This window comes from Tachypleus tridentatus, chromosome 8 (assembly GCF_004210375.1).
Source record: "Tachypleus tridentatus isolate NWPU-2018 chromosome 8, ASM421037v1, whole genome shotgun sequence".
NCBI lineage: Eukaryota > Metazoa > Arthropoda > Merostomata > Xiphosura > Limulidae > Tachypleus > Tachypleus tridentatus.
Window position 1 is genome coordinate 34,896,886 of NC_134832.1, and position 60,948 is coordinate 34,957,833.

The 60,948-nt window shown below is 31.7% G+C and overlaps 2 protein-coding genes across 2 annotated transcripts; one reads left to right on the plus strand and one right to left on the minus strand.

The window, feature by feature from the left end:
* Positions 1–5,600: 5,600 nt before the first annotated feature.
* LOC143222153 (uncharacterized) lies at positions 5,601–27,852 on the plus strand. Its single transcript, XM_076448210.1, has 5 exons — positions 5,601–5,686; positions 18,454–18,547; positions 21,071–21,160; positions 26,791–27,028; positions 27,718–27,852. The coding sequence occupies exons 2-4, from the start codon at positions 18,462–18,464 to the stop codon at positions 27,002–27,004; spliced, it is 390 nt and encodes a 129-aa protein (XP_076304325.1). The 5' UTR covers positions 5,601–5,686; positions 18,454–18,461; the 3' UTR covers positions 27,005–27,028; positions 27,718–27,852.
* A 7,324-nt stretch (positions 27,853–35,176) lies between these two features.
* Positions 35,177–44,418, minus strand: LOC143223888 (uncharacterized). Its single transcript, XM_076452364.1, has 4 exons — positions 44,280–44,418; positions 40,091–40,202; positions 37,138–37,236; positions 35,177–35,556 (listed from the first exon to the last, which is right to left on the minus strand). The coding sequence occupies exons 1-4, from the start codon at positions 44,416–44,418 to the stop codon at positions 35,418–35,420; spliced, it is 489 nt and encodes a 162-aa protein (XP_076308479.1). The 3' UTR covers positions 35,177–35,417.
* Positions 44,419–60,948: the final 16,530 nt, after the last annotated feature.

A 60,948-nucleotide genomic window follows, 5' to 3' on the forward strand; every position in this document is an offset into this window, starting at 1 on the left:
ATTTAGCAATAAAACCCGTTTTCTGATAATCTTAAATGTAGATTTGAAAATTCTAGAAGTAAAATCAAATAATATTGCTATACTTATGAAGTGAAAATAAACTTGTTTCTTTTAATGTGAAGTTTCTGACATAAAATAACAACTTTCTCTAGGTATCTTGTGAAAAGAAAATATTTCTTCGAGAAAGAGTATTTACGAAAGACGACCATTGTAGTTTTTATTTTTCAATTTCTTATAATCCAACAAGAAAATGTCCATTCAAACACACAGTATCGCGCAAGCTTAAGCCTACAGTCCTGAAAAGGAAGAGAACGCATTCAAATCCTGATCCATGGATATTTGTTTTTATTTTCATAAAATTGAGCGATACGAATTTCATTGAAATTGAAATAAATTCCGTGTTATCACCAAATACACAGCCGTTAAGAGTGTGATTAAGAGCGCAGCGCCCCGGCAGAGGAAATAAGCACAAATGTTTGGTATTACATTCGTGTGAGTGTGTTTTGGGAATAGAAATGAGGTAGATATGGTTATCCACAACTCAAAATATTTTTTACGTTGAATATTTTTTACGTTGAATATTTTCCCAATACTTAAAGGTTAAAGGCTTACCTTGAATCTGTCTTTGTCCAGTGCTCCACAGTTCGCTATAATTCCATCTATCTCTGTCTTAAATATATCGTGTTTGTAATATATCATTAGTAAGTATGACTAGAGAAACTTGTCAAACAATCTATGCAAATCAACAAAGCGTTTATTTTGTTAACAGTCATTGGTTCTATGACTGTTATTCATAAAACAAACAAATACGTCTATTTTGTTCTAAGATATAGCATTCGTTTTAGTTTATATAATTGCACAAATGTTTACGAGAAAATAGCCTATATATGTTAATAAACACATGATAGCAAGACTGGGTCACTGAGTTTGTAAGTTGCTAATGTTATTAACGTATGTATTTGAACTGTCAAAAATAAACTGATATTTTCTCCTGAAAACATCACCTGTACTAAAAATAAAAGCCTTGCAGACTTCTAAAATTTATAAAGTTTATTAAATACTAATAGAGATAATATTTAAACAAATCAATATGTAATAGTTCCACTAATATTTCTTTAAACTTATTTTAATATTTCGTATATCAGAATGAAACAAAGCATCAGCATCTGATAAAAAAACGGTCTAGTTTATTTTTTGCATCAGATTACTGTAGACCTAAGGTTAGAAAGCTGAGAAACGGAATTATTATGCAAGAGATGTTGTAAACACTGCATACTTTATTAATATTAACGAGTATATAATATGTAACAGCAACTCTGTTGTTAAGTCTAAGACTTTTAAATGTGTTCTGTGAAGTCTGACATAGCTTGACAAACTGCTTAAGCTGCACTTTACAAATGAGATATGAGCACAAAGGTTTATTATTCGTGTGAGATATATAAGTAATTTAATTGTAACAGACTCATTTCTAGAGGTGTCACTAAGTACTTAAAAGATTTGTGGCTCCCATAGGCGCAGACATTTCTTGCTTTTTCAACACACCAACAGCAGATTCGTACTGTCAAGTGGAATCGGGGCACGGTCGTCGTGGTCCAGTGCATAGCGATGCTTATGCTCACTTCTGTGTATATCACAGCTTATACTAATGATGCCGTACCTCAGGTGCCCTTTTGAATGTGGCATGTTGTGTCACATTTGACTGAAATGCCCATATTTTGCTAAGCAGCAAATGTTATACAATGTTATTATTTTCATCCTGTATTTAGAAGATGAGAGAGAATCAACAGTACCCAAACTTTGTGGTGGGCAATGAGTTTGGCAACGTTATTGGTTTTGACTGACAGCTCAGCAGATCCAAGGGAATTAACAACATGGTTGATACACTAGTAATGAAAACACAATTAGATCTCAAGATATCATGGTATATCATGCTTTCCAAGTAAAACCACTAATCTTGAAAATGGTGAGAGACAAAACGTGAGTTATTTCCAACTTTGGTTCTGTCATTGGCATCCTTAAAACGGAGTCATGGCAGAAATTATTGGCCAGTTTTATCTCTATAACAAGGGAACTGAAGCTTCGTGATAGAGTTATTTATTGTTAAGTGGATTTAATACAGAAACAGTGGATTGTACGTGTGAACATGGGAAGGTAAAAACAGCACTTCTGTATAACCAAGAGGCGTTCTCTAGTTTATTATGAATTATGCCTAATTTTTCAGTACCGTGCGATTTGTTTAATGAATTATCGCATGAAATAAGATGTCTTCTTTCCACAAAACAAGCAGCATCTACTCAGAAAATTATATTCTGAGTGTTGTTTTATTTTTATGTGTAATCAGCTATCCAAATACTGGCATGGTCGTTGCCATGGTAAGTGATGTCAAAGTAGTTGAAGTTAGCAGTAATGGTGGGGTTCCACCCACTCCGCCATATTCAGTAAGGAGTACAAAGCTACAAATACACCTAAGATTATTGGATGAAGTTTGCACAAATAAGCTGTACCCAAAGCAGTAGGAGCAGCTCAGTGGCTTGTTGGTTAAGCATGCTAGTGTATATGTAGGACCATATGGTCAACTGGATCAAGTAGCAGTGACTTCCTACCATACTAGTATGATTAATGTACATTATATCAAGTAAGAACTGTGCTGGATTCCATGAAGCATGAGAGATGTGGTTAGTATTAAGATACTATGATGTTAAACGACAGTCATTCAACCTTTAGAAAGTGCTCTTGTTCTTCTCCAGTACTAAACTTGTACATCGAAGGAAGTCCATAGGAAGAAACAACTTAAACATTATTGAATTCTAATGATTAGAAGCAGAAATTGGCATCAGTTTCTTATAGGCAGCTCGTGCGTGTGGGAAACAAGTTTTGCAGCTTCTATTTATTTCCTGTGTTACTAAACCTGAGATATATGGGGTAATCAGATGGTAGTGAAAGTGATGTAATTAGGCTGGCTGTTGTATGGCAAGAATTACAGAAGATATCAAAAATATAGATAGTGATCAACTGGATAACCAATGAAGCTCACAGGAACAAAAGGTTCACAGATGTTAGGGATACATTTCCTATAGTCGATACAGGAGGTGAATACATGTAAAGCCCAAAGAAATGTTACTTGACAAAGGTTTAAGTTTAGATCCTGTCTTTAAAAGTGGTGTTAAAGAAGTAATAATTGTAACTTAGCATTTATATCCCTTTTACAACCTATATGTCAAGCTAAGCTCTTGAAAACTGAAGTTTATGACTTTTCATTATTCAATCTTGAATTTTGCAATTTAAGATTAAATTTTTATTTTAAAGGGCAACACCACCACTATGGGAATAGATATGGTGTTCGTAGATCAAAATTACTGACAACAAGAGATTCTTGGCCACAATCAGAAACATTGGTGTTAAATTAAAAGACAATTATCACACTTGGACATCTATTGGCAGGGTTACATTGAGAGGAATGAAAGAACGTGTTTGTCCTGGATGAGTAACGTACGTATTGTACATTTTATATTTTACCTGTTCCCAAAGTTTCGAAAGACAAAGCTTTCTCCTACAAGGGGAAGGGTAAAACATACAACATTTTTTAAAAATCTAGAAGGTCATACTACGATGCTCTAGACCAATGATGTTAATTAAATATAGTTTCAATGATTCAAATATGGTAAGGCGTGCGACTCGTAATCCGAGGGTCGCGGGTTCGCGCCCGCGTCGCGCTAAACATGCTCGCCCTCCCAGCCGTGGGGGCGTATAAAAGAGTAGCCCAAGAGTTGGCGGTGGGTGGTGATGACTAGCTGCCTTCTCTCTAGTCTTACACTGCTAAATTAGGGACGGCTAGCACAGATAGCCCTCGAGTAGCTTTGTGCAAAATTTCAAAACAAACAAACAAATCAAATATGGTACGAATAATTTAAAAATAGTGTATTGTAGCTGTGAAACCGATCAATTGCCTCGTACTCTTCATAGTTTATAGTATGAATATTTCGCCAGAGCCTACTCACCCATATGTATATATATAGCTCATTATGTTGTTATGCTCATGCTCTGGTCCCAAATTAAACTAAGCTCAATCATGGTAACGAACTTTGTCACATTCTTATATACAGTTTTTTTAAAGTTCTGTTGTCATACATACAGCCTCCCGCTAGTACAGTGGTAAGTCTACGGCTTTACAACACTAAAATCAGGGGTTCGATTACCCTCGGTGGGCTTAGCAGATAGCCCTATGTGGCTCTTCTATAAGAAAACACGTACATACAGTGTCGCTTTTCCCTCCTTTCCTGGACGTGTTGTCGTCATATCATTTTTTAAATTTAGATACTTCTTTTCGTATGTCTTGCCATTCGTCTTGATGGTAAAAGTCGTTGACCTTTGAAACGTGTTAACATGACTGTGCTTACTTTTATAAACAAATATAATATAATAGTAACTATGACTCTTGGTTCTTCAACGTTTTTTAATAGGACAGGATATTTATAAAATCTATTACATCTTACGAAATTATATTAACACCATCGTTGCAATTTTCTATTTCTAAACGTTGCTTTAATGGATCTTAACGGAAATTCAAACTCAAGATTAAAAATAAAAACTGCAGAAATTTTACAACAAAATAATAATTGGATATTAAATATGTTATTTATGAACATCAGTAATTTTAGCTTCCATAGAAAGTTTTTGAAATTTTATATTTGGCCACAGCACCACCGTTTCTACAGATTTATTTCTACACTGTATTTTGTTAAAATATGGCATGCTACCATTAAGTTAAATGCTTTAGAAACACTAAAATTACAACCATACGTTAAACCATACGTCTTCAGTTGAATATCATGGCTGAGATAACGATATTTTCCTTACTGTGTATGTTCTTAAGCTTGAGAATTATATGTCATCCTACCAAAATCCTAATTTATACGTGAACATAGTACAAGATACGAATGTTGTCATGATTTATTACGAGACAGCCAGCTAAGCTGTGGATAGAGTGATAAACATAGACAAACAGATATTTAAGCTAGATGTTTCCATTAGCAGTAGAAATGCAAAAAATGAACAGGTAAGAATGAAAGTATAGACGAGAACGGACATATGTTTTGTACATAACAAAATAAGTTGAATTATCATATACATAAGCTCCCAAATCAAACCGTTTACGAAATTATTTATAACAACAAAAAGAACATTTGACGAGAAGAAACCCAAATTGTAGGTTTAAAAAAATAATATATCACAGAGTAATTTGTTTTTATAAAGTAATACAGTTAGATCCAATCTAGAAACAGCTGACTCTTGTTGAGATATGCTTTACATATTAAAATGGTTCACCTTTAACTACATCACGCTAGGAATGAGGTTAAATAATGTAAAGATGTTTAATTAAGAACATAACTATGAAGTTTGGTATTGCAAGCTAAATCTCTATCGAGTTTTTTTATGACGAAACATAGTGCTTCGCTAACAGTCAGAGCCAATTACAAGGTTACAGCGTTACGTCATCGTGACGTAACAAACGGTTTTACCAATCATTTCAATATTTCAGAAGGCGAAGATTTCCACATATAATGGTTACATATATATGTAACCACATATAAGGGGGCGATAAAAGTATTTAAATTTATCTCTGGGAAAGCTTAATAAGCTATCTTGTCTTCAAGCAATCTGTCGTCGAGGAGACTCCAAGAAACAGGTAGGTAATATCAACTATAACAGTTTTAGACTTCCTAGCTAGTGTTACTTTTCACCGTTGTTTCTTGAATACAACATGATAAAATTTAATATTCTAACGTTCTTTTCTTTAAAATATCCTCCACTTTTTCATTATCAATAAAATGTCCTGGATATGCTAAATGTTTCGGGTTCTTTTATTGCAACTAAAATATTACAAACACAAAGTTTCTGTTTGTTTTATAATTTAACACGTAGTCACTTCTATTTATATTGCAACTACAAAAGATGCAACGTTAATTGCTTTTGTTTTTATTATAACTAAAACGCTTTGTTAATGTCTATTTTTACTGTATTTAAGTGAATACAGCTCTAAACGTTCATACTTTTATTTAATTAAAATCTTAAGAATACGTTAACCTTTCCTACTTTTAACTAAAATTACCCAACAGTAACAGCTTCTGCTTTTATTGTAATTAAAATATTACGATAATGCTAACCAATTCTATTTTTACTAGTTGTAGCTAAAATAATGCAACATTAACAACTTATATTTTTACTGCAATTTGAATGATACGAATACATTAAACGTTTCTACACTTAATATGGCGAAAATAATACAATACTAACCAATTATATTTTAATTGTAGGCAAAACGGGTGTGCTAACTTTTCGATTTGTGTAAAGTGTTACGAATATGTTAAAATTTTATTTTAACTTAATAATCCCAACTTTTTCTATTCGGTAAGATTTGCTGTTATTGTTTACTAAATTTCGCGCAAAGCTACCCGAAGGCTTTCTGTGTTAACCATTTGTTATTATAAAGAGATAGACTAGACAAAAAAGCAGCTAGTCAACACCATCCACCGCCAATTTATGGGGTACTCTAATCGAATAGTGGGATTTGGCCGTCAACCTAACATTGCGCTCACCACTTCAAAGTGCAGGGTGAAATATTCTTGGCGGTAAGGGACCCCAAACCAGGTAATCTCGGATCCCCACACCGGCATGCTAATCACCGGATCGGACCCGGCATATCCGTTAGAAGATGCTTTTTGAAAACTTTTTTTTTTATCTGGAGTTTTATACTAACTAAGATTTTGAATTAAAATACGCTTATGTTTTATCTTATTTTATAACTGTAGTTATGTTGTTCTGCACACTTTAGGTACGACATCTAAATATATTTCTTGTTGTAACTTAAACATTTTGAGCTCTTGTTAAATCTACAGTAATTTTTTTTGTATCACAAAACTTGGAAAACGCTTAATATTTTGGTATAATGCATACTTTTTGTAACTAAGGTGGTTGGTAAATATTGTTACGAATACTTCTTACCTCCGTTTTTAATTTTTTTTTGTAATTTAAGTTTACTGTTTTTGTTAATATTTTCACCATAGCGAACAATTTTCAAAATTGTTAAAAAAGTGGTAAAACGTTTCTATTATGTGTTCCCGTATTTTATGTTAAAATAATCAGTTTTATTATGAAACAAAGAAAAAAAGTGATGAACTTCTATTAATTAAAAATAAACTTACCATTCCTGAGCGGCAGTAATCTAGTGATAAATATCGTGATTCAGCTAGAAAGCTAGTTTATAATCTTTGCCTCTTGTTAGGTGTTATGTCAGTCAGTGCAACATTCAACTTCATGTAAAGTTTTGAAAAAAGTAGTAAAGTTTTCAACTCTAATGTTTTGTAAACTAAGAACCCCATTACAAACTGCCCACATTTAGTAAAATCGTTATATTTCATACTTCTTATGTTGAATTTCATAGGCGATATGATATATTCTAAATTACATAATGTGACTTATGAACGTTCTCACATTTATAGCTTTTTATACATAACTTGATAATTTAATAGAGCGATAGGCTCAAGTAAACTAAGGAATTGCTAGAGACAGAAGAAAAATATTGAAGCTAAAACCACCAAAAAGTTAACTACACACACACACACACACATACACACACACACACACACACACACACACACATATATATATTTAATATATACATATATATATATATGTACTATTGTCAATACAACGTTTCGAACAATGCTCCCTCTTCAGGTATCACTAAATGAACATTAACTCCGTAAAAGAAAATATTCTAAATCGAAGACTGCGTGACAAAATAGGAACTGTATATATACATATATAAACACACACATAATTCTACTTATATATATATATTTATTTAAAGAGAATATTAATGCTGAAGAGTTAAGTAAAATAAAACAAAATCAAAAGGAAGGACCACGTAAAAACAGCAAATCCAATATACTGACTAATTTTATAACTAAAAACAAGCTAAAACAAAAACGCTACACCAATTGAAAAGATTCCAGATATAATGTAGGATGTAGAATGTAACCATAGGTTTCAGAGGTGACTGAAGAAGTAGGACCCACATTGCGTTGGGGATACACCGTCTATCAGTCTTACTTTCGCAAAATCCCAGTTCATTAGGCTACGGAAACTGTGTAGTGAACCTGTTGTTTTCAATATCCGCTCAAAAGAGTTTGAATGGTTTTTTTCCTTGATTGTAACTATTCCAAAAACATTCCGAAAAAGCAACTCTGTAAATCAATACCACAAGTCCTCTTCATCTCTAATGGAAACAAACTCTAAACTCTCCTGTACCAAGTCACCCCTTATCTTCACTTACCACAAACAAGTTAGACATTTTCCCATGCCTCTCGATACCAATATTGGAAACTACGTGATGCAAAGGAACCTTAAAACACACACATCAATTTTACTATAGATAGCTATCCTTGTAGTAGAAAGTGCTGTAAAACGTGTGATCACATTGACTCAATAATATTCGTGCAGGGTCGTAAATTGAGTTTTACATTAAGAATCAGTGTAATTGCACATCAAAGTGCGTCATAGATTCTATTGTTTGCTTATATTGTGCAAAATTATACATAGGAGAAACCAGTAGATTATTAGCAGAACGTCCCCAAGAACATCTTAAAGATATAATACATTGTAACGCAGATAAACCAGAGACCCGACTCTTCAATTTGCACAACCATACCCTTGATCATTTCAATACACTTGTTTTGGAGAATGTCCCTAGAAACAACTATAATTATAAATTACAAGAAAACTAAATAATTTTAGATTTGTAAACTCTCCATTCCAATGGGATAAATTAAGTTGTTTTTTTTTTTTTACTTTATTGTATTGTTTATCGCTTTAGTTAGTGTTTTTAACGTATGATGTGTGTGTGTTTTCTTATAGCAAAGCAACATGTGGCTCTCTGCTGAGCCCACCGATGGGAATCGAACGCCTGATTTTTGGGTTGTAAATCCGTAGACTTACCGCTGTACTAGAGGGGGGCTTAACCTGTGATAGTGATGACCATGCATTTCTGATTACAATATCTCGTTAAGGCACTGGTGGACCTTGGACGAAGAAAATACTATACAGTTTGTTACGTATTATACTTTATTTCGGAGGAGTCTCCGATTGATTATGTTACGTATGTTAGCGTATTACTATTTCAAATATCCGGAAAATTGAATTTGAAATTAGCAGTTAATAAAATGTTAATATGTATCAAATTTACGTTATTTGCCAACATGATTGATACACGCAATTTTATTTTTTTAACAGAAATATATTCCAATATACAAACATAAAAACAATTTATAATAATGGCTATTTCTAATAGTTATTACAAATTATGGTTTATGTACAAAAGTTTTAAGAATTTACAAACTACACTGAGTCTTATACCCGGTCTAGAACTGCATATTTTATCGATGTTTTAGGTTCACGATGGGCAAATTAATTCTGAGTTGATATTGTTTCACCTCCTTTAAGAAACGATGTCTCTTTCTTGACTGGCCTTACTTACACCAGGTAAAAACCGATTCCTCCCAGCAAAAATATGTAAGTCCTCGTAGAAATACTAACTTCTGAAGTAATTAAATGAAGTTAACGGTTCGTAATGTTCGAAATTTATAAATGTTTCTCGTCAAATTCTGTAGTTTTCCGATGAATAGGCGTTAATCATAATTGTAGCTTCCTAGGCCTATAGCGCACCGACTGTAGCTGTACAGTAATATTCTCTTTCAGTCTTTCAGCTAACCGCTTTTTATAGGAATCACGCTAGTTTTTAGAAATTTCGACACTGTTCTCCCGCGCTTTTGTCAAACAACTATTGTTGATTTTTCACTTTTAGGAATTCTCTACAAGTGTCGAAAATAGGCGGAACTTAAGCAATACACAGTCAAGAATATACGTCACATGCAAAAAAGAAAACTATACAGAAACAAGCGTAGATATCACAATAAATTTACAACGATAAATCGGTTAACACCTTCTTTTTAGAGAATTAAAAATTGCTTAATGCCAATACCATACATTGTCAAAGCATTATACCGTTTCAAAAACCATGACATTATATAACACAATACAAGCAACCTTGCCCCTCGCTAGTACAGCGGTAAGTCTACGGATTTACAATGCTAAATTAAAGGGTTCGATTACCTTTGTTGGGCTCAGCAGATAGCTCAATGTGGCCTTGCTATAAGAAAACACACACACTTTTTTTCTTTTTGTCGGAAGTCTCAAAATGAATTTATGTTTACTTCTGCGTTTTTTTTTTCACTGTAAATGTTTTCTGTTTTATTTTTTCAAGGACGATCTAGTTTGTTTGCCTGTTCTTACTCCCGAACAGTTCAACCTGTAAGTCTGTTGTGAAGAGATAGCTGTGGACCTAAGACTCAACATACCAATCCTTCGTTTGCTGAATCTAGTAAAAACACATTATAATGTTAATCTGCGCGGGTTTCTGTTCTGCTTTTCAACCTCTACTTATCGTAGTAGAGCAGTTGAAAGAAAAGTAATTACGTTTTTTTTTTGTTTCTTGTTACAGAATATGTGCCATGATGTTGTCTCTGGAAATTTTTTTTTTTTTTCTGAAATGAAAGAATGTCGAATTAATCGTTTTCACGTATATTGAAAAGTGAAAATGAATTTGTTTTTTAACTATACTCTTGCTATCTAAAGCAAAGGATGGAAAGCTAGCAACTTATAAATAGAAAAGGCAAAGTCTACTTGTTTTAATCTCAAACTAAAAATAATGTATATATTAAATACAATCAAAATTTGACGTATTTATGTATGTCTATTTACGAATACTGATAAGACTGATTTTGAGTAGAAATTTCAGAATGTTGTGCGTTTTTTGGGAGCCTTGATTTGAAGCTTATTTGAAACATTGAACTAAGGCAACATGTAAAACTGATCACAGATTATTTTGAGGATGAATTCGAAAATATTTTTTGGGAATAGATCACAGAATATTTTATAGGAGAACAGTTTGTTTTTGAAGTTGTAATCTATTACTTATTGAACTGAAACTGTTTTCTAGTAGTGATCTGATCCTGTTTAAAAATTTAGATTTGAGATTGTTTGGGAATTTTATTCTATGATTATTTCGGATTCTTGATCTGAGACTACACTATTCGTCTTGTTTTTAGATGTTTTTAGTTAAAACAACTTTGATTAGGACCAATGATTAAAACTCCAGCTGTCTAGTTGTTTAGAGAGATACTCAATTTCCGTAACGGAATATTTCCTCGCTCCCCTGTGGACAGTCGTTTCCGAAATCACCAGGAGGTTGAGTAATAAATGGTAATCAGAACAATTTCAACCTTCCTGCTTTTCTGAAGAATACTGAAAAACCATTAAGTGTCGTGGGTGGCCTGACTGGTTCTCTAGAATGATCCAATAAATATATAGAACCTGAATCATAATATTACAATAGATATAAGGCTGATTAATTCTATAAAATTTTTCGTTTGTTTGTTTTTTGCCTTAAAGGAAACTGTGTTTACACAAATCTGCTAAATCGTGATTATTAACATGAAAATACACGTCTTAACATGCTTTTAGGATAAGTTAAGTATTAAACAAGAGGGAATCCTTAATAGCCGCGGCACTTTAATTTATTTTGGGGAGGATTATAGTAAATTAATACAAGATACCTTTTCATTAGCTATATTTTTAAGGAGTGTATATATACACGATTCGATTTTATTACACATTGGGATCTCTGCCAGCGTACCCTGAAATTGAAATTATTTTAATCAGGATTGGAGTTAATTATTATATGAGACCTTGTGCTCGTTCAAAAACATAAATAAAAAGAATTTGAACTTCTGAATTCAAAACTATAATTAGATCTCAAATCAGACAAGAGATGACGGAGCTATGAGGTAAAAGTTTGTGCTTGAAATACTAAGAGCCAGTCTTTGAACCGCTGCTGAACATTGTTGTTTTGTATGATTACCAAAACACTCAGTTAAACATAACAAATCTTCATAACCTTTATCAAATAAATTTTAGGAAAGAAATTAATAGTTACAAATTAACATTAAACAAACATTTTCAAGCAGTATGCTGTTTTACCTGAAGTCCAATATATGTATATATCTGTCAATCGGGACAAAAACGTTCTCCTTTTTGAAATTCATTATAAAAATCACACATTTTGAATAAAATATTTCCTTTTCAGGAATTCAAATTTTGCAGACATTTAAAATACACATTATTTTCTTTCTAAATTCAACCTTCAGTAAAGCAGACACTCTGGAGAAATATTAGCTTTCTGGATCCTTCGACGGAGGGAAGTCCTTCAGTTGGAAAAATTACAAAAACAAACAAATCATAAACAAATAACTCATACGACACTGGTTTTTAACTTAATGCTCCTCCTAGTCTGCTCTCCTTCTAGAAACAAAAAAGATGTTTACAGAATAAAACAGATATGAAATAAACATACACTTGCTTCACAAAGTGGTACAGCGGTAAGAGGCTTACAACACTAAACAAATTGGAATTCAATACTCAGAGAGTGCAGAGTACATATAACTTATTGTGTAGCTTTGTGTTCAGACTAAGAAACTAACAAATTCCTATAAAGGGAGAAATAAAAACAAATAAACAAAAAACCTTGTAAAAGTCATATCTTGTTTGTATTTTTAAACTTACTTGGAAACTTACGGAATAACTGTTAGGAAATAGACTATTCTCCTGTCTAATATCTCTAATGCATAGATATAGAAGCGATAGCTAAGACAACTTATCTCAACATGCAAAGAAACTGATTTGTGTGACAGTATTTAGAATTAAAGTAACTTAAATTCAAGCAACATCTAACTGGAACGTCTTGAATTTAGATACCATCTAGTAAATAGGAAAATAGACAAGAAGGCTGTCGAAGTCAAACGTGTGTTTTGTAATAGCAAAGACACATAGGGCTATCTAATGTGTCCACCGACGGAAGTCGAACACCTGATTTTGGCGTTGTAAATCAGAAGATTTAACGCTTTTCCACCGGCAGACCGGGGTTGAAACGACCAACACAGTATTCTAAACAAAAAAGTCTAAAAGTTCACTATCTTCTGATTTTTGTAAATAAGCAGTTGACTGTCTTAATATATTTTTTTAAAGAGACCATACCTCACTCTGTACTGCTGGTTGCGCCCTGGTAAGTATTATGTTTATTAATGTTATTATTATTATTTAATTCTGGTCTAATTCTGCAAGAATTGTTACATCAAGCCAACGTTTGGAGTTATATGATGAAAGTCCTCTAATCTACATAGCGTATTATAATAAAAGACAAATTATTATTTTTGGTGATATTAACAGGATAATGTAAAGTTTTGTTTTTCTTTTTTAAAGTTTTGTTCAGACTTCAAGATAAAAAAATAACAACAAGAACAACTAACTCTTGAGAATTTGTTTGTGGGTAAGCACAAATCTACATTCAGTGATTTCTGTGCTTTGCCTACCCCCGCAGAGATACCATTGTGTCACCGGGGTGTGCTACAATTGAAGTGAAATAAGGTATACTGTTTCACAAATTAAAGTTGTCTTGGTTAGTTCAGGTTATTTTCTAGTTATTCTGTTAACGTTGAGTTTCATAGCAGTTTAGAATTTCAGATAATATTTTAAAAAGAAAGTGGACCTCTAAATAAAAGTCCAAATAGTTATTTACAAATATTACCTCTAGAACAAGATTAAAAAAAGAAGTCATGTATGAAAGAAATACTTGAGCACTTTAGTTTGTAACTGTGTCTTTGTGATAAATGACTTAATGACCTGAAATGATGGAATTAACACTTATAATTAATATTTTATAACGGTGTAAAAAAGGTATATTTCTGTGTAATATTTTTTCTCTGTATTAACAAAATTTTTTGCATAATGATATCTTATCTCTTGTGCAAAACGCTTTCTCCACGAAAAGCCCATATTGAGTTGAATATACTTGTAAGTCATATATTTTATGTAATGGGAAATAAGAAAACCATAAGCTCTTCATGTGATTAATTCATTACAGTCGTTTAGGAAGTTGCAACATGCCCAAAGTTGGCTTGTTATTACCATAACATGTTTGGTTAGTTAATAAAGTTTATAATTTTCAGAAAAGTTTTTTTTTTATGGTGACGACGATAAAATATTTTGAAAAAATATGTTTTGTTCTATACTTTCAACAAAAATTACTGTGGTTTAAAGTCATTTAAACGTATAGTGATTAGTTTAGTAGGTATTTTTTTACGTTTTTTGTGGTATCAGATATGGTTTTAGAATGTTTAAAATACAATATCAACAAATTTTCCAGTAGTATACTTATGAAATCTTATCTCATCAATGAAGAATCAACACAGAATCATAACCATAATCTATTATTGTAACAGAAAAAGCATGGAAGAAAATTTCAGAAAAGTATTATTTGTTGATTAGAATAATGAAACCTGATAGTATGGGGATAGTATAAAATACTTTTAAAATGATTGTATAAGCTATTTAACATAATTATTTCAATTTTCCAAGGGGTATGAAAACTCACTCTACCGTATTTCCATTTATATACACAAAGAGAATGTCAGTCAGTGATTTCAGTAGGACTTTACTTTTTGTATTAAACTATTAATTATCTAAGGGTCATCAGATTTTGTACACAGTTTTATCAAACTTTCATCACACATTTGAAAGACAAACAATTGAAGTATACAGATAAAAATACAAAGTAAAGGTTATAATCTAAGTCTTATAGTTTTACATATTAATCTGCTTGCACAGAATACATTTATTATCTATGATTAATGAAATAATGCCTGTTTATAGTGATAACCTTTCAGAAAAATAAAATTAAGCAGTTATTTTTCTTTCACTTTAAGGTTTATTAAATTTCAACCAGAAGTTAAAAAGTAAAACAAATAAAAACGGTTATATGAATAAATGAAGATAGTGTTAGTTGTGTGTGTGTTGGGAAGAAGTTTAGAAAAAAAGTAGGTAAAGTGGTTGCTATAATTCGGTCATCTGCTAGTTCGGCGATAAGTTTACGGACTTATATTGCTAAAGTTCTGCCTTCAATACAATGTGGTGGGCAGAGGGTAAATAACTCATTATGTAATTTTGCACTAAATAAACAACATATTTTATTTGTAGCTAAATAAATAAAGCATAGCATTAACAACATATTATTTATCGCTCGAATATTATTTTAAAATATTACATGAGATTTCAATATTTGTCGGTAAAATAATTACAGAACAAGAATTTATTAGACACTACGTGAAATGAACTGACTTGAATATTCTGAAAAGGGCCGTTTACCCAGTCAAGGGTATCTAATCAATTACAGTAAATTTTAAAAAAAACCAATTCGCCAGCCGCCAGGGTTCTCCATCCTCGAGCTAAAGTCTGGCTCACTTCACTTTCGCTGCTTTCGTCCAGTTCTCCCGTCCTTCCTCTCACTCACAAATATTTTTGAAATGTTAAAAATAAAGTAAAAACTCCATGGATATTTTAAAACATTTCTCACGTAAGGGGACGAAGAGGAACTATAAAGTTCCTGAACACCCCAGTTGGAGAGAGAACTCTTCCGATTTCTCTCTCTCTAAACTGAACCCCTGCCACGTTAGTTTAGTTTAGTTTAACTGACTTGAATCTGTTAAGAATTATGAAGCGATAACTTACAGATATTTAAATTGTGTTCTGTATAGTAGATATAGATAAGACAAACAAAAATAATTTTTCTCTATAAGATACGTGTTATGTGAAAACAATGAAACATAAAACACAACAACAGTTACCAACTGTCGCACTATTTTGTATGTAAAAAACTAAGAACGTATTTTTCACCTTCATATTAATCTTAAAACCAAAGTACAAACTACTCACATATATGTGTGGCCCTCATATCCTTCTCATAGTTATTTTAAAAAATTACACTAAACAGTAAAAGGACATCGATTTTTGCTTGTATGCACTATTAGTATGCAATGACATTTTAATCGTTATTTGTATAAGTTATCTCGTTGTGGTAAATCAAATAAGATTTAATTCATTAAGAAAGACTACAAGACGTGAAAAACAATGAAACAGTCTAAAAGTGTTTTAAATAAGCAAAACAAACGTCTATGACAAACATTTTTTCATAGATTCACAACGTTTCGGTTTAAACTAGCTGACGAGGGGCTTTTGCTCAAGATATTGCGAATAAAGTTTTGATCTTGACAGGTATTTTCCAATTTTGAACACTTTTCATTATTTCAATGTTCTTTGATTTTATTATTTAATTAACGTCAAACGTTTCGGTCATGTGTCCTTGTAAACGTCTCGAATTAACATTAGCAGGGCTTGTATACGTATATGTGTGGGCTGGAATTATTTTACTGCAGGTGTTTGTGACTTGTTGGCAATAAACAGTGCACTTTTTTCTTAAAGTAAAAAGGTGTATTCAAAACAAGTCAAACGTATTTACAAAATTATTTACACTATAGAATATCACAGTTTTATCTAAAATTTATACAGTTCTCTTTTCTTGTGAAACGTCCACACAAGGTGATTCAGTTTCTTTAAAATTCAACTGACAAGACGAATTATTTTTTTTTACTGTACAGTGTGTGATACATTCACTTATGTTACCCCGTGAATTACCACTGTTGTATCTAGAACTTTAAATAATTTTCTCCTTTTCGTCAAAATCCACAGAGACAAGTTCAATTACTTTAGAACACCCTTTGACATGACAAATTTTGATTCTTATCTTTGTTAAACTATGAAACTCGCTTTAAAATATCGTCTGTTGCAGCTAAACCAACAGTCACGCACACTTCCGGCTAATTTAATGTTTTCTAACTTTTTTCTTTTGGCTGAACTTTACTTGCGCTTGCTTGTTTGTTTTTTGTTTTTGAATTTCGCATAAAGCTACTCGAGGGCTATCTGTGCTAGCCGTCCCTAATTTAGCAGTGTAAGACTAGAGGGAAGGCAGCTAGTCATCACCACCCACCGCCAACTCTTGGGCTACTCTTTTACCAACGAATAGTGGGATTGATATAACAACACCCAAAAAACGAGAAAAACGTAGAGGTTTCGAAAAAGATAGTAACTATTAACAAATACATAAGTAAACCAAACCAATTGAGAATAGAGCTTTGTTGAAAAGAAACCCAGAACTCTCATAGTTTGATAGAAGGTTCCAATTTTTGGAGGAGTAAATCAGTCTCCTGTTTCTTTGAAACTTTTTGTTGTCATCGAATTACTTATGGTAGGTTTATTTGTTTGTTTTTTGAATTTCGCGCAAAGCTGCACGAGGGGGTTATCTGCGCTAGCCGTCCCTAATTTTGCATTGTAAGACTAGATGGAAGGCAGCTAGTCATCACCACTCACCCCTAACACTTGAACTACACTTTCACCAACGAATAGTGGGATTGATCGTCACATTATAACACCTCTACGATTGAAAGGGCGAGCATGCTTGGCGTGATGGGGATTCGAAGCCGTGACCTTCAGATTACGAGTCCAGTGCCTTAACCACCTGGTCATGCTGGACCTGTGGTAGATTTACGCTAAGAATTGTAACAGGTTACAATACATTTTAGTGGGTTCTTTTTTACACCCAAGAGAAAGAGAAATATTTAGGCAAATTGTTGAATAAACTTAAAAACAATTTATACGTTGGTAACATCACAAAGTTTTTTACATTTTCAACAAAGCTATAAAACTTTCTCAAAAAGGTGTTTAAATTATTTACGAAAATTTCAAGTATAATCCAGTAAGTGTACAATTTACAAAATCTTTAACTGGATATTCTTTGATGAAACTTTCATCTTCAAGTCTTAAAGCTTGTTGTGGAGATACAAATGTAGAGGACGACGTTTTCCAAAGTCTTCCGCCTTTCGTTTTCAAGTCTTGAGAAAGGTGGAAGACTTTTGAAAACCTCGTTCTCTACACTTGTGTCCCCATAACAGGTAGTTGCCGTCTATTCTACAAAGTTTTGTCATGAATACTCTGCCTCAACAATCTATCAAAGAATGGATACACTTTGTTATGTAACTCGTATGAACTGGTCATATTGGTTAATTACTGTGATCAAATTCTACTGAAGTTTAAAAATTAACATTTTTAATGGTAAGTTAGCTTGTATATTTGTGTTTATTTCCTTACTAAAGAAAAGAATATAAAAATACATTGAATAGACTTTGTTTTATGTTTTCAAGGTGTTTGATAAAATTGATAAAGTTTTATGCTAAATCTTAGTGCTTTTTTATGTCGTCAGTCCACATTTTTCTATAACGAGTATCAGTTTTAATTCCATTTATTTGGTATTAATGCGTTTTACTCCAACTTTCAAGTGAAATATTTAGTATATTTGTGTATATATATATGTATATATTTATAGTGAAAATTAATACATTTTGATGAAGTTAAGTAAACTTAAGTACACATATATATATATTTATATATTAGGAAACACGATGATAACTGGTGTGAAGATGTTGTTATGCCTTGGACTGATTGTAGCCACACTGGCATTTGAAACAACTGATTATGAATTCGAAAAGTGAGTTAGAATATAATTTCCTAGCCGTCGTATTTTGTTGGTGTATTTGATATAATACACTACTATCTCTTTCATGGAAATTTAATTTTAAAAATTTTGTTTTATAAATTAAAATAGTTTATTTATTTATCGAGGCCAACTATTTCTATGTCTGATAAGAGTAGCTCCATGTCAATTATTAACATTATTAATCAAGGTTATGCATTTCCTTTTGTCGTTGTTAACATCCTTGTCTGGACCTGGAAACTATTAAATGTTGAACAACATAAAAAGGGTATTGCTTTCACAAGTTCACGGATGAATTCAAAACCCCTACCAGGGCTATGTCCATTTACGTTCATACGATCATCATTTGATTTACAGTTGGACACACTCTCTCTATATACATATATTTCGCCCATATATTCCAATGTTTTCATGTTTGTTGCATCATTCTATGTGTATTTACACAAATACCCTTTTTAATACACTATATTATAAGACAACAATATGATGAATTAAGTAGGTCTAACGATAGGTGGTATATTATTAAACTTATGGTACATATTTAAGGGTAAGAGCTACTCAGGCTCACTCTCACCATGTGTGATGTAACGATCTAATTCATGTAATATGTTTATATTTCAGTTGTTTTTGAAGTATGTGAATGATCTGCTTGGACGTCTGTCATGGAGTGGTTCTGTATTTACGTATTTATGTAGGGAGTTTGAGTTTGTTGAGTGTGGAACTTTGTAGGGGCTAGTGAGTGCTGCATTTTGTTGTTTCTGTAATTTAATTTCAATTTTAGTGGATACGACATTGATTCAAGCTGGACAAACGTATTGTATGATTGGTGGTATATAGTGTTTGTATATTTTTAATATGATAGTTGATATTGTTCCTGTATTATTTCTTGACAGACTTCTAATTTGATTTATTCTTTTCCAGATTTTGTTTGAGATTTCATTTATATGCTTTTGCCAGATTAATTTTGTGTCATTGGAGAGACCAAGACATTTTGCTGATGTAGCAGTTTGGAGAAGTGTTCCATTAAAATAGAGTTTGGAACTTATTTTAATTAATTTCTTTAATTTTGACAGTACTAGAATTTCTGTTTTTTGGTATGTTTATTTTTATTAGTTTCTTAGAAGAGTATTATTCAGTGTTATTTAGTGAGGGATGTAAATTTGTGATCGTTATTGTTGGTTGTTTCGGAATTCTTCCAAACAGCTACATCGTCTGCGATTTGTGAAGCAGAACAGTAATTTTGGTCGTTTAAAGAAATGTCGCTTACGTATATGATGAAGGGTATGGGCCCAACTGCCTGCAGGAGTAAAATACTTCGAGTAGGTGCCCTGAACATTTATGCGACATTTTCTATTTTCTAGAAAAATTCGATAACCAGCAAATAACTCCTCGCGGTAGTTTCATTTCTAACATTCAGGACCTTAGACCTGAATATCAGATTGTATCGAAAGCCTTCTCTAAATCGAGAAGATAAACAACCGTACATCTATTTTGTTAAAATTATCTATTAGTTTCGGCCAATCTAACTAAATGATCTGTGGTTTTGCTGAAATTTTCCGAAACCGTTTTGTACTTTCGATAATTTAGAATCGTGTTCTAGGTAGAGGCTTAGTCTTTAATTTCTTATTCTTTCTAAAATTTTTCTAAAATTGGTTTGTTTTGAATTTCGCACAAAGCTACACAAGTACTATCTGCGCTTGCCGTTCCTAATTTAGCAGTGTAAGACTAGAGAGAAGGCAGCTAGTCATCACCACTCACCACCAACTCTTGGGTTATTCTTTACCAATGAATAGTGGGATTAATCGAAACATCATAACACCCCCACGGCTGAAAGGGCGAGCATGTTTGGTGTAACGGGGATTTAAACCTTCGACCCTTGAGTTACAAGTCGAGAGCCTTAGCCACCTGACCATACCGGGCCTTCTGTGCAGCTGGTCAGGTTGATTGGTCTGTAGTTTTGTGGCTTATTTGCTGGTTTTTTATCCTTTAAAAACATTAGAATATACGCTTGTTTCCAAGAGACACAGGTATACAGTATATACCATGTTTTCAGAGAGAGATTAAAAGTGCCTTGAGTTGTTTAAGTAATAATTGAGTTCCATTTTTGAGTAATATTACTTGTATGCTGTCTGTATCTTTGTTTTTATTGTGTTTTATAGCAATATTGATTTGTATTATCGTTATTTCGCCTGTCATATATTCTTCCAGAGTTTCGGTGATTGCTTCATAGGTTATGACGCCTAATAGTTTACGTTATTTAAAATTTTCGCCATCCTTAGTTTCTATCATGATACTAATAGATATTAAAATCAGAAAACCACAAATTCAGAGTATATTTAGTAAAGCTGAACAAATTTAGTGATATTTTTATTTTTACAATCGTTATTACTAAAAACTGTGAAAACTATGCGGGATGTTTTACCAAGAAGGGAAACTCAGTAAGACTATATCAAAGTTAGTTTATTTCGTTATATAACTGTGTATTTTCACACAAAACTAAACTTTTTTGTATTTTAGGAGTCTGAAGGGCATCATTGCTCGAAGAAAAAGCCTGTCCTACATCAAAAACATGTTACGTGATCTTGACGCTCGATTAGAGAAACTTCAGTAAGTCTTGATTTTCAGTCTTTAAAAAAAATATGTTGAAAATATTCACCTTATCTCTTAAAATAAATTGTCTTTGTTCCACTTAATCTTCTGAATTTTTTTATACATTCTAGTTAATAATACTACAGTACTTATATTTACCTATCCTTCCTCATTATGCGTGATAAACTGTTCTGATTTATTTGTTAATTTTTTTATTGCTTTATATTTATCAATCTCAAATATTCTATATGTTTTCATATTCCTTAATTTAATGCCATACCCTATATTTTGCATTCAGTTTCAGATATTTCAAACTAATTGTCTTCTATCTTTACAGGAGTCTAATTTTTAACTTCTCTGATGAATAATCATGTTTATATTAACACTATAATTATTATTTAGAAACATTTTTTTTGCTGAATGTTGTTTCATGTCGTGTGTATTCATAGATCAGAAACAAAACACTAGAAGAAGCTGCCTGTTATAGAGTTTACTCTATAACAAATGCTGTTTTCTGTATTACGTGTTTGCTTTATAGTAAAAAGTATCATATAAAATATCACAAAGAGCATTTTGCCTCAAACATATTCGAAATAAGTTTGGACTTTTTCTCCCAAGATTGAATATGCAAATTTTTAAGTTCAGTAATGTAATAGCCACTGTAACACGTCAGACGAAGTATAACGAATAACTATTAAAATTGCTAACAATTATTTTCAACAACAAATTCACAAATTCGACTGGATCTGTTATACTTTGTTCCTTTTGTTTAATGTACTCTACGTTTTATACGCATGGTTTCTTCTCCATTAAACCCTCTTTTTTTCTGAAGCATTTACTTGTCACTTAGATAACACTTTTTTTTTTTTTAAATATATTTCCTTTTCTGCTCATGAACTGGAGATGATTTCCTATATAGCTCAGAGATACAGTTGTTTGGAGAGAGAGAACTTGCCCTAATCTTGCTCCCTAATATTTTTTAATCCTTGCCCTATTACATAAACAAACGCAAGCAACATGAACGAGTCAATAATCTGTTCAAAAACATGTAGTTATTTTCCTTTCTTATGTTCAAAACGAAGAAAAGAGAGAATACGAAGATGGTACTCACGTAACATCCCAGTTTACTCAGAACAAATACATATATTTGTGTATATGTATAAACTCTGTTTGTGAAATATGTAGATCATTATAAAAATACTTTCTTTTTATTTATAAATCTACCCAGTTTCTTCTTCAATGGAAAATTGTTCTGCTATTTAATTTATCACTGACAGATACGTTATGTATCGATATATTTTAGCAATAGTTCTTTAGCATCATACGTATATTATCTAGCCAAATTCCTTTGCATTTAGTAACACCTTTTAATAACTTTCTTAAATTTTGATTTAAGTAAACATCCTTGTAAAAAATCAGCCAATATGACAGAGATATAAAAGCGGAATATGTAGATCATTTAGAGGAAGATTAAAGTAACATGAAAATAATGGTGATCTGTTAAGTTAAACACGCAAGCGACTAAAAATGTTAACCTAACCTTTAACCTTGATGGTTTCTTGGGGTTGTAGATTATGTCATAAAACATTAGTTTCATTAGTTGTCTAAGATGTTGTTATTATAACTGTCAATAAACGTATGAGTATGCAAAAAAGTTGTGCATATAATAAAATTAATTTATTTGCTTTTTTTAATAGGCAATTTCATGTTCATGCCGATACAGAATTGTTGTTGTTGTTTTCTTAATCTGTCTTAATTTGTCACAGAGTTAATCGCTTAGCAATATTATAACGATGGGTTTAAATCTTTGTTCGGTTCGGGGGTAACATTCTCAAAAAATAAAATAAAAATGGAGCTCACTCCTTTATCAGCGTTACTTTTTCCAGTTCATTAACACTGTTTGAACCTGAATCACGTACTTTAAAACGTTTTCCTACAGAATCCCGTACGTAATAAACTTCAGTTTAGTAAGCTTGTTGGCCTGTATATATCATCTTCTTTCTCCGGAATTTGCTAACCAGTTTATTAGGGATTAATTATCGTCCATTAGAAAATAGTTCTGACAAACTGCACCTGAACATTACAACACTAATGGTTTTAAGACTGAATTCCTGTGCTGTGTGATATCCACAGTGATGATGCTATGTCATAACACACAAAGGTCAATGTGGGCACGAATTATGCACCCTACTTAGACCATTAGGCTACCACAACTACATGTGTGTAATTCTTCCTTGAACATTTCGCGACAGGCTTGGTACAATATACATGAGTTCGTATATTTTTTTTTTGTACACAAAAAATCTGATTTTTAATGGATTACTTTTACTAAAGATTTTTTTTAAATATCTAGTCTGTTTCGTTACAAGTCCGAGTGTGAAGTGATTTTCGAGTTATGATTAAAAACTTTTCTTCATTCTAAAAATCTCAAATATTATTTGTATAATCTCTAAAACATCTTAAATACATTTTTAATGTTTTTGGGTAAGACTTTATATGCTGTCCCTTATTTTCTCCACCATATCTATATGGGGTCTGTCAATTTCACTGGCCTCGTAACCACCACAATTAATTGGAAAATGAATATAAATAATATTTATTGCGTTGTAGAATTACTGTTTGTTTCTGTGAATTTCGCGCAAAGCTACTCGAGGGCTATCTGAGCTAGCCGTCCCTAATTTAGCAGTGTAAGGCTAGAGAGAAGGTAGCTAGTCATCACCACCAACTTCCAACTCTTGGGCTACTCTTTTACCAACGCATAGTGGGATTGACCGTCATATTATAACGCTCCCATGACTAAAATCGCGAACATGTTTGGTACGACGAGGATTGGAACCCGCGACCCTCAGCTTACAAGTCGAATGCCTTAACTCACCTGGCCATGGCGGCCCAATGTAGAATTACTACAGATTATTTTGTTACATTGACCTTTCAATCGTGTTTGGCTAACATTGTAAAACTAGCATTTATATGGTGCACGTTTGTTACCGCATCCAATAATATAAGACTGACCCTTAGTCTTTACAAAGTAACCTGTCTTGGCTGTGTTTCAGTAGACTAATATTTTGTAATATATAATCACCTTTCAATTATTATACATCATATATGTATATTAATTATAACAATTTAGAAATAAAACATTTGTTAAGATATAGAACAGTAAATAAATAATTAAAGCAAACACTTATCTATTTTAGCTACGACCTTTATACTCAATTGCCGCTTGACGTAGGTTTCTAAGCCTATTAAAATTCCACTTGTGGATGATGTGAAATATTTGTTTACAGAAATATATATACAGTTGAATAACCAAAAATCATAAATTACTATACAGACACCATAGAATCCCATTTTAATTTATCAAGCATAGTAACTAAGCTGTAGTGAGATCTAAAATACGAAATTCGAGTAGACTAAAAATATAATACATCTTCTTGAAATTTTGATACGAAAGAATAAGGTGACCTTCCAACACGATAAAATAGACTGAAAGTGTATGAAAGAGGTAATTTCCAAAAACTGAAAGAGATGAAATGGGCTAATGTATTTGATTCAGTACACAAGCCATATGCCAGTAGTATAAAAATATACGGGGTTCTTATTTTATATTCTAGCTTGTCAATACACAAAATCACAAACATTTAATTTGAACCAGTGCTGCATTCAACATACCATGCGACTTACAAAAATCAATATTTAAGTGTGTTCTTTTAATATTTGCTTTTAAGTTAAGAAATTAACTAATATTTAATACTAATATTTTAATTATAACTACACATTAATAACAAACTTATTGACATAAATTAATAAAATAGTAGTTTAATAAAAATTGTGAACGCAAGTCAACAAACGCGATGAAATGGCATTTAAACTGTCGTAATAGGGTGAAAATGAAGATCGTATCATATCCTGATCACTCTCCAAATGTTTGCACGTCCCGTATATGGCTATTGTGTGACGCGTGATGTGCCTGGGAACAAAACATTTTCCACGATGTAATTTCACCAGTAAAAATGTTATTGACAACTACTATATTGTAGATAAAAGGATTTGCGCATCATTGATTGTCCGATATAAAAACCAAGTTTGTGAAGCTCCCTTCTGATGTTTTACATGCTCAGTTACTGTTCTGAAGAGTTATTCAGTTGGGAAGCTGAATCTGTATAGTTTACGTCGATTCCATGCAATTATAATGTGGGATTGTCGACAGTAGTACGACCTATTCCAATCTCCTACTAACTGTATTGATGGTCTCTTAGTGACTCCACGTTCCCCTAACCACACGCTGGGAAATTTACTCTCACTCTGAAACGTCGACTAGCTTTTATCTGATCTGTTGCTTTTCGCATCATGAATGTGTCCATATGACTTCAGTGTGGTACTGTAATGTTAAATCCCAGTCTGGATTTCTTTCATTCTCTTGTCTTATTCAACTTGTTAGTTTATAACACACTGTGTTTCAATAACCTTTACTAGACGCTTGTTTATTACGTAAATGAACTCAGATGTATTATTTACACTATTTGATAACGACGATTAGATAATGAAAACTGATTATTCCTTAGTTGTTTAGAGCAGTGTATAAAGCACACAAAACGTCTTCCAACAATTTTCTTTCATATTTGATATCAAGTCCAATTAATTTTCAGTTAATTTGTAAACTCATAATAATTTAGTTAATTATTTTAGGAAAATCAGAACCATTTCCAAATAATTAGATAATCAATGTCGGCGAATCTGATTTTATATCACAGAACCACATTTTATTTATTTTTAATGTTCATTCCACAGTAACGTTTGTGTATTTGATTTCAGCTTGCGTTCCACATTATAGAACCACTTTTGTGTTTCTGAAACTGATTTTTATATAAATGTCGTAACTATTCGCGAAGCTAATTACACGTTATTGTTCGTAAAGTGATTTTGCATCATATAGTTACACATACACATCACATAATCACTTCCATGTTCAGGAAGTTTTCTACACTACAGAATCATCTGCACTTTTGTGAAGTTAATCCAATATCATGGTATCACACATTGACAAAGTTGATTTTACATTATAGTACAAACTTCACTTTTATGAAGACGACTCTACACTACAGAATCACACCCGTGTTCACCAAGTTGATTTTTTATTATAAAAACACATTTATTAATGAACGTAATTGCACGCTGTAGATTAATTTTGACGTATGTGAAACATATTCTACATTATGGAACTACATTACACGTTCAAGAAGCTAATTACATATCATGGAGTCATACATTCATGAAGCTAATTCACTATTGTTATTAAGGTTTTTGTAGTTAAATCCATATTCGAGAAGTAGATTTAATAGTATAGAGTTGTCGGAAAGGCATCAAGGATAAAAAAGAGCAGACGTAGTAACTACAATTATTTGAAAATACAACAGTTTGGAAATGTTTACTAATAATGAAAATGTGTAATTAATTACACGAATGTACCGTGAAGTAGTATTATTATATCATGTGAGCTAATTCTAATCTCTCTCAATTTAAGTTGCGGATGTGAATATCTGTCTATTAAGAGACATAATTGAAGGTGTTAAAAATTGCTTACGTTAATTCCAATCTATAACGACCAGCTGAGTTGACGAGGGAAATAAGTGTCACGTTTATGTTAGGAAACGAACCTGCTTTCTCAACGCAGGCATGTCACACAGCTGTGACTACAAGGACCTAGTGAGCGCTGTAGATGAGCAAAAATTCTGGTCTTCCGAACACTCACCAGGAAAGAGACGAGGGTCAATCTCTTCTGACGTTCCCAAACCTGGATCTCCTTCTAGACTTATGAGATTGCTACGCTCATTTCTTCCTAAACACCATCAAAAGAAATGAACCAGAATGTTGTGTAGGTAGAAGGTAAGAAGAACAACAATTAGTAATATATTATTCTTTTCTAAACTAATGAGCCTGCAATGTGATCTTCGTGTCTGGTTCTGGCTGATAAATGAAGCAAGCGAAACAAAAATTAGGAGAAGATGGAATGGGAAAGAGAGAAAATTAAAAAAACTTTCCAACTTTTCTGACTATCAAAAACTTAACTATCAAGTTGTTTAACCCGTACTTTACACTAATGTCTTCTTGTGATGATGGTGATTTTCCAGGTTGTACTGAAATAGATTTCTTTAAAATAAGTACTCAGTTACACATCATATCTATTTTTCTTATTTCTCTTTAAAGTTTTTTGTAAAAGTACAAATATGAAAGAAAGATAGAAATTCTGATTATTAAAACTTTACCTAGTTTAACAAGAAACAGATGAACACATACTGAAATTGTTTTTGTTGGAGCAAATTACGCTTTAGAAATCTAATATATCGTAAGTTTATCATAAATATTATTATCACAGTATTGTTGATTTTGTCTTTACATTGACGCTCTCAAAACTACATTTTACAGCAAACAAATGATATTAAACAAATAAGTTTAATCTAAAGCAAAGCCAACAATATTTTTTATCAACTTTGGTAATTTTCATCTCTGTTGTGGGTATTTTTCTTAAACAAGTCAACAAGTCTATCAACTTATAGTTTTCTTTTCTATTGCAGGTTTTACTCTCCAGGGAATCTTCAAAAATAATAAGTAATAAAGGAACACTTTGTTAAAATACATTTTCTTCTGATTTTTTTTCAATTCATCTTTTCTGAGAAGTTCTAGATCTTGTAATTATTACCTGAAATTAGATTAAATATACTTGAAAAAGCAACTGATTGACAGTTTTTTATTTACTTCTTGCATACAAAGATAACAAAATTATGAATATAAGCTTATAAATAGTATTTGTCAAATTTTAACTCGCTAATATATTCTTTTCTTTTTCCAGTTGATATAAACAGGTAACGTAGTAATGAATCTTCAGTATAATATTTGAATAGCTAACTTTGACTCTCAAGACGCCCTATAAACAACCACTGTTAACTTGACCTCTATTGAGCAAAGACCTTGATGACCCCGAAAACATTTATAATTGTTTGAGTAATAATTTTTAATATCTTTAATGAAAGGTTATTACATGATGGTTTTTCTACATCAAGCAGTATCGACTGATTCCCTTGTTCTCTGTACAGTAGGCCTACCAGTCAAATGAAGCCTGCTTTTTATCTAAATTCAGTTGATTGCACTGATGTCTAACTGGTTTTTGATATGATATTTTAGTTTATAAGTAAGTTTTCTCATAATTCAGACACAAATTTTGACGCTTAATTTTCTTAAAACTAAATATTGGTTAGATTCATTCAATTTAAAATCACTGTTATCTTTAATAGAACGGATAAACATTTCCTAAATCTCATTGGATGGTTAATTGTTTTTGTTAACCGTGTGTACCTAAATCTTAGGCGTTGCCAGGAGAAGAAACGTGTTATGAGAAATGATCCCTTTTGAATTTCAACTGCACTTTATGTCACAGGAAATTGAATAGGAGAGTGAACTAGCATTCTCTGTGTAGGAGTGGCACAGACGCTTGTATTAAGGTGATACATAAATCATCTGAATTTTCTTCTTTACATGTTATCAGGAGCTAAATATGAAGAGCAACCTGGCACAGTCGTTCTATCTCCGGTGTACATGCCGCTTTTCAGCTATTCAGAGCCTCACAAAGTCGAAAACCGGCGAATAGTTAGAAACCAAGATTTCTAATTTTTGTTCATCATCATATTTCCTCAACAGACCCAGCTCTTACCTAGTTCTAATATAATTTTATCATTTGATGGAGCGAAACAGTCTTCACGTTCTTTGACTACCTATTTCAATATTGTTCTATGCACAATTTAAGCTTTAGAATACACTTTATAATCTAGTAACCCACGTACACCATCTTATAAAAAACTAAGCAAATAAATATAAATAAAAATTATTGCTAAATAAAAAAAAAACATATGGAAATGGTAACTGAAGTTGAGAGAGAAATCAGACAAGGTAAGCAGCAGACATGATCGGCTAATGAACATATAGCAGATTAAGCTGTCACGACTTTGCATGGGGAATAAAATCTGTACATTACATGTAATGATTATTCCCACTTTTCATTGATATGAGAATAGCCCAAGAGTTGGCGATAGGTAGTGTTTACTAGCTGCATTCTCTCTAGCCTATCATTTCTTTCTAAATTCAGGACGGCTCGCGTAAATAGCTCTCGAGCAGCATTACGCTAAATTCCAGAAAACAAAATAACAAACCGTCTGTGAAGATTACAAAGTCACATTTATACTTTCCTGGCACATACTTTCTTCATACGTTTTCTGAGTTGTTATATTACCTGATGACCTTCTTTTATTATGTGACAAATGATGGTATGGGTATCAAGCAAACACGCAAATTTAAAATATCTGATTTAACATATGTTTCAAAAACTAGAGCCCTAAGTGTTACAGCGGTATATATGCGGACTTACAACCTTAGAATCCGTATTTCGATACCCATGATGAACAGAGAATAGATTGCCCATTCAGTAGATTTATATGCTTAATTATAAACAAACTAAACTATTATTTTTATATAAAATGTTATGAACGCACCATGTGGAAACAATAATTATTTGGATGAGTATCTTGTCTTAAATTATATTGTTATAAATAACCCTATGATCTTAAGATATTATCAAAACTGAACACCACGAATCACAGTTAATAATGATTACCGATGTCCTAAGGTAGAAACATCACGAAATTTTATGTGGTCATTTTAATCCACTGTTACTTGAAAGGTGTAGAATGCATAAAAAATAAAAATCAATTAAAATGAATAAAATAAGGGGTTTTTGGATATCAACATTTTATGCGTCATCAGGTTTGTGATTTAAAAAAAAAAACAGTTCCCTATTGCATCAGCAGCAAGTTTTAGGAATTACAACATTAAGATCCGAGGTTGCGAGAAGAGCGTAGATGGCCTATTATGTAACTTTGCGCTTTATATAATTTTATCTTATAAATATATGATATATTACATTCATTCATTCATGAGAGATAAGAGCCGAAAATATATTCTGATTGGAGACTTGTTAATATCATTTGTAATGCTAGTGACCAACAAACAGAAAGGTTTAAAGTAGATAATGAGAATGGAAACAGTTAGTGACATTTATTGATAAACTACATTAATCGTGTTCAATCTATCAATTCTTTTTGTAATTTTTTGTAATCAATTAATGTAATTAACATTTATAGACATATACGCACATTCCATTGAATAAGGCTTTTTATTGCCAGTTTTTTTGTTTATTCAAATTTCGTAGTAAGCAAAACAGTTATCAGCTTATCACAAATTAAATTACAATTTATAAGAAATTTTCACGTTGTCTCTAAGCTATTTGCTTTCTTTAACCCTTTCGCCGTGACCATCCTTTACTGTGCGTGTTACAAGGTTCTAGTGACTTACATTAAATATTAAACTAAAGAGGTTATTCGCAAAAGCAATTTAATCGATATATTCAGTCAAACCACAGACATACGCATATCTATAGTTTAAAAACTATTTTGAACACCGGATATATTACATATAATAAGAAATATGGACCTGAATAATGAATCTCTGTAATTCTTAGTATGAACACAACAGGCAAACAACCACTTCACTGTTAAAGAATCCACGAAGCGCTTCGGATAAGTACAGTAGACAACAATTTTAAAGTTGAAGAATTTGCGAAGTACTTTGGATAAATACAGTAGACATAATATCATTTCGTTGTGTTTATTCCAATTTATGTAATACTGTTTCAACTATCAGGAAATAAAGAAGAGAATTGCTTATGACGTACCTTACAGACGACTTCAGGCATAACGATATAATATAAATGGATATTTCTCTATGATGGGCATCAAATTATCTTCATTGTTATAATATTTTAAATTATAAATTCCTTCATCATATCCATCGATTCATCAATCATCTTTCTTTGTTTTTGCTGTCCTTTTCTGTTCTGATTATTGTTCAAATAACCTCTTTAAAAATGTATTTCAGGTCGGCTGGTATGGGTATTAACACTTTCACTGGTAAAGCAGAGAACCTGAATATGACCTAAGAAGGTCGAAACGTTGTTCTCTGCTTTATTAGTGAAAGTGTTAATACCCATACCAGCCGTCCTGAGATATATTTTCACTTAAAGTGGGTTTCTCGTTATCACGAAACTCTTTTTAGAAATGTTTAAAATAATAAATTCGAATTTAATATGCTGGACCTAAAATGTTTGTAGGTTACATATTCACAGAATAAACGTTAAATGATTTTACTTTAAAAGGTAGCACTTATTAAAACGGGACTAGACACTTTTTAAAAGAGTGCTGTAAATATGGTAAATGATCATTTTAAGGTAGAAGAATCTACGAAGCGCTTTGAAAAAAATATACAGAAATTTCTCTTAAGAAGGCTATTGAAATGCTTTTGGTTGAAGCAATGAAGGCTTTCTATGTTCAATTTATCACAAAATCTCTGTTTTGTCAGTTCAATTAGATAATGCATTGCTCAAGCGAGAAGAGTTTTGTTTTATTCTTTTTTATGAAATTTTACGGTTCGCAGTATACGTATTTAAAAACACAGTTATATTACATATGTATCGTCTTATATGAATCCTGATGTAAAAGATCTAAATTTTAATTCGAGAAAATAAAGGGTAAATATTAATTAACTATAATTTTTCAGACCAGATATGAGTGTATGGCAATTTGTTTTACCGCTCTTTGAAGTACTTAACAAAAAATCAAACAAACTTGTAAACAGGTTAACAATCCAACAATAAATGTCAGTGGAACTTAGATTGGGGAACATTTTCTTTTGTATCCACAATTGGTAAGTTTTCATTAAACTTAACAAATTTAGAACTTCAATAAATAGTTCGTAAAACTTTCTGACTTGACCAGTTTAACGATAAAACACCACCACTGACGAAAGAAGAAAAAAAAAAAGGAAAACCTTACAGAATAGTCCAATAAAACTAAAAATAAATTTAAGTACATATATGTATATAAACGGCTGGTTTGGGTTGAGAAAAATTTTTATGCAGAGGAGCAAACAACGTTTCGACCTTCTTCAGTCATCGTCAGGTTTTTACATATATATTTTTCACTACAAGTGGGTTTTCTCGTCATCACAAATTTAAGTACATTTCAGTCCTGGCAACTTCCTATATTTCATCCAACACACTTGACACGTTTTTATTAAGCTCAACAGCCTATAGTTTACGTAAGTGGTTAGTCAATCCAGCAAAACCAGCCATCTATCTATTCGAGATATTATCGTTACTTGCGAGAAAGTATCGAAATTTGTGAAATAGTATATTAAAATAACAATAGATGTCACGAAAATCAGCTCTGTGCCTATTTTTTCATTACGTTGTTATTTTGTGATTAAGCGCAATGTTACACAACGGGATATCTGTGCTGTGCCTACCATGGGTATCGAAACCCAAATTTTTGCATTGAAAGTCCGTATCATTACCGCTATCACTGTTTCTTTTAATTCTTATTGCAATATTTATTATGAATATATTGCAAAACTTTACTAATTTACCTGACTCGAAATTTTCTTTCAGTGCTTGAGACTGTGATAATTTTTGTTGCCTTTTATTTTAATTAATTGAACTTGTTTCACAAGAACGTTATTTCATTATAAGAACTCTGTAACAATCCAGATACTTTACTCAGCTCCTGTGTATTTGGTTGAAGCAGCTTAGGTATATTAATATATTTATTTCAATTATGATGGGAAACACGATTTTAAACGGCTGTAGATATTTAATGAAAAACTGGTTTCATTAAGTTCGTAAGATTTTTTTGTCATTTGTAACTACAATTATTGTCTTTAGCACATTGGTAAATTTATAACGCAAAGCTTCCAAACAATCATTGGGTGAAGATCATGGGATGGAACATAATTATTCTAATGTTGTATCAGAATTAGATTTCACTGGTACTGACAGTAAAGCCTATTTACTAATAGTTTGTTCCAAAATGTCCTGAAGCAAATAATTAAAGTTTTAAATTCTCAGTACGGACTGAATAAAATCACTCAGCACCAAGTGTGCGTGTTGCACAACATACGTATTAGCACAAGGTACTCGCTCTGGTATTTTCACCTAGACATCTGAATGTGCACTGGATATATTTACAGCAATATCATATTGTTCATGAAATCTTTTTTGTCTAGGAACTTAACTTTTATTTTCAAGTTCAAATGCATTATTGATTGCATACTTTTTCAAATTCTAGAAATGATCCATGCATTTTAATTTCAGTTAGTTTATAAGCATCGGCAGGATTGCTTATTTTTTCATATTTCGTAATTTGGATCAACTGATCTTTTTCAGATGAATTTGGGGTGGTATAAATTGTAGGGTGTGTTTGGTGATTTTATCTACGTCGTTGCATGCTGAAACAATTCAAGTTAGATATTTGGCAAGCTTAGTGTAAACGGAAAATTAGACTAATTTTATGAAGCGCATTTTTTATGTGTTTGATAACGTTTTGGCAGTCCGTAGAGTTGAAGAGTTCTACCATTGATGCATCGTACTCAATTTCTGACCTTAAAGGTTAAGCAGCCTAATTATCTATAATTTGTTGAATTGGAACTTCTGGTTCTTTTAAATCTTGTTCACTGCCAAACTAAATTTTTTTCAGTTATTCGATACTTATTTGTATGTTAGTTCTTAGGCGTATTTTAAGGCACTCAATTTTACTTTTATTTAGGGGTGTGTCAGATAAGTTGATGATATTATGTTTTGCGAAGCTTTATGAAGAGTTTGCAGTTTTATTCTCATTTTTTTTCCTAGATTCTTTACATTTTTGTTTAGGTATTGTTTGATTTTCAAGTTCAGTTTGTAAACATGGTTGTTGATGATTTGGCAAAATCGGTTGTTGAACAAATTTTTGCTAGATCAGTGCGATGTGTTATTTCGCGGTGACTGAGTTGTTTGAAAACTTTATATTTCTCGTAGATGGTGCGTTTAAGTAATTTATTTTGGACTACGTTAAGTATTTCTTGAAATGTATAATTAAACTTGTTGTCTTGAATATCAGTAGCAGTTTTTACTTTTAAGAATGTTAGCGTGAGACCATTTCTTTGACAGCACTTTTTCTAAGTATTCCCGACCTTCTTATATTGATTATGGTTAGCTCCTTCAAGTAACTATTTGTGGAATAGGTGTAGCTTGTCAGTCACACAACGTAAAATTGCTGTAAAATCTATTATATATTCAGATTTTGTGTAGTATGACCTAAACTTAGATTTAGTTTTAACATTTAATAAAACAGATGCTACCATTTAACGTTCAAATTACTAATGTGTTTTAGTACTATTCACTACCAATAGGGGTATACATTTTACACCATATCAAACCATTTTATGTTGTCCTTCTGTGGGTCAGCTCTAAGTTTGCCTGTTCATAAAGATAAAATCTGGAAGTTTGGTTCTTCATGAAGAAGCAGGAGATAGTTCGTTTTGTACTTTTGTGCCAAAAACAATGCAAACCAAAAGCACCAACACGTGAAGGCAATTTTATTTTATAAAAATATTAAAAGTGAGGATATAATTTTGAAATACAAATTCGTAATTAAATGTAAGCACATATTATTGTATCTTACTTTAAACTAAAAACAACAACAAATGAACCAATCGTGCGTGATAAAAACAAATGATTTGAAGCTTGTGCTTAAGCTATTATTTGTAAGATAAAAAGTAAAGGTGCATTGATGGTGTAACCCAGTCAATATTTGTAAATTATTATTAATACTCAAAATTATGACAGTTAAACTTTATGTAGAAGCTTCAAAAATATATCTGGTGAGCACGATATGGTCGTGTATATAGGAAAACAAAAACAGAGAGAAACGTAATTAAACTTTGAATATTTTAAAAAAATCGTTACAAGTTTTGTTTTATAGACGGCAAGTTTCAATAATTTATGAACAATTGTTTTAGTTTTCGTGGGTGAAATTTCTCTTGACTGGCAAGAGGAAAATACTTCATTCTATATCATTACTAAGAACCTTTTTAAAAACAACAACAAATAAATACTCTATCAATGTTATTTATGCAAACAAAAGTTTTATTGTTACACTAACTTTTATTATTTTAGTACATAAAAGAAATTTACTTTTTGTTTCAAACTTTACGACTTGATACTAGAACTATTAGAACAAGTATTTCTATTTTTAAGAAATTCCACTATGTTTTAAAGTATGCTAATTAGGTGAACAGTTAGAAAAAAGTTTTGTTTATTAGCGTCATTGTCTTTGTTTAGCAATATTTAGACGTTTCTTTATTCCTTCTGGCTTAAATCACGGCGCCGTCTACCGGGACCACCAGCAAATTTTGCTGCTGCAAGCCCCATACGATGCTTAGCCGCTTGACTACCGGAAAAACCGCGAGACAGGCCTAAGTCAAGTCCTCTCTTTTCACTGTAAATAATTTCCGTAAATAAATAAATAAAACCACATGACAGTTCACCTATCCTAATTCTTTTATATATGTGTGCACATCCTAAAATACCAAACATAATGCATTACCGATGTAAATAGTTATTAGGTAATTGGTTATTAATTGTTAGTGAAAATTAGAAGACGGGTTTAAATATTAACTGTAGGAAAACGCAATGTGTGGTAATTACAAAGGAGATCATTCCTGTATTTATTGTCAGATGAGAAACAGATAAGGCAGGTCAATAAATTCAACTTTTTGGAAAGATGAATAACATCAGATAGTACTTGTGATTATGAAATAAAACAGAGACTAAATAGGAACGGCAAAATACACATTTCTGAAAAAGAAACAGATTCTGACATGTAGTAAAATTTCTATGAGGATGAAATTAAAAGTTATGGATTGCTATGTTATACCAGTTCTTACGTAGGCATCAGAACATTGGGCAGTATTGGCAAGTATGATAAACAGAATTGAAATCTTCAAGGTGAGTTAGAGAAGTAACACGTCAAATGAAGATATTTTGTTGAGAGCAGATTGCAGAAGGAAGCTACTGACTGACATCAGAAAAAGACAGTAGGAGTTTCTTGGACTAGTTATGTGGAAAGAAGAAATTAAAAGTCTAGTCGTAACTTGGAAGAGTGAATGAATGAAAGATCGTGTAAGGCAGAGGTTGACTTATATCAAAGAGAAGAGATCTTTTGAAGACCATGGTCTCCAACGTCCCGTTAGGATATGGAACATAGAGATAGAGAGAGACATTATGACATCAGTCAGAAATTGGCACATTTTATCTAGCAAATGTAAATGAAGACGACTATGACGAATGTTTATTGAAGATGCGCCATCTGCTGGTATTAGTTATTTTAAGTAAAACGGCGGTTTTCGGTGTTCCGTGATTTACATATCTTCTTAAAGTTGATCCATCAAATTAACAGTGCATAGCCAACAACATTGATTATATCAGCGGGAAAAGGCACTAAAGACGTTATATCCTACATAAATATTTACAAAAACTACCATTTCTTCATTAAAAACTTCCATTTGCAATAAAATTTGCAAGTTGATTCACAATTTACTATAATATTTGAAGAAATTAATACATTTTTTAAAAAAATCTTATTTTTACATTAATAGAATTCCCTAATGGGTCTATAAAAATGATTAAATCTTGTAAACAGTCTTTGTGTTATTTATTACAGTCTTTATGATAGTAAAGAACGGAAACTGCTGATATTTGAACATTGAAATTGTAAATGACAAACTTGAGGAATTAAATGGAAAACATATAGACATTTAATGTTTAATAATAGTATTAACACGTGAAACAGTTTGGATAATTTATCTTTTAAAGGTTATGATAATCGCTAAGTTTATGTTTATTAGTTTATTCTTATCGTTCTTATTTTCACTTTTAAGTAAAATAAAATTAATTTAATATTTATGTTCAAATGTATTTCGTTGGAAATGTCTGGGTATTATTTGAATTATGGAAAGAACAAATCAATGACAGGGAATTACATAAAAATAACAACATAAACGGTAGGGCTAGGTCTTACTTGGAAATTTCTTGTGCCCTCAGTATGCTTGACTGCAGGTAAGCTAAGACTCCTAGAACGTCAGCGGGGTTGTTAATTTCAACAAGAGATCGTCTCAGGCTGACAAAAAAAAGGTCCATAAATCTAAATAATTTTTCACATTAAGGTGCATACGAAAACGTTCATTAACGTACAATTAGAATACCTGCTTGTTGACAATAACAGTTGAGGAAACGAGATAATACATCGATGAAATATAACATTGTACAATTAAGACAAAACAGTAAAAGGACTACTCTACGTTTCGTGGACATACCGTAATATTTAGGAAGTAGAAGAGCTTTAGTAACGAGAATTTTTTGTTGGGGGCTAAACCACGTTTAAGAGTCGCTTCAGTTTTAGCAAGCCTCAGCCTCTCATCACCGTTCCTACTCAAGACTGAAAACTTTTTAATAAAAAGAAGTTAAAGTAACGAATTAAAAGTTATAAACTTAATAGCATCTCATAATCATCCTGATCATTCGTAACTTTCATTTACTTTGTCGTCAGAAAATGTTGATTTTGAAGGATATAGCTACAAAATGTGCTATATCTGTGCTATTTTATTAAGCTAAGATTTATGTCTTTGGATAGTGGGCTTATATAATGTTGAAAAAAATACCAAAAATCAAGGCGAAAACAGACGTCCGAAAGCATTTGCAGTAAAGCTATCACACGTTTGGTAATGGTTTAAAAAGTTCATTGTCGGTAAAAGAAGGGCTTTGATTCAGCAAAAAATGCGAAGAAAATAAAATCCAGTTAAGATTAAAATGTGTTAGCCGAGAGGTTTGAACGTGGTCTTGTTAATAAAACTCCTTTTCTAGTACTACCGGACATTTTCACTTACGTTAAAAAAGGAGCAACAACAACACAAAAACAAGTTATATAGTGTTTTGTTGTCATGATATATAACTAGTTCTTTGGGCCTAATGTGTACCCATCTAAAGAGGGCTTCTATCATGATCAAGAAGTGTGGCTGTTGCCCGTGGAGCACTTGATATGCCAGGGTTAGGAAAGTAGGCGATGCAGTTCTCATTAGTTTTCAGATTGCTTTTCTTTTCCTCTGCTAACTATAGCGTCTCTCGATGGAGTTAACTTCTCATGAAGATTTTCTTAAGTTATATTCTGGAGTCTCAAACTTGGAAACAAATAAAAACTTTGACTCAGCGAACAAAACATTCATTTGTTAAATGTACAAAGAATATTCGTGTAACAGAGAGGGATGCTCCCTTGAAAGCTGGAATGAATCTCGCAGGAAGTCTGAAAAAGCCTCTTTCTTATTACATGTTAGAAAGAATGTAACAAATTTTCATGGTTTAAAAACGAAATGAAATATTAGTAAAATCCTCAATATTTTATTACGTTTAACTATTTGACCAAACATAAGATCAACCAATTTTAAGAAAACATAAACTTTTTATTTTTTTCAGTTGGCGGATGATTTACTTTTAGGTTTAGTCAAACTTCTGAAAATGTCAACAATATTTTATTCGCAAAATAAAATTCGGTGAGTGGTGATGACTAGCTGCCTTTCCTCTAGTCTTACACTGCAAAATTAGGGACGGCTAGCGCAGATAGCTCTCATGTAGTTTTGCGCGAAATTCAAAAACAAATAAAAAGCATGAAAACTTTTATTATTTTCATATTAAACTTAGTACCTGAAATGTCTTAAATGTGTTAAAAGCTAAAGCTTTTGACTTTAAACTACAAAATATACTTTCATTTATTTTCTGAAAAATTCCGAGTTTCATAATCTGATTCTTGCGGTGTTTGCTAAGCATTCTCAGTTTGAAAATATTATTTCCTTGTGAAAATATGAGTTGTTATTTTATTAACTGACACTTATGTATTGGAGCTCGGAAGCGTCAGGGTTTCACAATAAAAATTTCATTCCAATGCACAGAAAGTATGTTTGTGTTTGTGTGTGTTTTTCTTATAGCAAAGCCACATCGGGCTATCTGCTCAGCCCACCGAGGGGAATCGAACCCCCTGCACAGAAAGACTCCAAACAAAGATTTAAAACAAACTAATATTAATTTATAATTCAAAAATTTGCACAACAGTGCCAGTGGTTATACTTAGCAATTTAAAGATCAAGTTTAATTTAAACCTTAAACTGCGCCTGCCCAGTATTGCTTCACATCGTTTGAAGCTCTCGCTTCATCCCAGCAAAAAGTATATGTTTGTACATCATTCCGCTTCACCTTCTGACAATAATATAAAACGGAATTTTCGAGAATTTTGTTTTATTTCGCAGTCCCAAGTTTAGTGGGAATAACGTTTCTATTATAATATGTTTTTACATAAAGTATCCTAATTTGTATGGATCAATGTACTAGCCTCAAACACCTCTTGCTATATAAAAGCAGTGAAGTTATTCAGACTTTGTTATTTGTTATAAGAATCTAATGAAATATGTAACATTTACAAATATCAAGATTATAAATGAGAATATTTTGGATAATGGTAATAAATATATTATTTAGGACATTTTCTTTTAATAGAACATGACATTTTAGAACGCAACAAATTTCTGTAACATAAAAAAATATAAGCTCACACAGAAACTGTTAATAAATATTTGTTTTATATATATACACTTTAATCTTCTTTAGTCAAACATCAGAACATTTTTGGAATATTTCTTGATATTTCCAGATATGTCTAATTATCGCTATTACAATTTCAAAGAAAGGTGCTCTGATTAAGCTCGTACCTGTAATTTTTCAGTGAATGTTTGGATAATCTAATAAAAATGTTATTTGTTAATATTTCATTGAAGTTACTTGTTAATTTCAGTCAATATCAAAGTAAAGTAGAAATTATGTCACCTGATACGTTATTTGAATGTTGAAGCAATTTAGTGACGATGTTTGTAGTTTGTTCGAATGAAGACTGGAACAGATTTAAGAAATTATTTAGACGAGAACGTTACCTGTTAGTTTCAGTGAGCGATGATGACTCCGAAACACTCCTGGTAACAATCAAAAACAGCATTGTGGTAGCAAGAAGTAGACCACAAACTGACATCTTGAACATGGTTTTGTCTGGGAGTAAAAATAAAAACGAGCCTAATGCATGAAACAACATTTAATACACACGTGTATCATTTAGTAGACGTTAATATTCGATTGAAATTGATATGTCTACTTGTGTCAATGAAGTGCAAAACAGAGAAAGAAGCATTAATAGCATACTTGTACTTTTCGAAGACTTCTCCCTTGTATCTATTTTTCCATACAAATATGAGATTCTAGTTAATATACCATAAAAGTAATGAACAAATTAATCCAAAAGTTTAATTTTTTTCTACTTACTAGAACTAGATAAAGAAACAAAAAATTAGTTCAATTGAAACTTAAATTTATAAAATTTTACCATTCTTCTTATGACTATTTTCTTTATTAAAGCCAAACGTTGTCCATTTGCTAAATTGAAAACACACTATCTGTAATCTATATACGGTAAATAGAAAATTTTATGCTAATACCTCAAAATGAGGTTTTTATTAAAGGATATATGTATGTTTACTGTATTTTTAATATAAAACTAAACACTTTGAAGATTTAAATATTTTTTACTGGAATAATAGCAGTTAAGTTATTGAAGAAACAAGAATAAAATTATTAGATATTTGTAAAAGAATGAAGTAACAAAGTTGTTTTGAATTAAGCACAAAGCTACACAAGGGGCTATCTGTCTTTTTTCTGTTCACCACGGGTACCAAAACCAGGTCTTTAGCGTTGTATGTCCGCAAACACACCGCTGAGCCACTGAAGGGGGGGGGGCGAAATAATAAAATATTTAATATAATCAGATATATTTATATTTGACATTACGTTACTCCACCTTCATGGGCTATTACTTCAAAATTATTTTAATATAATTAATTATGTTTGTGGTTTCGGAATGTGGGTTTTGCCTAGACAAACCTACCTTTGACGAAAATAATTAAAGAAAAAATTGAAAATATAAAGATTATCTAAGTTTGTATATAAATTCTAAGAAAAATTAATCAGGGTAACGATTCTTATTTCTGCAGATAATTTTAATTGTAGTTCTTATTCATTTTTTCTTTAATTCGAATTTTAATTAGATGAGGAAAGTCAAGTAAAACATCTGTAAATATACGACTGAAACACTCAACCTCCAGGAGAATGGTACTGTGGGCCAACGCTATCGAATGAACTCATTCATGCATAATTTTTATGCGTTACATTTCTCAAACATGATAGTTAATAGACAAAAAAGTTTATTAACATGAGAAGAAAAGCTGAAAGTACAAAACACAATTACACTAAACTAAAAACAAGAATCTTTTGAACGTCTAAAAACGTCTAAAATATTAGAGAAGTGAATCTAAATCTATATCACAGAAAGCTGACTTTGCATAAAACTTTCATTTTCCGTCAAATTGTTGCTCATAGTACTAACACAGTTCTTACAGTAATGTATAGTTACAAATGTGGTCTAATTAGTTGTGTATGCTTAAAAATTGGCCTGGCATGGCCAAGCGTGTTAAGGCGTGCGACTCGTAATCTGAGGGTCGCGGGTACGCATCCCCGTCGCGCCAAACATGCTCGCCCTTTCAGCCGTGGGGGCGTCATTATGTGACGGTCAATCCCACTATTCGTTGGTAAAAGAGTAGTCCAAGAGTTGGCGGTGGATGGTAATGATTAGCTGCCTTCCCTCTAGTCTTACACTACTAAATTAGGGACGGCTAGCACAGATAGCCCTCGAGTAGTTTTGTGCGAAATTCAGAAAAACAACCAAACAAACAAGGCTTAAAAATTTCGTAATTAGGCGTGTATACTTACAAATGTGGTATAATTAATGTTTATTTGCAAATATTATATAATAAAAAGCACATTACAGTTTCATTTATTTTGTAGAAACTGTAAGTTTGGTTGTTACTTTCACTTTATAATGACATCACCAAAACAGGAGTTCCTGTGAATAGTTATTAACTTTTGTGTTAAAAATAAAACAAAAGAAAAGTTGTTGTTTTGAAATAAGCACAAAGCTATACAGTGGGCTATCTGTGCTCCGCCCACCACGGGTATCGAAATCCGGTTTGTAGCGTTGCAAGTCCGCAGACATACCGCTGAGCCACTGGGGGACCGAAAGAAAAGTATGAGTATAATCAGAAATTAACAAACAAATAGAATAAACCATAGTTTGCCTGGTATTAATGAAAAAGCCACAAAATGGGTGATCTATGCTGGACCCACCCTGATTATCGAAACCAGTATTTTAAACTTTGAGACTTAAATAGTGAGCCACCACGGGCAAATTGTACAAATTTTTATTACTTACATACATTGTAGATTTGAAGATAGAAAAGAATGGTAGATAAACAAAAATTAAATACACACTTTTGAAACCATTTCCAGATTAATTTAACTTATTACGTATTTTTATACAGATTATTCTTATGACTGGATAAACTGAAAACATATTAATATTTTACTACATCAGTTTATCAAAAAGTAATTTCATTAGTGCAATAGTTGTTTATTTTTTTAGTTATTACGCACTAAGCTACCCAAAGAGCTATATATGTACTCTGTCCCCCCACAGGTCGATACTCGGTTTATAGTGGTATGTGTTCGCAGACATATATTATTGGAATAAAAACACATTTTTTACAAAGTACGATTTTGCACGACAATTTGTACAGCTGTAAATACAAATCAAGTGACACAGTCTTTTTACCCAGGGTAAGTTAACATGATCTTATACATTAACATTAAATCATTATAATTTATACAACTACAATAAAGGTATTGCACAGTATTAATATAGTAATTTATAGTTAGTATACATACTATTTTTCACAATTAGAAATAATTAGAAAAAACAAAGTGCAACAGAATTAACATGAAGCATGCATAATAAGATAAATCATATGTCTGTGAAATAATGTACTAAAACAGCTTTTGTAATTGGAAAAATAATCAGAGTGATATTTAATACTCAATAAATTAGTAATATGTAGAAATAAAATACGTATAATAACATTTTTTATCTAAAACATAGCTGAATAATTAGCAAAATTATCTTTAATACTAAAAGTAAAATACGAGAAAAATAAACCCTTCTAGAATTAACAAGATGAAAGATTGAATAAATACGTTGAATAATGTATCGAAATGGAATAACTGAAATAATGTATCTTACGTTTGCAGTTAGAAAAATCAGCATCAAGGCAACTTACTCTTCTCAGTAACTTAAATCGAATAATGTTTCAAATAACAACCGACGTTCACCTAAACCAAGGAATGCAGATATTTCAGAATTATAGAGTAATTTCGTTATACTTCCTTAGATGGAACTAGAGTGCTATAATTCTATACATATAATGGAGGGTAGAACAGTTAAATATATCATGGTTTCGCGATCGGCGTTTGGATAAAATCACAGATTGGTTTGTTTTTAATTTTGTGTAAAGCTACATAAGGGCTATCTGCGTTAGCCGTCCCTAATTTAGCAGTGTAAGACTAGAGGGAAGGCAGGTACTCATCACCACCCACCGCTAACTCTTGGGCTACTCTTTTACCAATGAATAGTAGGATTGGCCGTAATATTAGAACGCCCCCACGGCTGAAAGGGCGAGCATGTTTGATGTGACGGGGATTCGAACCCGTGCCCCTCAGATTACGAGTCGAGTTCCTTAACCATTTCGCCTTGCCGGGCCTAAAGTCACAGCATAATATCTGTAAGAACTAAAAAATTGTTTACAAAATATTTATTTTGATACCACTACGGAAATTAATACAAAGCTGCAGTTCTCTATCCAAGAAAACGTAGAGTGGTTGAAGGTGTCCCTGTTTCTCTACGCAAACTTATGCAAACCTCTAGTATTGCAACTATAAGAAATTAATAGCAGCTAAGTAAACCCATAATTCTCTATATTACTATACCTGTAAGAAGTGTAGTACAAATAAAAGAATATTTTCTTTAACAAAACATAAACTAACAAAGTCTATAATACTGTATTTAATTTCTCTTTCTTAAAGTACATCAACTAACGTAAGTTTATGGTACCGTAACTACAAGAGGTATATTGCATCTAAAAGAACCTGTGTATTTTTAACAATATGTAAAAATCAATAGTAGTGTACCTGTAGGAGGTGTAGAACAGTTAAAAGGATCTGTTTCTTTATCAAGTTCGCTAGTTGTACGTTCTTTCGCTATGCCGATTGATGTCTTATGGTTGGAACATCGCTGCCGCTTTTTATATAAGTGGTGTTCTCCTCTCATGTCGCTACCATGACGTCATTTTGACGTTAATAATATCTTTTCCCTTATTTGCTGTTACGTAAAGACAGTTGCACAGTCATAAATCTTTTATTTAACAAGGTAACATCTTTTTCTTGCTATCTCAGTGGAAACTAACTTAATATACACACACTACCGACAGTTTTCAGTTGTAAAAATAAATCAAAATAATCTCAACTTTTCTCTTACATCTTAAGTTAATACTCTATGTATATCTGTCTGTTTCTCTCTATATATGTTCGTCTCTCTTTCTATCTACCTATCTGGGTTTTTTTTTTATATTTAACCAAAAAGACATGGAAAGGTAATAAATATTAATAAGTCGAAAATGAGCATATTTTAAAAGCTAAACAATAATACTGCTTTATTGGTAGAGCCGTTTGATGTCAAATAAGCCAAGTAAAGCTAAGCCAATTAGAATTTATAATATATGTGAGATATTCTCGTCTTGGAATTTTTAAATACAATGTGTTTTTCAGTCATAGAAATGTTTTAAAGAACAGAAACTCGATTTATGGGTTTTATAGACTTAAATTGCAATTAGATATAGTGCATCATTCTATGAAAAACACATGTGGTGAGATGTAACGAAGAAATGTATTACGAACAGAAAATGCAGTGGTGTAAAACATGTGCACATTATAAAATACATAGAGTGGCCTAGAGATACTTAAAAATACAATATACATATGACTTAAACATATATAATGATGACAAGAGTACGTATAGTGAGAAGGAAGTGAATGATGTAAAATGTGGATGTTGAAAAGTTTTGTTAATTAACTGTTTTTCATTAGTAGGTAATAGAGTGAAATGTATGGAAAACAATGACGTGTTAAAAGTGTTTTATGTGATAAACCTTCGCTGTAATTCTTAAATCTATCGACTACAACGCGCATTGAAAAAGTGTCTTTTATCACACCTGCAAGAGGCGTCGCAAAATAATAATTATTTAACAGAATGGCTGTATCTATTAGTACATTTCTATGGATAACTTCAAGAACGATTACACTATGTAACAAAATTTTACTTTTTCTTGTTCCTGGGCAGAAAGTGTTATTTCCCAATTGTTTATGCCTAAAGTAAATGGAAAAGACCTATTTTTCTCTTCAAACTCTGCTTTTGTGACCTGGGTAATGAAATTTTCAAATTTACACATTTTCCAGAACATTCTAGGTAGATTCAGTGCTGAGTAGTGATAGAGAATTTTCTTGAACTTACAAGAATTTTCAAAAACATTTCTAAAATGTTGTAAAACTTACGAGAATTCTCTAGAACTTTCCATAGCAGTATATATATACGGGGGCTCACGACTTTAGTTTAGTTCTAGCTGTCTAAGTGAACACATAGACCTATCTGATTTTATTAGAGATGGCATCAAAAAGCTGCAAATATTCTCCAGATGTATTCTGCTATGTACGTGGCCAATTTATCAAGACAACAGCAAAAAAGCACTCTGTAACAGCATCTGCTAAAATGTGTGAAGCCTACAAGACATATTTCGGCATGCCTGTCGGAAATCAAGACAAACTCTGGGCACCTCATTTTACACGCAAGCACTGCGAAAAAAACTCTAGAAGGTAAGACGGATAATTTTTGCTTGCTTGAATAGTAAGATTTTATATTATACAGATTTCAGACCTTTTAAAATTTAAATATCTTTCGGTGTGTCTAAAGAGGAACACAACAACGTCAAAATCTTACTAGAAGCCTTGAAGTATGATTAGTATGGCTGGGAGGTTATCGGAGACTTCAAATGGTGGCATGCATTCCTGATGAGTCTCCAAAGAGACTTTATCACGTTTCTCTGTTATCTTTGCCTTTGGGACAGCAGGGACATTGCAACGCACTGCAACAGGAAGCACTGGCTACAACGGACCGAGTTCTCTGTGGTGAGGCACAATGTCAAGTGTGAGCCACTAGTAGACCTTTAGGAGGTGTTGTTCCCACCATTGCACATAAAATTTGGTTTATGAAACAATTTGTAACAAAACTTAATAAGGAGTCTGCAGCCCTCAAGTACCTTTAAGACTTCTTCCCTAAGCTGTCTGAGGCAAAGGTCAAAGCTGATGTCTTCGTTGGACCACAAATAAAGACGACCCTGGAGTGCACAGTAGGAAGGAAAAAAGCTTGGGGCAGTGGTTCGGGATTTCTTGGGCAATCACAAGGCCAAAAATTATGTGGAACTGGTTGGGGCTCTGGTGAAGAACTACGGCAAAATGGGCTGCAAGATGTCCCTGAAATTCCATATCCTGACGCTCATCTTGATAAATTCGAGGGGAACATGGAAGAATACTCAGAGGAGCAAGGTGAGCGCTTTCACTAAGATATATTGAACTTTGAATGCCGCTACCAAGGAGCGTATAATGAAAACTTGGTGGGATACTATATTTGGGGGCTGATCGTGAAAGTGATTTACATTACAGTCGCAAATCTCGAAAAACTACTCACTTCTAAACATTTTTGTTCATTTTTGTGTAACTTTAGTATAAATACATGTAAATCTTGATTTATATGTTGTTTTATTTAGAATTATATTTTTATTTATATGTTATTGTAAATGAAAATGTGCAAATTTGCCTGTTTTTACATATAAAATAGGTTAATTTCTAAATTTCATTATAAAGGGAACAAAAGCAAAGTCTGAAGGGAATAATGGCCATTTTTTGTACTTTTACAACATAAGCAATTAAGAAGTAACACATATTACCCAGGAACAAAATTTGTGTTACCTAGTGTTATCTAATAAAATAACTTTCAAATGTTCATAAAAACTGTAAAATACTTCAGACTAGTAAGTTGTTAGATTTTCTTACTAATTTACTATAGTGAATATATCTTATTTCGTGCTGGCGTCGGGAAAGTCTATCTTGGGAAAACAGTAATATCGCCATCTCAGCTGCGTCTCACTAGAATACTAGGGTACATCCTTTAGGATATACTGAACCACATTTATTAATTGTGAGTTTTTGGGAAATGATTTGTTCTGAATATAGCTATTTGCTTTTAGAACTGTCGTTGAGAAAAGCATTTGCTCTGAATGTACATTTCAAGAATACCACGAGATGATTCTATAAAATTTAATTTCCTGCCACCAGATGTTATCATTGAGATGAATGAGAAATAAATAATGTATCTCAAATTTATATATATTTAGCAATAGAGCTCAGCCTTGAATAGTAATGATAAATAATATTTATTAGTTTTAAGTGTGGTTTTCACGTTATCACAGAATAAATCTTAACTGCTTTTGTAAAATGATTAAAAGTTCTTAAGGAATACTTCCCTCTTTAAATGAAATATAGCCCTCAGTGACACAACGAAATATATGCGTATTCACAACATTAAAAATCGAATTTCGATATCTGTGATATCCGTAAATAACCCTTTAGGTTGCTTTGTGCTCAACCACAAAAAATAAATGAGATATTAATCAAACACATGTCACATGTGGTAGTTATAGTTATGTAAGTTTATTTCTCCGTACGTTGTATTTATGCCAAATAAACATATATATATAAATGGGCAGTGTTTTATTGTTTAATTATCATAGTTATCATTTCTTTGACTTGGAAGTAGGAAATACGGATTAAATAATGGCATGAAAGAAATCTAAACTGAACATTAAACCTACATTATGTGTAGAAAGTTTATAATTTCCAGTCTAAATCAAATTTTGTATGTCATACTGTCTAAACTAAATTGTATAATTCGTTTCATAACACCTTAATCAAACTGAAGTTAACTTTATTAAACTTTATCACACATTTCATAATGTTTAATCTGAACTGAATTTCATACTATCTTCTAAACTACGTCTTGCGACATATCTTATAAGACTTAATATAAAACCAATTCCATATGTAATAATAACTTTTAAACCAAACTTTACCAGATATATTATAATGTGTAATCAAAACCGGATCTCTTATACCATACTGCTAAAATATATCTAATCAGATCTTTAAAATGAGTAATATGTACCAGTTTCATTCACGAAACACTAAAACATTCTTTGTTTCAATGACATGTCTATGACAGTCACATTTTAAAAGCTGAATTATTTTTATCGAGAACACGGTAATGACAATTTTATTTACAGAAGTTGGATTGTTTTTTTTATCAATAACGTGAATGACATCCATTTGTATAGAATTGGATCATTTTTATGGAACATGTTGGGTTAATTCTGATATCTGTACAAGTTGGATTGTTTGTTGAAAATCATGTTAATAAAAGTTGGGCTGTTTTTATCGAAAACACGTTGAAAACAGTTATGTTTTATAATTTTTTGAGAACTACGAGCGATAAACAGTTTGTTTATATATATCTTGCATGGAACTAGTTGAGCAAGGTTTGTAAACAAAAACTAAACAAAGAATAACAGAAGTCTTGCTCATTAATTTATGTATTTAATTTGTTAGGTAGGTAACATATATATATATATATATATATATATTTGTGTTCAGGGCTTTTCAAGTGTTTATATACAAAGTAACGACGAACCCGAAGTATCCTTTAATGGATTCTTTAACTTGAACCAGTTGCTGGAAATTCGCGTCACGACAGACCGTCAGAGATGGCAAGATTTTGCCGCTCTTAACTAGACTATGTTTTACGATGAAAGAAGAGTGTTTCGGTCCAGTAAGTAAACCGATAACACAACTCCATTAATTTTCATGTAACTGGATAAATCGTTCTTCTGTAGGATCTAGGCGTCATGGGTTGTCGTAATGGTGGTATAGATTCATCCGGTTCTCTATATACCTGTAACTTTTTCTTTCTTTGTTTTTTTATTCAGAGTACATTAAAACAACAAATAAATTTGTTTAGAAGTATTTCTAAAAATAGAACGTAGGACTTCTCACAATTTATGGATACGGTAAACCTGGAAAATTATCTGACAGAAGGTATTAATTAATGTTATGTCTTTCTTGCACGAAATCTGAAGCGAGCCATAGACACAGGTGCAAGTTGTTGTAATTAACGAATGAAGTTAAAGTAACTAGGCCTACTAAATATGTTATGTTTTACATGAAATTCAACAGTTATTTATCCACAGACATAGGTGCAAAGTTGTTGTAATAAACGAATCAATAAAGTAACTAGGTATACCAAGTAATGTGTTACGTCTTACATGAAATTCGAAGAGTTATTTGTCCATAGACAAAAATGTGAAGTTATTACGATTAACAGATGAAGTAAAGAAATTAGATCTAAGAAATACGATGGTACGTCTTATACCAAACAGAAACGCTGTTTATTTTAATAAATACGAAGTGTGAAGTAAACTAGTTTGCTCCTAAATTATCTAATATAAATATAGAAATTTCATGAAAGCCAAAGAACATCTACCGAAGTAAGTGATTTCTCATCTTTATCAAAGACTGTACCTAAAGATAATCTAAGCCTACTTGAGGAACAGGTAAAAAACTATAATGCACCTCCTTTTCTCTACATACTAAAATTAATATCATTTAATGTCTGATCGAGCATAATATGTGAAACGGAAACATCTTTAATTTTTCTTATAGCTTCCCTGTAATCTATACATAAAAATATTAGTAGTTATCCCTCCCACTTCAGACACACGTTGATCTGCTGCCTCAGAAACGTGGAGGGATGGAGTTGAGACGATAATGCTATTAAAAAGGATAGCGTCATAGTTCCGCAAAATGTCACTAGATAGTGCTTGGCGCCATATAGTGATATCATCAGAAAGAGCACGTACCTAGGCCGCCATGAAAGGCGACCATGACGTCGTAGTTCCACGACGTTGGGCCAGTACAGATCTCATCAGCATGTCTCAACATCATTGTAATTAATGCAGTCGGTATAAAACATTAAATCATTAGCTAAATATATTTTTGACCATTTATATATAGATAGTCCTGAAAAGGGACACTTAACACTTAATACTTATTTCTTTATTTAATACCTTTTCCTGACTGTTTTCATGTAAATTGTCCGGAAAAGGACGCTTAACACTAAATTATTACTTATGTACATTTCTTTACCATTTATATATAAATACTCCACAAAAACACTTTATTTAAATATCATGCAATAATGTAAAATTTACTATTTTACTAAAAAAGAAGTTTGGAGTTGTGTGTGCTGTGATCAACTACCTGATCATGCAGAAAAACAACTCATAACTCTGGTAGCCACTGGGTCTATAATTGCATTGGTCGAGATGAGAATGTAGAATATGTTGGTACATCAGGAGTACCTCATCATGATCTCAACACGATAAAACCACGAGGAAGAACTATCGAACATAAACTTACAACAACCAAAATACTGTGAAGACCATATTCATGTGTGTATGTATAATATTGTATATAATATGCTTATTTTCATTGTCAACATGTGTCGAAGAATGTTCAGTCCTCAAAGATTTATGAAAACAAATGGTAAAGGCTATTATTCTATAGTAGTGATTAAACACATTTATTATATAGCAAAATGATTTACTACAGAGTTTATTAACTGAATGTTAAAATTAAAGTAAGTGAAACATGTGCTATATGTGTATATAAAACTTGCAGCTCATGTGTTTTGAAGCTAGATAGCCTGGATGAGAACATGTTGCAATGAGTCAGAGTGAAATGTCTCCATGGCGTTAATGACCAGAGATGAAAATAAATAAAGAAGGTTATATTCTAAATACTGTCCTACAGAAGTATATAAATATATTTATCAAATGTACGTTGAAATCTGTATACAGTTCTTAGCAACATTGCACACCTTTGTACAATACATGTAAATAAATAAATATATATAATTGAAAAGAAACACGTGAATTGTGACTTTCTTCAAATAATGGATAACAAGAGATTTGTTAAAATCCTACAGGCAATAAGACTGTCGTTAAATTAAGAGCTTTGATATAAGTAAGTCTAGAGACAGACGACGTAAATATACGTGAAAATATAATGACATTCACCCTTGTAAACTCGTACAAGATAAAACAATAAAGAAAACATTGATGACGTAATCGCATGTTGAGATACATTAAAAAACAAATTGATTTAGTGACACAGTGTATATGTAAAATATCATCTACTTTTGTAAAACCTTTTTTCAAGTTATGTTAATATAATAAAGTGAAATTAGTGAAAAAGTAAATTTTAAATTGTTGCTTGATATTTAAATAAAGTGTTTGTGTGTAGTATTTACATATAAATGGTAAGGAAAGGTATAGAAGTAATAATTTAGTGCTAGGCGTCCTTTTCAGGATAATTTACATGAAAATGGCCAGGAAATGTAATTAAATAAAGAAATAATGAATTAGCGTTAAGTGTCCTTTTTCAGGACTATTTTTACATAAATGGTCAGAAAATATACTTAATTAATGAATTAGTGTTTATACCGTCTTTATTAATTATAGTCATGTTGATGAAATTTGTGCTGGCCTCAGTTCATGGGACTATGACATCATATCTCTAATGATATCATCACATCTGGTGACACTCTAAGGTCACTATGTAGGTGCAAATGTTATGCGAATTCATGTTCACACATGTGTCTTCTGAAAAAGAAATACGTTATCAGAAGTGCATCGTGATGTGACAAATGTCATCCTTGAGAGAGAAATGTTTTGTTCGTAAGGTGTTCTTCAAACGAAAATAATAATTCATTTTCTTCTTAGGCTTACTTATATAGAAAGTGACACGCAATATCATATGACAACTGTGATCCAACTTTTCTGAACAATTCTCATATTTTTCATTTCGGTCAATGGTCCGTATTCTCGTTATTTGTGTTGCCATAGAATTATCTACTTCTAAGTAATTAAGTGTTACAAGTCGATAAGACTTCTCTGGATTCTTGTAAAAACCAATATTTCCGTTATCGCTAAGAGTGTATCACGAGATCTTGAATGACAAGAACAATTACGTCACAAAACGATGTTCATCCATAAGTTCACATTGCTACCTACAGATATTATTATAGAATAATTAAGTTATTTGGCTTTTTCTTACTTTTCACAATATTGTGAAACTCTTTACTTTGTCATTTGACTCTTAAATATTGTTCAACGAGGTTCTTACGCTATGAGAATTGAAAAGTTGATCACATCTCGATCAAGTAAATAAATTCCATGGCAACGCAATGAGCTATGAAATACACATAATCTTAGCTACCGTTGTAAGAAATATATTGCATTTTGACGTTGATGAATTTTGTGAGTGTTACTAAGGGTTAAGAAAATGAAAAAAACTAAATAAGTAGTGGTCTATCCATATGTAATATATGTTTATTACGCACAAAGAATTGTCGATAAGCTAACAAAATATGTTTCGTACCAGCAGTCAAACGTAAGGGTGATTATAAAGGTTATAACGTAGCTAAAATGATAATAACCTAAACCTATTTTACCTATGGGACTAAATTTTAACAAAGAAAGATTGAAAATCATAAGTTTCATTCACAAAAGTTTGGACATGGTGAATAGTATTTCAAAGGAAGGCTATCACAGAATGTGATGAATATGTTTCCCGTCGTTATCAATCAGACCAATTAAATTTACCACCACCAGTCCCGAAACATAGCGAACATCTGCTGTGGGCAGTATCCACTGGCCTTTGCAGTCTCATTTCTAATGTCTGTTCTCATATCCTTCAAATTTTGTGGGTCATTCCGACATTTGAGGAAGCCCTACAACCGATAATATGTTAATGCAATGTCCAAGATTTACGGTCCTGTTTAACAGGAAGTTAAATATGCTTTTCAGCGAAAGTATATCTTGAAAACATTTTAACGGGACGACGAGGAGCTGTCCAACTTGTCTGGAAATCATGTCTCATGTGCCTCCTCTTCTAATCGTGGAGTAACATGGTCTTCCAAATTTTATGAGAACATACGAGAAGCTTTAGTCATTATTGGGTAAATTAATGTTTTCTGTTAAGTAAGGTATATTGGACTGTTACGGCTATACTTGCTTTTCAATGTGATTCATACTTGTCTTTAGGCTAATAATTATATTTAGCTTTAAGATAAATTAATTTTAGGCTTACGATATGGCCAAAAACCATATCAAATTTTCTTCATACTTAATTTCTTATGAACAACACAACTCTTAAATTAAAAATTACACTTAAATACATCAAAGTAAAAACTTTTGAAGTATGATTTAAAATGCAAAATAATACATGATTAAATAAAAGAAACAAAAGGAAAGATCATTTTAAAGAAGATGTATTAACATTAAAAATGAAACATTATTTGTTAAAATATAAAGGAATTAAAATTAGGAACTTATATATATACAAATATCTTTAATAATGAAAAACCATAAAAGATATTCTTTAACACAGACTAATACATGATATAACCCTTTGACAAAGAACATACATAAAGTTACACTTTGATATAGAATGCAAATATATAGGCACAGATAAAATAACCTTTAACAAAAATAAAATGATCGGCAATGGAAGTTCATAAATTTAAAACTCAGATTATTTACCTTCTTTACAAGAGTGTTATTTAACACACTATGCATACATTTATAAAAAGAAACGTTAAACAAAGCAGAAAATCTTAAACAGTGATTACATGTTCCCTTTAGATGATAGTCTAACAGTAATTACTTATGCAGTAAACTAAACTTTTACGGAAACTCATTTTACTGATTAATTGAAGTATATTTTATTAGCTTTAAACATTGCAAATGTAAACTTTTATTTATGAATTATATGAAATACAAGGTGACGCTCCCTTAATTATAGATATTTATATGAAAGAATGAATAGTAAAATGTAAATTTATATACATGATTTTATAATACTTACAAATTCAACTAGGGAAAAAATAAACATTTTAAATGTTGTCTATTTGTTAAGCACAAAGTTACACAATGGGTTATCTGTGCTCTTCCCACCACGGGTATCAAAACCCGATTTCCAGCTTTGTAACTCCACAGACATACTGCTGTTCCTCGAGGAGGTTTAAGTGATGACAAAAATATATCACTCATCAAGAGTGTGTCGAGTTACACTTGACTACAGGTTGAGGTCAATCTCTCACAGTAGCTACCATAGCTGAGTCCATAAAAATAGCTTGATATATCACAATGCTCACCAGACTTTTGACTTCTCACAGGTACATACTAAGCACCACCATGCATGATTTAAGGTAACATTGTTAATTATTACAGGATACCTCCTAGCTTAGAGAGGTCAACTACTCTCGCATAGGTCAACCGCTTTGCCCCTGGATATCTGCTATCAGACATAATATGCCAGTAGGGCTTTGACTAGAGAAAGTCATCTGTCAGTTCATCTTCCAGTCCTTCTTGGCTGCTCATGAATGGTCTTGAAAGTCTAGGAGACTTATAAATACTCATCCAAAAGCAGAAAAGTTCACAACAGATCTGGTGGTAATAGTACCAAAATTTCTTCCTATCTGCTCTGTTCTGTTCTCAGGTGAAACTGATATCTATATGTGTGTTAAGTAGGCCAACTTTATAACAGGAAGATCGATCTTGATAATTATTGAGTAAATCTGAATTTAGCTAAATGACTGAATTTGCACTAGAAGCATAATCAGACTGGACACTTGATGTAAAGTACAAAACTATATTTATATTTAAAAGCACAAATATAGTGTTAATAGTTAGGTTAGGATACTGTTGCTTTCTACCATCTTTCCTCTCTTAGGATACATTCCCGTCCACCAAATCACGTTGAAAATCAAGTCTAACGATTCTTAGTTAACACAAAACGTCGAACTTACACATAATGATTGATAATGCTTTATACATGACTGGTCGTTCATATATGAAACATAAAGCTTTAACTTGTTTATATCATTTGCTTAACCACGGAAAGAGACTGTATGGTCGATCTTCACACATGATGCGCTATTTTACAACAGCATTGCCTCCGAGGGTGAGGATGGTGTAAGCATTATTTTTAAGAAAACAACGAGAAAAACTTTAAAACAAAATTAATGAGCAGTTTTCTGGATCATTGGAATACTGAAAAGAAACAGATTTCATGAACACATCTATATTAAAATAAATACGTAGCAAATGTGTGACATGTCTGTATACCAGATATTCATTACCCGTGGGTGGTGTGTGAAGGAATACTGTTGTTTGCTTTGTCTAAAAATGTCTATTTCGCTTTTTTTTACAACAATACAAAATGGACAATGATACAAAAGCTTGATTTCCGACATGACATTGCCTCTACGATATGCTTTCTAGTCTACAAAAGTCAAAGATTAACACATCTGATTACTTACTAAAAATACGTTACTTCGACGAAATAACTTACAAGTTAATGAAAATTATTTAAAATGTAGAAAATGATGTTTTGGAGTTCTGATAAATTTAACTCATGAAAATGATGTGGACGTGAATAGATGTTGCTAACGTGCTGAAACTAGGATGCTGTTTTAGTTTAAATAACGCAGGAGTTGATTTAATATCGTTAGATCTTGCTGAATGTATTTTTGACAACCACCCAGTTTTTAGTCTGATACTATTTATTTATCTTTAAGAACAGAAAATAAAACGAGTTAAAACATTTGTATCATAAAGATTCCAAGAGGGTTCTGCATGTTTCATGATTCTCTTAAAATTTGAAAAAATAAAAAAGTAACATAGAAAAAGTTAATCTAGCTAATCTTGAATTTTTGTATAAACATATTGTCACTTGGAGATGTCAGAAAAAATTATAAAGTAAATATAACGACAAACTATATCACTAAGCGTAAAAGTTTGTTATGTACTCTAATTTCCGGAATGTCCACGCGTGTTGTGGTGACAAAGAGTAGTTTCGGTTTACACGTGATGCCAGTTAGAAACCGACAACATAAACATATGTTAAAGTAAATTATAAAACTGAAATGTTTAGAAGACCTGACAGGAATAACCTTACGTAAAGTATTGACAGAATGAAGTCTATTGAAATCCTACTGAAGACTGGCAGACAATGAGGCTCCGCAATCCGCTAGAACAGATTTTAGAGAAAATTAAAGTGATCATTAGATACATCAAGTGATTATTATTCGTTACGTGGCCCAAACATTTCACCTATCTAAAAAAATCAACTAACATTTGGACTAATATCCACATGTAACTATGCAAGTCTGTTTAAAATCATTCTCACGTCATGTTTACTCTCATGAATGAAGAAATAAATTTAAAGTTTGCTATAATAACAAAATAAGTAGTTTTTCTTACAACCATTTTTCAAATAATTACATAATCAGCAAGCTAATCACAATAAAGAAGAAAATGTAAAATAAGAAACTCTATACGTTATGGAATAGAGAGATTGCTCAAATTTCATTATTATGCATATTTGTTTCAATATTTGTTAATTTTACTAGCAATGCTGGGATTTTAACCCTCAAATTACCGATTTTTATAGCAGTTATTATTGGTAGGGTTGAAATATATTATGTAAAAAACACTTATTTTCAGCGTCAAATACGTAGAAGACCATAGTGTTAATTGCAATATTAATGTTTTTGTTTGATTTTTCATGTGATTCATATGTTATTAGAAGTCATGAGTCCACAAGAAATTTGGTTCCTAAACAGTTTAGAGAAATGTGATATAAAGGCCAAAAGTACACATCAGTAATTCTACAGTTAAATACTTTTAAGCTAAAGCTTAGATTAAAATTATATTACCATCTTTTCTTTAAATTACATTTAAGTGACATAAACGGAGGCAAATATAATGCAATTTCACTTTATTCGAGTTAAGGTAGAAAGGGTATATTCTCGATGCCGTCAAAATAATTTTGTGTCTGAGTTTAAGTGTCTGAGATTTAGAAACTGTAATACTATGCTTCAAACTTAAGTTCCGAGCATACTATTTGTGTGTTTGTGTTCCAGATTTAAGTATATTAAATCCGTTAGGTGTATACTTAGGCTCCAACTAATGTTTTTAGCTATGTCTTTAAGTTGAATATATTTTTTTGTAAAAAATATTTCTAAAGATATTTTTGGATACTTGAAACCAATTTAAAGGTTTAATGATGAAACTGAAACTATTCAAAAACCACACAAGATACCTAACACATTAAATAATCTTCATAGAGTAATTTATAAAGGATCGGAACACAATACGATATTTTATTTCTTTTAAATTAAAAAAAGCAAACTATCAAATACTTGATGACGAGAAACTCACTTTAAATAAAAATATATCTCAGAACGGCTGGTATGGGTGTTAACCATACCAGCCGTTCTGAGATATAGACTATCAAATAACTTCAACTCTTAGCTTCGTTGTGTGTCATGGCAAAGGAACAATTTCAAGTAAAACTAGATTAATATTTCAGATACTAGTTAGTGAGTTCTGGAATATTTATTTACAAATTTTCAAGTAATTAATACATATATATCGTATATTTCATGTAAAATATTTATGTACCACACTAATAGATGAGTTAAAAATATAGAAAATTTACAATAATCACAGATTAAGTTATTTTTACAAATGATGCGGATTTTTAAAAGTATTCACAAATCACGTTAGGGATAACTATTGTAGGAAATTCTAAAATATTTATTAATTACGTTTTTTAAAAAATAATACGTAAATAAGCATTACCAGGGAATATATTTTTAATCAATGTTGTCCTCCAATTGGTCTGTATTAAATATTTACAGACTTACAATGCTAAAATACACGATTGAATTCCTACACCCCTGGTGTAACTTAGCGCTAAGTAACAACATCTTATCCATGTTTTAGTTGATTAATACAGGTATTATGGTATTTTCGAAAATATTCATTTTCCTTGAATAAGCTTGCTGATAAAGGTTATGAATTTTTAGCGAAAATATCATTTATATTACCAACGACTGATTTACGGATTAGAAACTTATAGATGACATTATACATATTATAATTATTAATATAGACTTGGGAAAGTTATAAAAAATGTTATGTACATTGTAAATTATTAGATTAGGCATTAGTAAAATACAAAAATATTAAATAGTCTTATTTCCAAACAGTATTACAAGTTTTACATTTTCTAAGATATTAATAAACCACGATTTGGAATACTGAGTAATTTCACCTTTATAAAAACTCCGTTACCCATATTTTGAATTATTTATACCAAATACTTTTTAAACTATGACTATGATGAGTAATACATATATACTTTCACAAACTATAATCATTGCTAACATGTACAATCACTAATTTAGTTATTGTAGATTTTTCTGTAATAACGTTTCAGTATTACAGATTGTTACATAAAGTTCATTATGCATGTTTCATAAAACTAAGAAACGTTTAAACGTTAGTAACATTGAACATTTAAGTTATTAAAAAGGGTATGATACAAATCTAGAACTTTTTCTTTCTTCGTATCTTAAATAATTAAATTGTATATTATGAATATTTAAGAGATTTTTTTAAATACAATTCATCTTAAATAGTCAGGTTTTATGGATTTATATACAATATTCATTACCAATATTTAAAATTATCAGTACTTGTATTTTTCCTTTCAGGAAAATATTCTTTATCCACATTTCAGTGATATAGCTTTCTAGAAAAGTATTAAACCTACTGGACAAAAATGCTACTTGAGAAAACTCAAATAATTCAGATTAAATTGACTGTGCCGATTTAAAAAAAAATTATCCATCGTCTCTAGATTTTAAATTATTGTAACATCTCAATATTTTTATCAGTACTATGTGAACTACCATGTATTAAGTTCAGCAAAATAGATTTATGTGATGAAATTCAGTTTACTTGGACAGTTTAATGGGTGAAAGGCACATATTTTAGATAAATTAAAATATTGGCTGCACTGCATTAGTGTAAAATTCCAAATATATTGTTAATATATGTTATTTGTTCTCGATATAAGTGTAGCGATCGCACGACCTTTGCTTCATTCCACTAATCACCTGCTTTGACCTTGAATCACGAAATCCTCACTTGCTCAGATTGATAGAAGATCAAGAAGTCTCTCGACTGAGCATAAAAGAGGCGAAGTGAGATACTTCTCTTTCTCAGTTGCTTTTCACCCACTCAGTTGGTCACTTTGCTTCTCTCCGAACACAGTTAAAACAAAGTTCAATCACCTTCACTGCATCATACCAACAATATTATCAAAGTTTTTCAAAATTTCATATATTTTCTAGAAATTCATTTGAAATGCTGGCTGTCTCCAGTTCAACTTAAGTTTGAAATGTAACAAATCATTCAAACAGTTCTACTACATGTGTTAGTCCAAAGATCGTCTAACCGACTGTTATATTTGCATGCCTAATATTTCTGGATATCCAGGTAAAACTAAACAACATAGTAAATATCCAGATATTGCATCTGCAATGAAACAAGTACCTCATGGGAATGGTCTTCCAGTGTTACATCCACATGCAAATTGGGAAACAGAAAAGTAATCCTGCCAAGAAGACAATGAATCATCTTCATACTCTTAATCATGCAACTGTATTCCTTTGCGACCTCAACATAAACTGCTTCATCTGCTGAAACAAGAAAGATAACTAATCCGATTCGTGACTTGTTTCTATCAAACCATTATGGAGAACTTTTTGGCTCTAGTTTACAGCAATGGAAATTATTAACCCCAGGAACAATACTTTTAATTCACCAAAGCTGCCATTAAAGTAATGTTTCTCACAATACCATGAAGATACTTTCTACTTTTGTACAAATGTTGCTACACTAAAGATATTGAACATCATCCTCAAGAATGGAGACTTTTATTGACTCATTTAAAGTTAGTCTGAAGCTGTACTTTTGCACAGTAAGAACACTAAGCCATCGATTCCTATTGCCCATGCTGTGAACATAAAATAAACTTATCAAAGCATCTAGATGAGATATTTTAAATGTAATTTTCAATGTATAAATAAAGATATTAAAGAAAAAGTTATTTTTGCAATATATAAGACTATTCTGGATAATCTATCATAACTGGAAAACTAGAGGTGATCAGTAATTTTCATTGTGATTGATAGAATCAGAATAATCAGAATACTCAGAAACAGTTGCATTTTTTTCCACTAGCAGAGAATGTTTTGTTATCCAGTGTTGAAAAAATACCTTTTCACATTTCTCTAATTTCCAAATTGTTTGAGTATTGTATAAAATGTGGCGACTTTTTGCAACAAATTAAATTCATGCAATACGAAAAACAAACAAACAAACAAAGCACGCCAACCGTCCTTAGTGTTGAACAAATTAACAAAAGGGAAGACATCTAGTCAACGGTTACCATCACCAGCTTTTGTGTTACTCCAGCCATTCTTATGAAACACTCGAAGTTTCAAGGTGCGGAGTGTAATTTTGTGCGAAAATGAATTCACAGTCAATCACTTAATCTTCAGATGTCATTCAGCCCAGCAAATTCTGAAGCATACTTATTGGCTTTAATGAAGCTTGAATATTATAATTTCGAAATAGTATTCTTTTCTCGACGTTGATATCCTGACGCGATAGAAATCTAGTAGTGATTCAAAAAAGACAGGTAAAAACTATGGTTTATG

Bases quoted from the DNA above. Each gene is read 5' to 3' on its own strand.
- LOC143222153 (XM_076448210.1), top strand. From the start codon at position 18,462: ATGATAACTGGTGTGAAGATGTTGTTATGCCTTGGACTGATTGTAGCC. The intron at 18,548-21,070 runs GTGAGTTAGAAT...TTTGTATTTTAG, and splicing joins ACTGATTATGAATTCGAAAA to GAGTCTGAAGGGCATCATTG. The intron at 21,161-26,790 runs GTAAGTCTTGAT...CGTTTATGTTAG, and splicing joins GCTCGATTAGAGAAACTTCA to GAAACGAACCTGCTTTCTCA.
- LOC143223888 (XM_076452364.1), bottom strand. From the start codon at position 44,418: ATGAGAGGAGAACACCACTTATATAAAAAGCGGCAGCGATGTTCCAAC. The intron at 40,203-44,279 runs GTACACTACTAT...TTTTACTCCCAG, and splicing joins CTGTTCTACACCTCCTACAG to ACAAAACCATGTTCAAGATG. The intron at 35,557-37,137 runs GTAAGACCTAGC...AATTATTTACAG, and splicing joins AGGGCACAAGAAATTTCCAA to TGAAAAGAGAGGACTTGACT.